The 72,089-nt window shown below is 37.0% G+C and overlaps 2 protein-coding genes across 4 annotated transcripts; one reads left to right on the top strand and one right to left on the bottom strand.

Moving 5' to 3' along the window:
- Positions 1-12,079: 12,079 nt before the first annotated feature.
- On the bottom strand, positions 12,080-12,412 carry LOC126474627 (tigger transposable element-derived protein 4). The gene has a single exon (XM_050102106.1). The coding sequence runs from the start codon at positions 12,410-12,412 to the stop codon at positions 12,080-12,082; it is 333 nt and encodes a 110-aa protein (XP_049958063.1).
- Positions 12,413-26,607: 14,195 nt separating this feature from the next.
- LOC126475357 (uncharacterized) lies at positions 26,608-52,902 on the top strand. 3 transcript variants are annotated; one of them, XM_050103171.1, is made up of 4 exons: positions 26,608-26,736; positions 32,226-32,454; positions 42,117-42,229; positions 51,938-52,902. In XM_050103171.1, the coding sequence occupies exons 2-4, from the start codon at positions 32,328-32,330 to the stop codon at positions 51,950-51,952; spliced, it is 255 nt and encodes an 84-aa protein (XP_049959128.1). In that variant the 5' UTR covers positions 26,608-26,736; positions 32,226-32,327; the 3' UTR covers positions 51,953-52,902. The 3 variants fall into 3 exon arrangements, 1 of the variants encoding a protein (XP_049959128.1); XR_007586711.1 differs by lacking the exons at positions 26,608-26,736; positions 32,226-32,454 and adding an exon at positions 36,741-37,036; XR_007586710.1 differs by lacking the exons at positions 26,608-26,736; positions 32,226-32,454; positions 51,938-52,902 and adding exons at positions 36,741-37,036; positions 51,491-51,870.
- Positions 52,903-72,089: the final 19,187 nt, after the last annotated feature.

Raw genomic sequence — 72,089 nt, 5'->3', positions numbered from 1 at the left:
TATGCTCAAGAGAGGACTCAAATCTCTGGCGGGAGGGGCCGCACAGTCTGTGACATGGTGCCTCTAACTGCACAGCTACTCAGTGTGGCTGCATATTGAACTAAATATTAAATGTGGTATAGTAGAAGTGTTTGTATTCATTCCAAACAGTATATGGAGGTAACTATCTACCCATAGAAGCGTTTCATGGTACAGCCTTTCCTAACATTAAGGAATTACAACTTAAAGCATAGTTGCCTGGAGAAATGTGTGTAGAAAGGAAAAGCAATTTTTGGTCATGAGATAGTCAGTTCACTGCCAAGTTTAAGATGAGGAGACTTTGTTGGTTAGAGTGACAACAATGCATCAACTTAACACTGTAATAAGTGTTACACAACTAGGCTGTGTGTTAAAACAGTGACAGTGTCTGCTCCATACATACCTTTCCATTCTTCAAGAACTGTAAACTATTTTTGGTTAGGTTTTTACCGCTCATAGGTGTTCAATAGTAAACTATTGTAGCAGTATGTGGAGGTTTGCTTGCAAACTATTAATGAGGCTTATTGAAAGTTAAACAATAGTGCATTGGCCAAGTAACTGTGTATTATTGGGTGGTTGTGAACAGTGAAATTATTGTGAAACGCAACTGTGCACCTGTCAGCTAAATTATTTATGGTAGTTAGTGTCGGAATTACAAACCCCATTTTTCAGCCATTGTAGCGATGCAGGACATTGACACCGAGGGCAACAAATCAATGAAGAGGTAAAGCAGGTGGAACAGCTACATCTGGACTGTACAATTTGCCTTCTGAAATCATCTGTTATACATCAATACACACTGAAGAGTATGGAACATCATTAGAAAGTGCAAGGCTCTTCCTGGAAATTCACATAATGTAAAAATGATAATGAGTGCATATTTAAAGGTAGACAACAAAATCTTTGAACATAAATGAATACAAAAGATTAGAATTACATGTGTACGCAATGCTGAATATTGTAGTATACAAGAATTCTGTAAAGGAAATGTATTTTAAGCTTAATGATTAACAGGACATGACCTATAATATCTGATGTCTTATTTGGTACAATAACATGTGCTACAATATAGCGTGTCACTTACACTATGTCATCAAAAGGATCCAGACAATACAAAAACATAAATTTTTCATATTAGATACATTGTACTGCCATCTGCTGCCAGGTACTCCGTATCAGTGATCTCAGTACTCATTAGACATCATGAGAGAGCAGAATGGGGTGCTCTACGGAACTCATGGACTTCAAATGTGGGCAAGTGATAGTGAAGTTGAAACATGATGGGACACAAACAGCACAAAAGTGTACAGGCTGACCTCACCTGTTGACAGACACAGACCACTGACAGTTGAAGAGGATCATGATGTGTAATTGGCAGACATCTATTTAGACCATCACACAGGAATTCCGAACTGCATCAGGATCCATGGAAGTACTATGACAGTTAGGCAGGAGGTGAGAAAACTTGGATTTCATGGTTGAGTGGCTGCTTATAAGCCACACATCACCCTGGTAAATGCCAAGCGACGCCTCACTTGGTACAAGGAGCATGAACATTGGTCAATTGAACAGTGGAAAAACATTGTGTGGAGTGATGAATCATGGTACACAATGTGGCAATCCAATGGCAGGGTGTGAGTATGGTGAATGCCTGGTGAACATCATCTGCCAGTGTTTGTACTGCCAACAGTAAAATTCGGAGGTGGTGGTGTTATAGTGTGGTCATATTTTTCAACAATAATGTCCCTGTAATGAACTGGCCTGCATAGAGTTCTGACTTGAATCCTGTAGAACACCTTTGGGATGTTTTGGAATGCCAGCTTCATGCCAGGACTCACCGACTGACATCAATACCTCTCCTCAGTGCAGCACTCCATGAAGAATGGGCTGCCATTCCCCAAGAAACCTTCCACCACCTGACTAATATATGCCTGCGAGAGTGTAAGCTGTCATCAAGGCTAAAGGTGGGCCAACACCATATTGAATTCCAGAATTACTGATGACGGGTGGCACAAATTTGTAAGTGATTTTCAGCAAGGTGTCCAGATACGTTTGATCACATAGTGTAGGTCATAATAATATGGGCTATAATCAATGTCTCAATGTCAATGAATCAATGTCAATGTCAGATATCTTTCAAATAAATTTGTGCAGGAACGTGTAAAAAGGAGAAGTACTAAAGTAACTGGAGACCTCTGCACAAAAGTTTTAAATTTGTCACACACAGAAGATGAGCACCAACTGCAACAAAGAAGAGGAGAACATGGTCAGCCTCTGGAGCCTCTGAAGAAAAGATGTAGGCCATATTTAGTCAGTAAGAAAATGAGAATCCTGCATTTCAAATGTGAAATATGTGAACCGTTTATTTGTTTACAACATTCAAGAAATGTTTGCAATGATTGTATTTCAGCTTCTAAATAATAACCCATTTCAAATGAGAGTGATATAGACGGTATATTTTGGTTACATCATACAAGAAATGATTGCAATGATTGTATTTCAACTTGTAAATAACTTTAGAATATTGAGAAACCAAAATTCCAAGCATAATCCTGTATAAATTTGACATTAATATGCGGAAAGTAAGTATCAGTATATCGAGAAGCTGTGGGAAAAAAATGTCTGTTTTGAAATGTAACTTCATTTTTAAATAATTTTTTTACCTTGCTTCTGTGTGTATAATCTATGAATAATACCAAATATTACATTTATGATAAAAATTTAATATTTAAAAGTACATAAAATTTATTAACAATAAGTGGTATCTGCGAGATATGCGCGACCGTCCTTGTCTGACTAGAAGGCACGGCTATTGGAAGGTTAAACAACATTTTCTCTCTATTAACTAATCATTGACTTACTAACTATTGGAGGACATTGATAGTAGAAGGAGGGTCAGTTTGGACAGAAAAGTAAGAGAGGGTGTGACTTGAAAAAAGAAAGAGTCACACCAGCTCAGAACCTTTGTGTTACTTCCCGCAAATTGCAAAAAGAGCTTGCAACCTCATGAGGAAGTTTTTTCAGGATGTTTTGAGGTTGTCATCATTTTAAATAGCATCTGTTCTTACTGTCCTCACAAAATTGTTATGCCTGTCACTACATACTTCATCAGAATTCATAACCTTGAAAGAATAGATATGAAGATTGTGTTTATGTCTTGCCTTCTTCTTTGAAAATGGAACTCCGCATGGTTATAGTGTAATGGAGTCATGGTATGTATGTTTGGGTTTGCTTTGGTAGCTATACTCATTATTCAGGGTACAATACAATATTTTTGAACAACATCTGTCGGATATTTAATATCCATACCACACAAACAGTCAGCCAAATCGTATAATGATTGCTCTCATTTCCTACAATAACTGGACTGCAACATGGACCATATAAGTAAATTCATCTGATCATATTTTACTGGTACACAGTGGCAAATCACTATATCATGAACCTTAATAAGAAAAATGGATATCATTTTGAAAATACTGGTTACTAAAAAAAATTGAAATTGGTGTCATTTTGTTCTTCCACACTGTACGTTAAGTGCCTGGTCAGGATATAGTCTTGTGTCTTACATGTTGCACACTGTATACTCTAGGATAGTAGAAAGATCCTAACTGCTCTTACTAACAAGAAAGGATAGTGGAAGGGGATTGATCCCAGAAAACAAATATAGAGTCACTGGCTGGGGCAAGGCACCATATGCCACATGGTGTATCTATGGAAATACCACAGACCCCCTACCTGTTAAATTTCACCACAAAATTACTGAAAAATGTTTCTGAAAGTATTTTCACCCCCAGACTTTGCCTTGACTATACAGTGCACACAATTTGGTCTCAACTATTTTAACTCCTCAACTCACTTTTTAATTCGTAATTCATGGTGGATATAAGAATTTAAAAAAAAATTTCAGATATTCAGTGATAACAGAAATGAAAATAAATTTCCTTTTATTAGTTGTTTCATTTTCACTGGGTTAAATTACTTACCATAGGGTGTGCTAAAGTATACAGTATGATCTTGACAGTGTCTTTTAAGATGCATTTCAAATAAATTCCTGTTGGTGCATCAAATATCTAAGAACTATATAAGGCTGTATGCATTTGGATGTGGGTTCTCAACAATTTCAAATGGTCCTACATAAATATTAAACAACCTCCAATATATGCCAGGTAAAAGCATACACAAATGTTCAAATATTCACTTTTCAATCCCCACTCTATGAAAAGACTAAAATATAGGCAAATATGAAAATGTTCACACAAAAAAATATGAATGTAAACTACAAAAAAATATTTTACTGCATTAGCTTCAAATGTTTAAGTTATCTGATTTTTCACTTCACAGTGTTTGAATTTACAGAAAGCATTGGATATTAATTGCACTTCATATGAGTTATAATTGTCTTTCAATTAGTATTTTCATTACTACTGGGTCAAAATATTCATAGTGTGGCATCACAAGGTGTACAACACAGATTTGTCTGTGTGGCAGAGAGTATAAAATCTTTAGCACAAGTTTACTATTTGCTGGTTTTGTAGTACTTCCACTAACTGGGTAATTACTTTTGCAAATATCTCTCAAATCTGTCTGCAAGCTACTAATTTCAACCCACACACTTCCTTCCTCCACTAATTGTACATATTCACTGACTGAATTACTATTAGGTACCTGTTACAAATTTCCAAAACAATTTTCCTTCCATAAATACACATTTTGAGACATTTCATTTATAATTTTAAACTTTTGGTCTCTATGGTTATATCTGTTATCATAGTCACTAACTACTTTCACTATTTTAGAACTGATCAAACTTTCTCATTTTTATTGACACATTCAGACACAATATGACTAACATCTACTGGCAAAATTAAACTATTATGTACTTTTCTACTTGTTTCAAATTGATCACTCAAGCTTGCATCAGAGTTTCCAGAATCATTCAGCATACAATCATCAACTTTAACTTCCGCATGTACCATTACATCCAATTCTGTGAGCAATATAGTATCATCAACCTCATCATCATCATCATCATCAGAAACATTATCATCACACTTAAAATCATTATCTACACTAAATTCGTTTCTGTCTTCACAGTCTTCTTCAAATACACCAACAACTTCAACACTATGATCCTTCTGTTCTACCACATCATCATATTTTTCCTGCTTATTGCATGCTGAAATTTTATCTGGAATAACAACGTCATCCTCACTTCCACTTCAAGTACATGATCATTATCTTCCATATATACAACTCCTGTATCAGCTCTTTCACTCATTTCAAAATCACTCTACATTTTCACTAAACCATACTCATCAGATCAGTTCTCATCACTATCAATAACTACTACAACATTACTACTATCAAAGAAATTTGTCAAAATGATTTCCCTCCATTTTAAATTCGCATTTTCTCTCCCTTTTTCGTTCATCATTGTTCTCAATTAAAAAAAATTCTCCCAAAATTCACTTTCAAAATTCATTCTGTTCACTTCAGGTTGTCTTCTGGATACATAGTTTTCATATGTCCTGTTTTTTTCTACCTCTTCCCCTTCTGAAATCACCACAATGTACCTGATTATAAATACCATTTCTATTTGCCTCACTCTGCCAGGCTCCGAAGGAGGCACGCCTTAGTGTCCCAGACCATTCATTCTGTTATCAAAATTGTTACCATTATTTCCTTGACTTTGTCCCCACTGCCTATTTCTTGGTTCAAAATTTCTGTTCTCTTTTCTCTGACTATCATTTCTTTCCCCATCTCTTCTGTCATTATTTCTGAATCTATTATTCCCTTGGTATTCTTCCCTATAATTTTCATTTCTAAAATCTCTCCTTCTATCCCTACGTTCGAAATGATCATTGAAAGATCTGTTGTTTCTATTTCTACTGTGACCTTGCCTTTCATTTCTTTCCCAGGCTAAGTCTAATCTGTCTATATATCTTAAAAATTCCTCAATAGTGTCATCAGGCCCATAGACCAGACTCCACTGTACTCTCTGTGGCAGACGTCTCTTCAAGGTGTCAATCTGTATCATCTCATCTAATGGCTTATCTAAATGCACTAATGGTTTTAACAATTGTTCACAAAATTTTTCATTTTACCACTACCTTGCCTGAAATTTGGACCATTTAAGAACTCAGACCTGATTCTGGCTTGTGTAGTTTCCGACCAAAATTTATTCATAAAGGTATGGTCAACTTCAGAAACAGACATATCAGGTTTGATTGTCTGGTTAGCCCATGAGAGAGCTTCACTGTCCAAAAAATTTTTAATGAATTTAATTTTTAAATTGTCCCTCATATTACTTTCAAAATTGTCTTTAATTTGAAACATAAAGTCGACAGGCTGTATATTCCATTCCCCTGAAAATGTTTTGGTATTGATAGTATTCCAAAATTGATTGTTGTTTCTGAAAGATTTCATAGCAATAGTGTGCACAATTTCCTGAATTTTTGAACTGAAATTTGAAATGTGCCCCAAACATCTACCTACGTCTTCTTTTAGTTCAGTAAAATTGTCATTCACAATTTTGACAAAGTTTTGTATGCTGTAAATTTTTTCATTCATCTTTGTTAAACTTTTTTAGTTGTTGAAGTTCTGAGGTTGCAAATTTTTCAAAACTATTGTCTTTTCTTTCTACAGAATCTAACCTTTCTTCAAAATTCTGCTGTTTGTGTTTTAAGGTAGAAATTTCCCCATCTACAAATGACACTTTTTTTTTTTTTTTTTTTTTTTTTTTACAAAGGTCTGCTTGTGTCTGTGTACGTGCGGATGGATATGTGTGTGTGTGCGAGTATATACCTGTCCTTTTTTCCCCCTAAGGTAAGTCTTTCCGCTCCCGGGATTGGAATGACTCCTTACCCTCTCCCTTAAAACCCACATCCTTTCGTCTTTCCCTCTCCTTCCCTCTTTCCTGATGAGGCAACAGTTCGTTGCAAAAGCTTGAATTTCATGTGTATGTTTGTGTTTGTTTGTGCGTATATCGACCTGTCAGCACTTTCGTGTCACGTCATCTGTGTTTTTAGATATATTTTTCACCACGTGTAATGTTTCCCTCTATTATATTCTACTATTAATTTATATTGTTATAAATTATATCTTGGTGTACTCATCCTCAATGTCCTGATCCGCCACTGCAAATCATCCTGCGGTACATGTTGTCTATTGTACTTGACTGTTAAGTCAAAATAAGAAATACTTAAAATTTTTGTTTGAGATAACTTTATCTTAACTCAAAGAAAGATGTACATGTTACATGCACAAACTAATTTCATACAATGACCTCCTCTGCTAACATGGCTGCCCATACATATATGATTCCAAATAATCCTCATCCTTGGTATTGTTAAAAAGGGGCTCTTTAGCAAAATAACAATTAAAGCTCTCATTTTAAAACCAATGACACGTTTCAACAACTACAATATGCCCATTTAGGATCAAATAAATATAAGTACAAAAATAGTGTTTTGAGATAATTCGATTTAAAGGTTTTGTTCAAAAAACTGAGTACTTTCTAATAGTTTTACACAAACCTTTCTATGGTAAATAAAAAGTATACTTCATTGACTTGTTTTCTACTAGGTGTTACGTATTTTAGTCACTTGATAGACACTAATGAAATTATTAATGAAATTATGCACACAGCTATGTTTGGCCAATCCTTAACTTATTGGCTGCTGCTGTATAACATATGAAAGTCAAACAAATAATATGCAGCTTTAAGTGATATTATTATATTAAAGATTACTGCAGTTGTGTTATTAATGTATTTATAAATACAGATTACTCGGAACAAGCTATGGGAATGTGTGTCAATGATTTCAATGAGTACTATAAGCAAGGGAAGTGTTTTACAGGACGTTTATTATCAGTCTATAATGGAGAATACATAAAAGCCATTTGTCTACAGTATCATTGAATTACAATGAATAGTTTACAGGTATCAGAAATAATATTCTTGTTTTCTAATCTTCACATAACAAACATAAGGAAAATCATTTTAATGAAACACAGTGCTCCCTCACACCTGTTTTTCTGTTCATGGATTACTGTTTCAAAAATAATACAACACAGACATTTAAACAAGCCAAAATTAGTGGCTTACATGGAATAGCTAAGGTGATGAACTAGCAACAATAATAAAGGAGACAAAACCAGAAAATAAACATGAAGTCTATTCCTGTGATTCTTCCATGTTTTCCTCATTTTCTAAATCGCTAGCAGCATTGGGACCTTGATATAATGTGTGATACGTAGGAGGTATAATACCCTTATTACATAAATCTATAAGATCTTTTTTCTTTTCTTTACTTATGCAGAGAGGACTCTCACATTCTAGGCACAGAGTATCGTCTTCAGCTCCTGAATTTGAAGAATTTCATTGGCCAGTTCTTTTCTTGGTGTGCAAACCTTGAAAGTCATGATCATCATAGTGTTCCCATAACATTTTTTTAAGTTCCTACTTCAACATTGACCTTAACATCTCAGCTTCACCTTCCTTTTCTGTCAATAATTCACAATACGAGTCATTTACCATATCATCATCACAAAAACTCTCATCATCCTCACAACAATCCATGTCATCCAACGGTTCCACTCTCCTGATTTTGGTTACAAATGTTACTGTCATTTATCATTACTATATCAATTTCAGAGATAATCCCACTTATTGGATCTGTAAGTAATAATCTCATGTCACTCCAACTGAAACCAAATTTTGTTTTTACAACAGTCCATTCGTAATATTAAACTTTCATTCATGTCTTGCATCAATAAACATTCTTTACAAAAGAAATATTATTTATTTTGAATGATGACAAAATCTAACTAATCACCATCTTTTTATACCTCTTTGTAGCACCTTTGATTCTAACCCCATTTACTGAATATTCAACAAAAATATCTCCATTCTTGATCCCATCCCTTAATTTTCCTGAGCTTCCACTGATAGTACTTTCTTTGTCAGCCAGGCTATTCCCATTCCAATAATCTGTTTTTACACAAATGTTGGGCTCCCTTACACATCACTTTCATTTTTATTCTCATCTTAATATAACAAATCACTTTCTATTTATTTAAATTCCAATCCTTTCCCTTCTGCTAGTGTCTGTGTAGCACTCCCTAAGATACATTACTGTCTCTTAACTCATTATTTAATATAGAATCTACTCGTCCTCCCCCCCCCCCCCCTCACCCCACCGTCCAACCTGGATGAAAATCCTGAAAAACCTCTTTCAGATAACCTTGTATTTGACTACCATTTTCCGTATCATTATAATTTTCTCTGTCACATCCTCTAATTCTTTCCAGAATGAAAATTTCAATCTGCAGCAGAGTGTGCACTGATATGAAGCTTCCTGGCACATTAAAACTGTGTGTCGGACCAAGACTCGAACTCTGGACCTTTGCCTTTCGCAGGCAAGTACTCTACCATCTGAGCTGCCCAAGCAAGACTCACGCCCCATCCTCACAGCTTTACTTCTGCCAGTATCTTGTCTCCTACCTTCCAAACTTTACAGAAGCTCTCCTGCGAACCTTGTAGTACTAGCACTCCTGGAAGAAAGGATATTGTGGAGACATGGCTTAGCCACAGCCTTGGGGATGTGTCCAGAATGAAATTTTCATTTTGCAGCAGAGTGTGCACTGATATGAAACTTCCTGGCACATTAAAACTGTGTGCTGGACTGAGACTCGAACTCAGGACCTTTGCCTTTTGCGGTCAAGTGCTCTACCATCTGAGCTACCCAAGCAAGACTCACGCCCCATCCTCACAGCTTTACTTCTGTCAGTATCTCGACTCCTACCCTCCAAACTTCACAGAAGCTCTCCTCCAAACCTTGCAAAACTAGTGCTCCTGGAAGAAAGGATATTGTGGAGACATGGCTTAGCCACAGCCTGAGGGATGTGTCCAGAATGAAATTTTCACTTTGCAGCAGAGTGTGCGCTGATATGAAACTTCCTGGCAGATTAAAACTGTGTGAGAGACCAAGACTCAAATTCGGGACCTTTCTTCCAGGAGTGCTAGTTCTACAAGGTTCGCAGGAGAGCTTCTGTGAAGGATAATGATTGAATATCATTGGGTAACATGATTTCATTATATGCAAATTAGAAAAGAATGTTGTAATTTCTGATGCTCCTACCAACTGACCAAGATCTACAGGTTTGATACATCCATACTGTTACTATATTAATCAAAAATGGAGATTACTGTTTCCAACATTATAATTGTCTTGTTAATTGGAGTCCAGATTATCACTTGCCCTAAATGAATTGAGAGTTGGGCTGTTAATATGCCTTCCACACTAGCCTGTAATCTATCAATTTCTTCCAGAATTCAGTCTTTTCTAGCCATGCTCATGAAACTTTTAGAAGTTGTTACACCTTAGCGAAGCCTGTTAACACAGGCTTTAATAAATGGACATAAGAAGGATTTCTTGATGGAAATTATTGAATATGGGAAATAGTGAGTGTAGTCAAATTACTTCTAGAGGAGAAGACAAGGGAAAGAACACTAAGTATGTTAGAGCCTAAGAGAGAAAGAAGATAGACTTCACAGACTGAAACACATCCCAGCCCCCACCCCAGGATTCCCATCTTGACAGATTTATTACTAAGGAGCCAGAGGATGAAGTTGGTTGTCATCCTCTACAGAGAAAAGCTTCTAGGTTTCACAAAGCCGGGCTCCAGAAAGTGGCCATAAACCCTTACTATTGATTCCAAGCGGAGAGGTTAGCAACAAAACACAGAAATCACCTTTGTTTGTGTAAATTCTGCATTGAAATTAAACTAATACAAAGGATTAAATTATCCAAAACTCTCTTAGAAATTCTACTAAACCCAATCATATTATTTATAATTTCAAATGAAAATTAAGAAGAAAATAGTGATTCCTGAAGAAGGAGAATATAGGACGCTACAAATATCACAGTCTTACAGTAGAGCCCCCATTTAACGTTTTTCTAGAGACCAGAATTTTTTAATTTTAAATGAGGGTTTACCTTAAATCGAGGTTTCGATAGAAAACAAACCTTTTCCAAAACTCTTTGGCTGTATTGACATGAATTGCACCAACACACATAATTTACACAATATCAGCAATAAAACAAGGAGATACCTACCATACACACTATACTGTAATTACAACTTTTTTTGTGGCACTAATACAGTAGTCAAAGATCATAGTTTCCCAGTGCACTACAAAATTAAAACATCCACAAAACACTTGCACAGTTACAGTAATATAATAAATTGAGTTAGTTTTCCTACATACAACACATGTTTACACAACTTACACAGTGCCTCATTTTTTGAAATGCCTTAATCATAAAGGGTAGTCTGCCTTTTAGCACTGTTGGATTTTAGGTTCAAAATGTCCATGTCCAATTGATTTACTCTCACTATAATAGGATTGTCCACTTTAAATGTTGTTGCAAATCTCCAGACAATGTCTATGCTGCCAGTAGCTTCGCTCAATGACAGTGTTTGCATTTCTTCATCCCTAACATTATCATCTCCTTTGATATCTTCATCATTCTGCTTTACTTCATCTTTGGAGATTTCCTCAACATCTTGGATGCATGTAGTGATGGCATCATCATCAAAAGCCACAAATTCATCAAAAGTGATGGATAAATTGTTAGATACATGCACCCAATCATGCATGTCCACTACTCCTTCGACACCATCTTTGTCGTGAGTGCTCATTTCATTAAATCGAGCCTTATGAAAGCAATTTGAGATTGTTTGCTTAGTTACCATTTTCCAAGCTCCTGTGAGCTTATGCATTACTTGCAGGATGTTCAATTTAAGCGCTTCATTCCTATCAATAAAGGCAAGTGCCTTGAGGACAAGAGTTTTCTGGTACTTGCTTTTCAGGCTATGAATAACCCCTAGACCCATGGCTGGAGTCTGCTAGTGCAATTTGTAGGAAAGAAATGCACTTTCACATTCTGCAGAAATCCTAAGTCTGTTGGATGAGCAGGACACTTGTTCATAAAGAGAACAACCTTCCTGTTTCTAGCACCCATTCCTCCATGGTATGCTTCTCCTTTAACACTTAAGGTTTTAGGGGCCATGAGTTGGTAAACAGGCCTGTTTCATCCACTTTGAACACATCCCAACATTCAAAACTTTCCACGAGGGGTGGCAGCATCTCTTCTACCCAGTGTTCAACACTTTCGTCACTAACTGCAACACTCTTTCCACATACTGCCATGCAAGTTATCCCATAGCGTTTTTTTAATCTATCCAGCCAACCATTCAAAGCTTTGAATTCTGTTAGCCCAAGTTTTCCTGATATCGTATATGCTTTCATTTTTATCAATGCCCCATCGATTGGTAAATTTTCAGCACTTGCTCCATTGAACCTCTCCATTAGCTTTGAAACCATTTCTTCGTACAGTGACTTTTTAACATTTTTTCTCTAGTTTTGAGGCGCACTGTGTTTCTTGATTCAGAATCTTCTCCTTATTCTTCAATATTCCTGACAATAAAGACTGTGCAAGGCCCAGCTGTTGAGCCATTTCACTTATGGGCACATTTGCGTTTCTCTCCACTTCCCAAATCAAGTTCACTTTCTCCGCAACAGATAGAGTTTTTCTTTTTGCTGCCATAGTGAACTTCACTCAAACAATGAATGTGAGTGAGAAAACTCATATACAGCTGGATTCTACATGCAATACACAGTAATACACGAACTGATGCAAACTTCCATAAACTAACAATATACTGTAATGCTGCTACGATTATACAGACTCAGACAGACCTCGGCCATGTACAAGCATGCAAAGTGGTGTGAATGTTAGCACGGTGTACATTGTTTGTCTTCGGTCATGGTTGGCTAAGTTAGAGCCATCTCGTGCATGTAGTGAGGATTCGATATGGAAGATGATCAATCATATCCAATATAAATACTGGTTTTCATAGATTCTTAAACCCCTTATTACACGATCCTTACATTTGGAGACAAAGCCTATGGAAGTTCCAAAAAATCCCACTAGAAGAAGAAGAAGAAAAAAAAAAAAAAAAAAAAAAAAAAAAAAAAAAAAAGACGCACATAAAAGTGGAAAGATATGACTTGTCAGATGATGGATAGAGTATTAAGTGGCCCTACCTCTCAGGGATTTGGGACAGTTAAAATTACAATTATAGTACATCACAAAACACTGACAACAGTGAAAATTCGTGATATTTATCAAAATACAGTGTTCCAGATCTACATGTATGTGAGCTATGAGCAGTGATGTTGCAAGTGGGCTTGCTGCACTGCATACCAGAACACAGTCATGACTTTTCATGTTTTATTACTAACGCTAGCGACTCCTTGTCACTACTTTTGTACAAAGCATCATCCTCTGTGCTACCAAGCGACAGCTTGACTTGCGAGGCCTTCCCAAGGTTGACTAACACACACACATACTTGAGACAAGCTTGCACACTTTACATGTCCTGTAGGCATTAATTGTCTATCTTCTTTCGTTAGACACTGTGTATACTTATTTTTCTGTTTGTCCATAAAAAGTTTGTTTAAACAAACATCTAATGGATGCACAATGGATGTCATACAGTCTGGAATTACAACTAAGTCTGTTTTACCCTCTGCTAATTTTTTTTTTCACAGCTGGTGTACAGTGACCTGCATACGAATCTAGCACAAGCATACGTGGCAAACCTAGCAAGGTACCAGGACAACATTGCCAGACAGGTCTGATCTACTCTAAAGCCATGCCCTCTGTGAACCAGACAATTTCGTTAGCATGTACAATAACGTCTTTAGGAAACACTTCAAACTTCGGTAAAGCCTCCCATATGAAATGAATAGTGGCAGTTTATGGCCCTCGTCTGTACAAGCCAGCATCAATTTCTTGTACGCAGTTTGATGATGTAGAGCTGAAATGTGACAAGGTTATCCCCATATTTTTAAGGCCCAATTGTGGCTTCCTTTAAGACCCTGGATTTTCTGATGTGCTTTTACTTGAATTATTTCTGCAGTTATAGGTAAGCACTGTCACTGCTTTCTCATAAAATCGTTCACTACAACTTCCAACTCATAGTGGCAGCCACGTTTTGGTCCAGAAAATACTTTTCTGTTGCTGGGACAAGCTGAAAGTTGTTACTTTTGCTGTCTCCATGTCTTACCTAAGTTTAAAAGCAGACTGAAACAAACATTTTTGCGAGCACTGCTCTCATTAGCTGGAGTTGTTGAAATGTAAAGCCACACTTGTCAAGTTTGTTTTGATGATGTATACGTAAAGAGTTTTCTTTTTTTTTCTCTTCTTTTTTTCATTGCTATGAATATTTTTAAATTGCTATATTCACCCATGGTAAAAAATACCTTAACATTCATTACTCGAAAGTAACACAACAGCTTCTGTGGCGGCTTCTAGTGGCAAAAAACAGCATTAAAGGCCCCAAGCATTTACGGCAGCAAGTAGCAGCATTTTTTAGAACTTCTTAGGCTTTCCCTAAATGTAAACTGCATGCGGTTTTTTGGATTCTGAATACCGGAAAAAAAGTGTGGCTTGCATTCGGGCCACAAAAGCCACTATTGTATTGTTTTCATTATTTAATATTCCTAATACTAAATGTGGGTTTTGCGATAATGTGAATTACATTAAATCGAATATAAAATTGCATTGCATTTATGGAATAATTTTCGGGACTTGAAATTTCTTCCGTTAAGTGCGGGTTTACACTAAATAGAGGTCATGCAAAATCAGGGTTATACTGTATATTGAGATACAATCATGTGTATTTGCTACATGGAAGGTCACATTTATTATTATTAGACCAGCTTCTTCCTCAAATACCTTTAGCCTTCATAAACTGCCATTGTTCCAGAGAATCTACATGTTTTGAACAATCAACAATCATTTGATTTTAGGCATTCTGTAATCAGTTACCTATCCTTCCAAACCTGGAGAATAGCATACAAAACTCAGATGTTTCTCTGTTTATTATGTCACTTTTAAATCAGCATATGAAACAGATTAACAATTCAGGTACATTCATCTACTTTGCTATGTTGGAGGACCCTCAAAACTAACACTACCAACTTATGTAGTAACTGTGAGGTACACATCCTTCCCATAAAGATTATCTCTACACAGTCTATTAACTATCCACTGTGATATCGCCCCTATTTATGTGTCCTACCTTTCTGCTCAAAGACAGGTCATCCTTCTCCTTTAGGTCCACCTATCCTTTCCAGCAGGCTATATACTTATACAGATTAGGGTACAATATTCTGCTAATAGCATTTACACTCTGCCTTCTCCTTTTTCACACATATAGGGATAACATACTCTTACCTTATCTGCATCTACATCCAGATTTTTGAGGTGAACGCTGCAACACGGCAACTCAACACTTTAAAAAAAAATTTTTGTAAGCCAGAAGAAAGTTGTCCAAATTGTATGTAGTGTTCCTCCAAGAACCTCATGTCCCAATCTTTTTAAACAGTTAGGTATATTAACCGCTACCTCACAATATCTCCTCTCACTCATGTCTTTCACACTTCTCAATTCCTCTGAATATGAAAAAAATGAGGCATACCATTATTGTAACACAAGACGGAAAGGTGATATGCCCTGTGAACAGAGAAATCTCTCTCTGGTACAAAAAGGGGTAAAGTGTACAAGTATAAAAATCTTAATGCACTCCTGAGTAATATAAAGTGTCTACAAGAAAATAAAACACTATTAAAAAAAAAGCTAAAGGAATTCCTACTGGAAAAATTTTTGTACTCTTTAGATAATTTCTTCAGCGGAGATAAATAATTTGAGTAGTAATTCATATTATTTCCTTTGTCATTGTATCTGTATTGTTTTTTATCACTATTGTATATTTGTATTATATTATTTATTATCTCTATTATATTCTTGTATTGTACCAGTTTTGAATCATTCATCTACTATGTGTAATATACCAGTAGGTATTGTATTGTATGATATCTATATTGTATCCGCTTTGACTCATTCCACATACATGCGTAATCACACTATACTGGATCTATGGAATATGTATCTCAAATAAATAAATTAAAAAAAAAATCAAAGTTTTTATTTCCTCTCCCAGGACTTTACTTTCTATTCCAAACTTTTCTTTTGTTTCCTGTCCCTCAACTCTCAACTGTTTCTGTACAAATTGTAAATAGCTTTCTGCTCCCAGTATTTCACCCCACCAACTTAAGAATTTGGAAGCTAGTATTCCAGTCAACATTGTTAAAAGTTTTCTCTAAGTCTATAAATGCTATACATGTAGTTTGACTTTCCTTGACCTATCTTCTATGAGAAGTTGTAGGGTCAGCATTGCCTCACATGTTCCTACAGTTCTCTCTAATGTCAAACTGCTCTCCTCCAAGGTCAGCTTCTACCAGTTTTTCCATTCTTCTTTACATAATTCATCCTAGTCTTTTGCATGGTTGCATAGCTCAGTAATTTTTGCACTTGTCAGTAACTGCTTTGGTGGAACTGGGATTATTAATTCTTCATGAAGTCTCAGGGTATTTCACCTGTCCCAAACATCTTGCACATCAGATGGAAGAGTTTTGTTATGGCTGGCTTTCCCAAGGCTATCAGTAGTTCAGACAGAATGTTGCCTATTCCTGAGGACTTGTTTTGATTAAGGTCATTCAGTGTTCTGTCAAATTCTTCACACTGTTTCATATCTCCCATCTCATCTTCATCTAAGTCCTCTTCCATTTCCATAATATCACCCTCAAGTATACCTCCCTTGAATAACCCCTAAATACACTCCTACCTTTCTGATTTCCCTTCATTGCCTAGAACTGGTTTTCCATTGAGCTCTTGATATTCACACTGGTGGTTCTCTATTCCTTTCTCCAAAGGTCTTTTTAATTTGAGTGTGTGTGTGTGTGTGTGTGTGTGTGTGTGTGTGTGTGTGTGTGTGTGTGTGTGTTTGTGTGTGTTTGTATTCTCTGTCATCTGCTTCATTTACTGCATTTTTATGTTTTCTCCTTTCATCAGTTAAATTCATTATGTCTTGTGTTACCCAAGTATTCATCTTTTTACCTACTCAGTCCTCTGCTGCTTCACTGTTTCATCTCTCAAAGCTGCCTATTCTTCTTCCATTGTATTTCTTTCCCCTGTTCTCATCACTCATTCTTTAATGCCCCCTCTGAAACTCCTTCCAACCTCTGTTCCTTTCAGTTTATCCAGGTCCCATCTCCTTAAATGCCTGCCTTAAGCAGTTTCTACATTTTTAATCTACAGATCATAACCAGGTAATTGTGGACAGAGTCCACAGCTCCCCCTGGAAATGTCTTAAAGTTTAAAATCTGGTTCATAAATGTCTGTCCTACCATTATATAACTGATCTGAAACCTTCCATTGTCTCCAGGTCTCTTTCGCACATACAAGTTTCTTTCATGATTCTTAAACCAAGTTTTATCTATGATTCAATTATGCTGTGTGGAAAATTCTACCAGGTGGCTCCCTCTTTCATTCCTTTCCCTCACTCCATATTCACCATCTATTTTCCTTCTTTTTTTTCCTTCTATAAAATTCCAGCCCCAATGACTATTAATTTTTCATCTCCTTTAATTGTCTGATAATTTCTTTTACTTTGTCATACATTTCTTCAGTCACTTCATCATCTGTGGAGCTAGTTGGCATACAAGCTTTTACTACTCTATTGTCATGAGCTTGATGTCAATCTTGGTTATGATAATGTGTTCACTACGCAGTTCATAATAGCTTATCCTCATTCCCATTTTCATATTCATTATTAAACCTGTTCCTGCACTGCCTCTATTCAACTTTGTATTTATAATACTGTATTCACCTGACCAGAAATCCTTTTTCTCCTGTCACTGAGCTTCACTAATTCCCATTATTTCCTACTTCAACCAATCCATTTCCCTCTTCTAATTTTCTAGCCTACCTGCCTGATTAAGAGATCTGACATTCCATGTTTGATCCATAGAATGCCAGTTTCGTTTTTCCTGTTAATGACATCCTCCTGAGTAGTTCCTGCCCAAAGATCTGAATGGGGGACTGTTATATCTACAGAAAATTTTACCCAAGAGGATGCCATCATCATTTAACCATACAGTAGAGCTACATGCCCTTGGGAAAAACTATCCTGTAGCTTCCCTTGCTTCCAGCCATTTGCAGTACCAGCAAAGTGAGGCCATTTTGGTTTATGTTATTAAGGCGAGATCAGTAGGTCATCCGAACTATTGCTCTGCAAGTATTGAAAAGGCTGCTACCCCTCTTCAGGAACCACACATTTGTCTGGCCTCTCAATAGATTCACCTCTATCGTGATTGCGCCTACAACATGGCTATTTATGTTGTAGAGGGGTGCAAGTCTCTCACCAATGGCAATGTCTATGATTCATGTGGGGCATGTACCAGTTTATATCAAAAATCCAATAGGCTAACTGCCGTCATCAGCTGAAGCTATCAAGTGCTTCCAGTACTAACCAATTTGACAGTCCGATGTTCTCTGGTTGTCTCATACTTCCAGTTTTGCAGACATTGGACCTCTCCCACTTTGGTTGTGAACATTACATGTGTATTGTAACATATTTTTAGTGAAGAATTTTTTTTTGTTTGACTGATAATTTGTACAGTATTTATACACTTGATCATGAACTTGAAGCTTGGAGGAATGAATAATTTGTAGGAGCATTTTGTATCCTGAAAAACCTCCATGAATAATAGAGAAAACGAGTTGTAAATAAATGAAAGAACCATAAGATTATATTAGTGTAAAACACATTAGTTATTTATTCACTGATATACTGGGAAATATATGGAGATATGGTAAAAAAACCTTCAGAAATAATAACAGTCAGAAGGGGAAGAGGATGAAAATGTTTAGTATTTCTGTCTTCTGCCTGTAAGAAGAAGACTTCCCCTCAGGGTGATACTCAAAACCTACATTGCTGTTCAGTGACGTTTAGTACAAGTAGCTCACAAAGAAATGATTACTATCAAACCTGTGTCCTTTGGTTATTTGTCATTAGTGTTGTTGGTTCATACAGCCATTGCGTACACAGTTAGCTCATATTCAACAATGGAGTTTTTTCTGCTACATCACTACAATACTGTAGGATCTCAAAGTTTGACCCCCAGGCATTGAAGCTAATAATATGCTGTGTTGATTGAGACTTTCTCAAAGTAATAACTGCTTCATTGCTTCACCAGCATCATGTTGGATAATGTGGAAACTGCACAATATTTCAACAAAACAGCTGCTCATCACCATCAGGTGCTTACTGACAAGCTGCTGCTGTGGCTTGCCAATATATATGCAGTCTCACTAGAAAAGTGCAGGTGCCCAATGGTGGAGCTATAATGTCATCATAGAAGAAACCTAGAGCATGGCAACATCCAGTGCACCTTGCCAGACAAATGGGCCCAAGGAGCACATGTGATGGTGGCCCGTTTCTCCAGTAGAGTGCACTAGATATCCCCATGCTGTATAAATCGTCTACAATGACATTATAGCCCCATCTCTTGACCCCTGCACTAGTGAGCCAGCACATATATTGGTGAGCCACTGCAGCAACATGTCAATAAGCACCCAAAGATGACTAACAGCTGTCTTGTTGAAATATTGTGCAGCTTCCACAACATTATCCAATGCTACACCCCTGACACAATGAAGTAATAATATGCTGTTTAACTGAAAGCTTCCTATTTCTGTGGATTTCTGCCAACTGAGGACTGGAGTGAAAGTGTTTAAGTTAGACTGCTTCAATGTTTTTGACAGAATAATAAGCGAAATCTCACATACTAATAAAAAAAAAAATGTTACTAAATATTATTATGCACTGTGTGTATGAAGACATATTTTTGTAGAATATATTATGAAGGCATTATTAAAATGTTTTGTGCTTGTTTGTATTTTCTGGTAATCTGGCTTCACTTACATTTTAATTGAAGCTGCAGGTGGCAGACTCTGGGAACACCTGCTTTTGTCATTATCAAGAAAATCCTCTTTATATGTTCTTCACTTCACTTCAGTAAATAAAAAATACTTGATACTGTTTTTCAATATGTTATTATTCATGCACACATATGATACACAGAGCTCACAATACTTCATTTCAAGAATTGCGCATCTTCACCATCCTTCTACCTATGAAAGAGAGCGTAAGAGTAAAAATCACAAAAACTGTACAGGAAATGAATTTTTTTCATTCATTTGTCTGCACCTTACCACACATTCATTATTAATGTCTTTGCCAATTCTCTGGCTACTGGGTGTTTCATATTTTGTTTTTTAATAAATCTTAATTTTACAGCATCCTGGGGCCTTTTATCATTTATCAGTTGCCCCCACACTGTTCATTGACATGTTATGGAGATGTCCAGTGTGAGCCACGACATTCATAACATGATAGCTTATACCTATGGCTGACATTCCATCCATCACTTATATTTTGAGCATACATTTCTTAAGTTTTAAAACATCATAAAATTTTCATTAACTGTGTTCTGTTACTACAGTTTCTTTGATAGTTTTGACTTCTCGTCATTCACATCACATGTACAAATTAATTACATACCACATTATTATGACACAATACAAGCGTATGATACATTTATGTTTCATTTCATAGATAGGGGTTTATCCCTTATGGGAGTTCATTTCTTCCTTAGGTAAAAGAGGGAGAAAACATTGGAAATAGGACTAAAACAATGAGCATTGCTGGCCTAACTACACTTGGCACCACCTCCTTTGTTTGGGAGGGAAGAAAGAAAATACTCATCTACTGGTTCAAGTATTTATAAGGAAATGTTACTCATACAATGATTGACTAGTTGCAAGGAACTTTTGCTTCATTGAAATAATGTGTACTGACTAATCATCCATGTAGTATCATGTTGTTTCTGTTAGTGCTGTTTACTTCAATTCACGTTTAGCTTAGTGTGAAATCTGATGTTTTAACCATTGTAGACTTATATTTCTCAAATACTTGGAAATGTCATTATTCAAGTTTCCATGTGACATGATAAGAATCTCATGCTTACATATTTATGTGTGCTCTGCAGTGGAAAGGTACTGATAATTGTCACAGAGACACATCACGATGATGGATATTTCATTTTTCATTTGCCTTATGACCTTTGTATAAATATCCTTATAACTAAATTGCTTACTCAAGGTGCAGCCCATTTCTTCATGTGGTAGCTGCTACACTTGATGTAATGCTCTCCTTCTGCACCATGATGATGCACTACTTGCTGAAAGAAAAAACTTCAAACTAATTGCATTACGTAGCGCGGTGGCCACTGATATGTTTGGTCATTGCATACACCTGCAGATATTTCCATACTTTGCTTAAATTCATAGACATTCATTTATTCTGTTACCCATTATGATAATTTACTCCACAAAGATAATTATTTGGCATTTCACATGGTATTTTGTCATTAGTCCTTAGCTTACATGTCTCGTATAGTTTTCCATTATGCATTTTTGGTTGTTAATATGTTGTATGTAGCTTAGTATTTGATTAAATCTCTGTGTACATATATCAATAGGTTCCTTAGTTCTTAGACAGTAAATGTATTTGTGTATTATTTCCATTTACTTTGTATTTAAGGTATGTATATATTGCATTCCTATTTTGGTTGCGCCTTCTGCCAGTTTGTCACGCGTACACACAGGTCAGTGTCTCCTCTCCTCTCCTCCTTAGCACATATTGTCAAGCATGTGACAGCTGAGCCATAAGCTAATTTTGTTTATAGTTTTGCTTTGTGTGAAGCAGTGTGTTATTTCTCATTGTTGTTAATTTTTATGCCTATGTGTACAAATCAGAATAGTTACTCATGCCTATACAAATTGCATTGTCTTAAAATACACTCCAGAAGAAAAATTACATGTTGAATTATGTACACTGTGCACAACTATCTAGTGATAAAAAAAAATGTTACCACACTTCATCATTCTATAAAGGCTTTTATATCTTTGTGAGGGTGGAGACCCTTGTCTCTTCCTGTATTCTAATAAACCAACCTGTATGTCACAGGATATGGTATTTTGGAAATTACATATGATCCTGAATAGAGTAATTGCCATTTCTTATTCAGTTTGTGAAATTTTGTCAATTTAGGCTACATCCATAAGAGGACTCGTTGCCCTTAGAAAAATTGTATAACATGTTTCAGTTCCTTGTTATAAATTTTCCTTCTATACTCGGCCCTACTTTCTAGTGTAACTATGGCTTGTTTCATTTTGTCCTGTAGTGTCATTTCTGTAGTGGTTACCTTTGGTATGGGCGACTCCCACTCATTTGTTTGTTTTGTCCGGAACATCAGTTCATTTGGTGTGAAAACTGTTGAAGAGTGTGGAAGGTTATTGATCACTTGCATGAAAGGAGTTACATATTCTATCCATCAGGTGTATTTGTGAGGTGTGTATGTCCTAATAAACCAGTTAAATTCTTTAAAGACTAGTTCTATTGGGCTTGTTTCTGGATGAAAAAGGCTTATTAATATGCGCCTTATGCCCAGAGAGGTCATAAATTTCTTTCACTTTTGTCCAGTGAAATATGAAGCATTACCAGTTAGTAGTACCTTTAGTTTACCTACTCTTCTTAAATAGTATCCCTAATTTCCATTTCTGATATTTGTGGCTGTTGCATTTTTAATGGTGTACATTTTGATGTGTTTTGAGAAAATATCATATAGTGCTACTAGGTATCTTGGTCCTCCTTTACTTCTTGGATATGGACCAGCTATGTCCAGGGATACTATATCTAGAGGGTTTTTTGTGAGTATTGGGTGTAGCTCAGTATATTTTGACACAATGGACTGTTTTGATTTGTGACATATTGCACACTTTCTTAATACGTGTAGGATTTGTCTTCTTAAATTTAGAAAATTACAAAGTGTTGCAATTTTTTCAGCACATTTGCCTACTTCATAATGTCCCCATATTTCATGTGTGTGTCTTATAAATTCATTGATATAATCTTCAGGAATACATACACTCCTGATACCATTTACTTACCTTTCCACCTTCATGTAGCTTAAGCTTTTGCGTGACTTTACTCTAGCTGTGGTCTTGCTGTTGTATAATTTTCATTTGCTTACAAAACTTATGGTAATCAGATTGTTGTGTTGTACCTTGCATTAATAATGTTTTGATTTCTGCATCTTGCTCTGTTAATTCACTAAATTCCTCAAAACCTTGCGGTAATCTGAACAAGGCATCCACAGTAACATTCTGACTTCCTTTAATATAAATCATCTCGAAACTGAATTCTTGGAAATATAGATACCATCTAGCTAATCGGCAGTGTAATAGTTTACATGTCAAAAGAAATGACAGTGACTGATGGTTACAGTAAACTTTGGTATTCTTACACCACAAAAAATATTCAAACATTTAAATGCCCATATTACAGCTAAACTCTCCAATTCTGACACAGAGTAAGATCTTTCTGCTTCTGATAATGTGTGGCTAGTAAAACTGATGACCTTGGATACTTCCTTACCTTCATCCTCTCGCATCTGGAACAAGCATGTCCCCAGCTCTTGAGATGAGGCATCTGTGCATAGATAAAAATCCTTGGACTTATCACGGCGGCTAAGAATGTTTGCATTGACTAATGCCTGCTTAACGTTATTAAAGTCTTCCTGACACTTATCATCCCATAACCAAAGCCTATTTTTTTGTAACAAGTTGAGCAATGCATCACAGTTTCTTCAGTTGTGGTATGAATTTACGAAAAAATGAAACTAGTCCTACAAACACTTTTAATTGTTTTTTATTCCTTGGAGATGGACAATTGCATATGGAATTGAGTTTCTTCTGATACAACATGTCCTAAAAATTTTACTTCCTCCTTACTAAAACTAGACCTTCTTAAATTGGCTGTTACTCTGTAAGCTGCAAATCGTTGAAGCACCTGTTCAGTGAGCCTCATATGTTCTAACCAAGTGGGTGTGGCTATTAGAATGTTGTCTACATAAACAGTGACTTTGCTAAGCAATTATGGTTCTAAAACCTTGTATAATTCAGATATGAACACTCCTGTGCTAATGTTCAGCCCTAAAGGTAGAACACAGAATTTGCAACTTCTGCCACTCAAATAAATTCTGTATATTTTCGAATTTCTTCGTGGAGCTTTAATTGCCAGTAGGACATCTTGAGATTGAGTATATTGGAATATTATGTATTTTAAAACTGTAGAAGCTGTTCGTCCAAGTTGTCTGGTCTTATGTGTACTGATACTATAATCTTATTGATACCTCTATCATCAAGAACTAAACTTACAGATCCATTTTATTTGATTACTGGTAATGTTGGACTACAACAGGGTGAAAATGTAGGTTGTATAATTCCAAATTTAATCATTTGATTGATCTCTTCCCTTACTGCCTCTCGTTTTGCCCATGGAACAGGATATGGCATTACACAAAATGTCTCATGTAGGTAGACTTCAAATTTATGTTCATTGTTGTTGATTACTTCTGCCTCCTTACTGGAAACTTTGGCATAATTAAATAACAAGTTAGAAAGTTCCTGTCATTGCATCTCATTTATTACCTGTGATTCATTTAGTTTCTGCTCTACTATTTCATAACTAACCTCAGTGTTTACTTCTCGTTAGGTATCAAATTTGTTTGTGAAATATACAGCTGGAGAGGAATATTGTACTACTACATTTGACTCTGGTTTGTTTTTGTTAGTTTCATCAGGTGCTTTCACTAAATCAATAGAAAAAAGTCTGATCCTTTACATAAAAGTGGCATTTACCTTTACCTATTTCACTCTGTGATTTGTATGTTCTAAACATACCTATGCCAATAAGACTATTAACTATCATTTTTTTTATTACAAAAAAGGTGCACTTCACTGTAAAATGTTCAATTTGTAATGGAATAAGTGCCTGATGCTTAACCAATTTAGTCTTACTGCCTGTAGCTGTTTGCACATTACAATTTTGGGCAGGAAATGTTGTGAATATGTGACTGTTCTTCAATTCACAGAAAAATGCATTTGACATTAGGTTAGCAGCTGAACGTGCATCTAAAATTAACAGTGTGTCAATATTAAATATTTTTACCCCCCAATGATTGCTTGTATTTGTTCTTCCTTGACTTTAGCTACTATTTCTAACTTATGATGATACAAATCATCCTTGATGTCACCTTGTTCTTCAAACCTTATGAAACATGTTTGTAGTTCTGCCTTGACCCCACTCTCAGAGAGGTCAATAGCCTGGGGCTTAACTATGACTGGTTGGTGTTTTTCAGTGATGAAGTGTGACTTAATTCGTTACCTGGGGGAATTTCAGTTAGTTGCACTGTGTGGGTAATTCACCAATTTGTGTTATTAGCTGCTGTGCAGTTATTTTGCTGTCCAAAGGTTGGTTGCGGTACAGTGAAAGGCATGGTATTGTTGCCATACATTGGCCACTGCTGTGGCTGACTGTTTCTATTCATGTTCAGCATATGGGCTTGTGATGGCGAACTGTAATTCACTTGTGTGTTGAAATTACCCATGTTGTTTTGGAAATTTCTAATAAATTGTTTGTTTTTTCCATTCCCGTTACCATATTCATTAGCTCTGGGTATGTAATTTTGCTGTTGCGTGTACCAACCTTGTTGTGTGTTTAAATCACATTTTACTGACTGACTTACATAACAATGTTGTTGTAGTGCCTGATTTTCTGTTGCTCTATTGGGTACAGGTCTTTCCTCAAAGATTAAGTTGATAGAATCAAGCACTGACAGAAAATATTCAGTCATGCTCTGGCATTGTGACTAATTTTTCTCTAATGTGTGATGGTAAATGACTTTTCGAAATTTTTAACACATCTACCTGTGATATTGGGTTTGTCCAATAGCATGTCTTGCTCAGGTATTTTTCAAAGTATTCATGTAGACTTTTGTATTTGCCACTGAATAGTGCAGGGTTGAAAATCTCACATCTGAGTTTTCCTGCACTGCCTCAGACCAGTATTTGTTAAGGAAAGTTCGCGCAAATTGGATATAAGTGCTGCAATGTTCAGCCACTTCAGTTGCCAATAAAAGCACATCACCTTGTGTACATCCCATGACAAATCTGATTTCCTGTGCTTCTGTCCATTTGCATGGAAATAGATGACAAAAAGCACTGATAGATACTATGGGATTCATTATTTTACCTTCAGTAGTGAATGTAAGGAACTGTCAATGTCTCAGCAAACCTTTGTCTGCAAAAATAGTTGATAGACACTTGGCATTTTCAGTCGTATTTAGGTGGTTATTGTAGTCACCTGTAATCCAGCTGGTAATTGTTCAGGTATTGGAGTTGTGGGTATGTTTATATTTTGCACTCTACAACTGTCAGTGGCACCTGCTGTGGGACTTTTGTGGATTAATACCAACAGGTTGTGGTTTGTTCACTGTAGCCTGTGTATTACTTACATGCATATTTTGCAACCTGATACTATTTTCTTCTAAAAGATTGCAGATCCTATCTTTCGCGTACTGTACATTAATGTTTACTTTGTTCATGATTTCATTTTCTTTTTTCTGAATAGCGTTTTCTGCAACTTCTGTGTATAACTTACAATTGGTTACTAACTTCTCTGCAATGGTATTACCCTTATCTAATGTACCTGCTTCAGCTTGACTAATGATGTCACTCACATTTTCATTGATCTTCTCTCTCACCTTCTTAGCACATGCTGAGTCAACTTCTAATGTTGCTACCCTTAATGTGAGCTCTTCTACAGCTAAAGGTACACATTAATAGTCTTTATTTAATTTGTTAATGACGGTGGTTACCTTTTGTACTATCAAAACCAACTAATTTTGTGTAGCTTCAATGTTTGTGTTTGTGTCTGTGATTTTCTTTATCTGTAGCTCTACTAGATCATGGTATCATTAAAAGAATCTACCTTCAATTTTAAGTCCATAATGTTACTGTTAACTTCAGAAAGTGCTTCGCGCTTTACCTGTGTTTTCATATCATTCAGTTTTTTATTGATTTCAGTGTGAAAATTTTTGCTAAATCATAAAATTTCTATGAGACAGTGTCTTGTAAATCCTTAGTTGCACTACTGTGGTTGCAGTCAGCTGTACTTCCCAAGTTAATGTTTGTGTAGTGACCAAGTGGTGTTTGTAATGTGTTGTCAAAATCCATATTGGAATCACTCTCCAATGTTTCATTAATGAGCAGTAACGCACTCTGGGATATGTGTGACATTGTCTCGTCAATTGTAAATGTTGCGTTGTCAAGGTTGTTTTGCTGTGGAGCATCACTATCATTTGTCACTGCTGTGACACTCATCTCTGATCTTCTTAAACTTTCTGCAGCAGGCGTGCATGGCTCCCAAACATCAATTGTTCAATCATGCAATGCTACATCACGTTGGCTGATTGGGTTTTTGCTATCGCCATCAACAATGGGCACATATTTTTTGGTCATGTTATATGAATATGCAAAAAATAGAAATTTCACAAAAATCTTAAAATTTCATATGCTAATTATTACACTTGGCAATTGTAATTTACATTATGTCAAAGCCTGTCTTATGTCAATTATGATGTGCAAATTATTGTGTCACAATTCTTTATGTCTTGCTGAGAATGCACGTGACACTGAAAAATTTCTATAAATTTTTTGCAAATAAAATTCAAGAAAGGGAATAATGAGGAAAAGGTTTCTATCTACTTCAAAAGAGGTGCTACCAATATTAACCATGCAAGCAACTTGCATAGCCACCCTGCCTGTGCTGCGTTGAACAAAAGAGCTTACTATGGAAAATTTTATATACCTGGGTCCAATTCTTATTCCTTTCAAAATTTTTCTCCTCAGTTTTTGTGTTTTTGTAATACTTACTTCCCACCATGATTCATGCAAACAGAAAATACAGACAATTAGTTTTTATGATTCATAACAATGTCACAGAAATTTCTTACTACAACAGTAGTTAATAAACACTACTCACAACTGGTGCTCTGAGGTCCTGGCACATAGGTCGACAGATGTAATCAAAAAAATTAAATTTTACTAAATTTTATTATGGACTATGAGAATGAAGACACATTTTTGTAGAATATGATACGAAGGAATTATTAAAATGTTATGAGTGAAACTCCCGCTAAACCTGCTGGGCAGAACAGGTGATTAGGATTGTGGTAAGGGCCAAATAAGGTAATTTATTGTAATTTAATAACACATTTATGACCAAAGTGGCACATAGCCAAACTTTTACAACAACAAGCTTCCAAAATAAAATTCTTTCATTGCTGAAGGGCTCCAAACAAGAAATCTTAAAAATCAACGAGATAAAAATGCATTTAAAATAGCAAATAAAATAATTAAAATATATTTTTATTACTGCTAGGCTGAAAGCCTCAAGGCAAAGTTGATAGACAAACATAAACAAGTTGCAATTCAAACAGCTGAAGGCCCACAATAAAATTTTGATAATTTTAACATAAATTGCCATAACCTTTCGAAGGCAGAAGGTTGCAATGTTTTGCTTAAAGGGTAATTTTATGAATAAGGTTCCAAGCCGCAATGTTTCAGCTTGAAATGTAATTTTAAGAATAAGCTTCCAAGGCTGAATGCCCACAATTAATTTTCCAAAATTAAAAAAAAATGTAACCATAAGCCTTAAGTTTTAAGTGCAAAATGGACTAAAAGAAAGACAACACAATGGCAATAACCTTTCAGCAAATAACCACTTGCCAGAATTCAAACTTACTTACATAAAAGACAGTAAAACCAATAATTTTTTTTAATCATTTGCTATGATAGATTATAAACAGACAACTTAACACTGGTGAGAAAGACAGTAAAGACAACAGCACTCAGAGGCCTCCAGGGAGTTGGTCTGCCCTCGTTCACTTAGGTGAGGCAGGTGGCCAGCCCAACTACACTTGATCAGTTGGAACCCAACCAAGTGGCAGCCATGGACCGACCAACAAAAGACTTCCTTGCCATCAATCGGTACATGAGAATTCAAACACAAAATGCTACAAGCATGATTATCCACAATCGAATATGTACAGGTATTAAGCTGTCAAAACTGCACACTGTGTTGGACAGCGACAACAGGTGAGGAAAGGACACTGCCTGAAATTACGTTAGTGGCCAGGGCAGGTATCAGAACACTAATGACCACAAGGCAGAAAATTCCACTGGTGCACTTAGATTGTAGTCAATTAATATAGTCTATTCCACCACATGGCAGCTAAATTTTAGCAATAAAAACACACGGTGTCGCTTACAGGAAAGCCTCCAAACAGTGAACCACCAAAATGAACCACACAACAAGAATGGACGTGGCTTGGGTACTTGAAACCACTACTCTGCTTTGACATCCTGGGTTGGTGAACCACAAAGTTCATAGTGATTGGACAACTCCACACATGCTCTGACACTGCTCAGGGACTGCCAGCGGACCCAGCCAACTGCACCACTCGGAGATAACTTCCCTGGTCCACAGCAACTGACCAACTGCCCTCAGAATGCCCACATCTAAAATAGTTGTGTGTAGAAATAACACCATCTTCACACACAACCTGACAAACACTTGCATGATTGCATGAAGACCTGAATGATACCCAACAGTAACTGAGCACACATGAAGACAAATTGGGAGTTAATGCACACACACACACACACACACACACACACACACACACACACACACACACACACACAGCCGACACATTAACGATCTGATAGGACGACCGACCAATGATCCACCAAGACCATGGCCCAGCTCAAGCAAACATGGCAGCAATTATCGGGTGAGCCATGTCAACGCAGACCTCACTGCTGCTCCAACCCAACTGCACCAGTGCAGCATTGCAACTCCCCGACTGGCAGGTCCAGACTATGCTTCAGACGCATTCCAACTGACTGGCAGACCGGCAGACCCGAACTAGCAACCCAAACTCATGACCCAAACTCCCCTTATGACAGACAAGGACCGGGAAGTAATAGCAGTCAAGCAGTCAAGCAAACATACTACGAGAGGGGATGTATCGATATGTGATGCTAGCCCCGGTCAGTAGTAATTTAAATTAACATAGTGAGGTTAAAGTACATTAAAAACAGGGTGTAAAATACATGATGGTGGTAACAAGAGCCACACATGGCTCAATGAGCTTCTTTGTATGTTCTGGTCATTGGACTTCACTTACATTCTAATTGAAGCTGCTGGCGGTGGACTCCGGGAACACCAGTGCTTGTCATAAACAAGAAAATCCTCATTATATGTTCTTCACTTCACTTCAATAAATAAAAATACTTGATACTGTTTTTCAATATATTATTACTCATGCAAACACATGTTACACAGAGCTGGGAATACTTCATATCAAGAAGCACACATCTTCATCGTCCTCCTACCTACAAGAGAGAGTGTAAGAGTAAAAAACAAAAAAACTGTACAGGAAATGAATGTTTTCTGTTCATTTGTCTGTGCCTTACTGTGCATTCATAATTAATGTCTTTGCCAATTCTCTGGTTACTCAGTTTTTTCTTTTTTCTTTTTTAACAAACCTTAATTTTACGGCATCCTGGGGACCTTTCATCATCTACCTACACAACATATAATACACCATTTTATCTCATTTTAATTTCCTGGCAGGAAATTGTTAACTGAGACTTCCCTTTCTTATTTTGAAGAATATGCAGCATATTTTGGTAACAGAAATATTGATACAACAGATTTAGTTAATGAAATTCAAATAGAAATAGATAATAAAGGACACTTATATAGATTCCCATTTGGAGTTTTTTTAGTATGCCTTATGAGATTCTTATCCAAACAATGAAATAGGTTTGAGGATGTTTTTGACAACTTGACTGTAGTTTTAGCTAATTAAAGATGATAAAAAACTACTTAAGGTCAAGTACAGGTGAAGCAGATTGTCAAGTTTAGCTGTCTTGTTAATACAGTGTGACACAGATGCTAAATTTGACTTCAATTACATAAGCAATGAGTTGGATGCCTCAATCTAAGGAAATGGTGATAAAATTATAATAAGTACAGAATGCTTGGAATGGAATCTATTCTCAGTGGTATAGCCCTCTTTTTCTTTCATTTTCTGTTGATTATACATACACAGTTAATAATTTAACAGGTGCAATCAAAATCAGTTCCATATTAAACACCATAAAAAAATCAATGTACAGAAGCTGCTAAAAATAATAAGACATAGATTTGCTTTACTTTCAGTTCTTTTAGAATCTTGTACAATTTGTAATTTATTTACTGCAATGTTACATTTAATTTATTCTGTGAATTATTTTTCAGTTAAATAGTTAATTTAAGCAATGTTTTTCAATAAACTTCACCTTTCTTAAACTTAGCTTATATGGTTCTTCCAGTATTTTCAAAATCCTGAAAACAATTTTTGTAATAGGTGGAAACACCAGTCAAACCCTTGAAGGAGGTGCGAAATTATGACAAACTTTTAAAAATACAAAACTTGAAAAGTTGAAAAGATATACAAAGAGTGATGCAGGGGAATCTGGAGGAGTCAACAGAGATACTGATAAATAAGAGCTAATAAGAATACCAATGGTGTTTTTCTGGCTTCCTCTGATCATTGACTTAGGTGTGACGTGAGTCTGTCAGTGGAACCACAATGTGTTGATTCTCATGTTCAAGAGTAAAATCCTTTAATTTATACTGAGGTTCAGTTCATATTCTAGAATAAAATTAGGTTATTTTAATGCCAGACAAAGTACTACAAGACTGATCGTTATCTATCTTGCCCATAAAAACCTCACATCATCTGAACTGTATATGGTGACTGTGTGATTAAGATGCTAATCATCTATTTGTCAGGGGTGGGATAAATTGTAATATACTACTTGAGATGATAATAGTTAACAATAAACATTTGCTGTCTCCATTTTTCCTGTTTTCTTTCTTCTACCTCTATAATATTACAACAAAAAATGTTTATTTATCCCATTCACACAGTGGATATTAAATAAAAATCTTTCTTTATCTGTTTCTCTACTCTCTAGTGACTAGAAATTTCTTACATAGCACTAGTTTTAGAATTCAGTACTTTTGTCATGTGTTTTATTTATACTCTAATTTCCATAGCTATAAAAATTACACTCCTTTCTCATAAAAGATAAGAAAATCATAATATACACAAAGTAATCACAACGTAAATATTACTTAAAATGTATAAACTTTTACATGTTATTGATATTTTATATGCAGGAATTCTGGTCTCTTGTTTTCAGGTATGGTGCAAGGCCTTTACACATGTTATATCTTCTCGGCAACTTGGCTCTGGTGTACTGATATTGCTAAGTTCTTTCCTTGTTAATGATCAAGTGCGTCATATGGATTCATGTATATTAAGCTTCCTGAATATTGGATTAGCATTTTTCTTCACAGTGAACTATTTTTGTGCTTATGGGATTGTATCACACACTTATAGGCTTCCCCTAAGCTGTTTTCTTGTTAAAGGTAACACATTATTATTAAGTTGTGGTGATAAGAAGTAGCATGCACTTTCTTGTAGATATTCCATCTATCATGTCATTAGCGCAATTTTATACTTTCATACGATACCATTATTAATGTAACAAAATTAATTGTACTCTCAATTATTATACATTTTGTCACTTAACTTGGGAAATTCAAGGCTTCACTTTTACTTCCAAATGATGTTTTCTTTCTTTCAATCTTTAATGAAACATTCAAATGTGTGAAAACATCAGAGCTTCACACACTAATGCTATGGGAATTCACCTTTCAGGAATTTTTGAAGATGTTCATACATTTCAATAGTATATGAACCACAAGACTATTAATTCTCAGGTGGCATATTGATCATGTATGTACTTTGAATTATAGTAATTGTTTTTGTTGCAAAAACCTCAACATTACTGGGAGTTTTTATTCATAAATATAGCAACAAGTTTCCAGAGGTTTTATGTAGACTTTTATTACACAACTGATGTAAATGATAATCTAAGAAGTCTTCAAATCTTACATATTGGGTTTTATTTCTTCAGTTTATGTTTTAGGACATTGTGTAGAGTAAGGAAAACATCACATACTTATTCACATAGATACTGTAATTGGAAAACTACTTGTGCCTGATGACTCAGTAAAAATCAAAACTGGTAGTAACAATAAATATTTACATAGCTGTTGACAGTAGTAAAACACAGTTTTTGATGTATATTTAATAGTATATGAATTTTTTAGACCTTCAGGATTTTCTTCATCTTTGGTTGTCATTAGATACAGTTAAATATAATCACAATTACCTGGTTTTAACAACCAAATAATTTATAGATATCTCATGCATCTTAATAATAATAATAATAATTGCTTCGTTCAGAGCTAAGACATGAACAAAGTTAAAATTCTATAGTCAAATTTTTTGTTTTTTTGTTTTTCTTCAACAATCACATTCACTAACACAGCACAGAATATCATTTAATTACTCCATGTCCTTTCACACAGCATCTGTGGCCCTTGCGGCAAACACTTGTCAGTGTCATTCGATTGCCCTGCTTATTGTTTCCTCAGTACAAGCTTCCAACATGCACACTTACTTTTAAAATATTGGGCGTACAAGACGATGGAAGGCCAAGTGTCTCCAGAATTTTCACCGAAATATCACTACATATTACTCCCCTTAGCTCGAACATGTAGAATTTTATACATATTCATTATATACTTTAATATCTCACATAGCACAAATTTATATTTTAATCATTATACATTATATTTCTTATAGCAATTGTGTACTTAATATCTAGCTCTTCTTTTTTCATTTTGATAACTGTCTAAGCATTTCACCTAATGTTGGAGTTGTACTTTTATATCTAGGAATCAAATGGACAACATTCTTGATTTCCAATCACAAACTCCAGATGTCACAGACAATTGTTTGCTACTTCAATCTAATTCTCTGTACCATTTTTTCTTTAGTACGTAATAGTTTCATTACCTACAGTGGCTTGTAGTCTGGAGGAACTCTGGGCAAATGAAATTGTTCTTTCCAACACCCATAAACATAAAACATAATAATGCTAGTGGAATACAGAATTCAAATTTACCAGAATAATTCCTACAAAATGTGTAACTTCTGCCACGATAGCGTCCTTTTCCCTTTAGGAACAGTACCTATACCACACATATGGGTTGACACTATGAGTGCACTTCCTCCTTCTGTTAATTCCTATTTTCCTATGGTACAAGTCCATCCCCTTATTGGTGCGCCTGTCCACACAGTATAGGTGAGTCTTTCTCAGGTCTGCCTATCTGCCCTTTATATCCAATAGATGTTTGCTGGTTTGCTGCATCCACCCCACGCTTTATCATTCCTGAGTAGGACTCATGGTTCATTTCCCAAGTATACAACATTATGTACACTATAATTAAATATCCTCTGGAAAATAAAATCTATTTCACAGTTAACACTCACTTCCTAACACTTCACTTAATCCCCTAGAGTCCTTCACCACTTTCCCACTTCTAAGCTTCCAGTAGACGCCACATTTATATACACTGTTCGATACATTATACGTTTACTTATGCTATACTTTTCCCACAATCCTACAAATCATCAAAACAATTGTTTGACTGCTATTACTGAATAATTATCACTATTAGTTCCTCCCTGGCTTATGCTGATTAGTTCCTCCTTGGTTTGTGCTCTCCTTAATTACTCACACTTCCTTCTTATGTATCTCTGATGTAGAATTATCTTTGTTTTTATATCTTATGTACATATGTGATATAGAATCATCATTGATCTGTGTGAGATGTAGAACTGTCACAGTAAATGACAATGTGTGTGTACACATTCCTTTACCCCTACGTCCCACAACCCTTGACAGTTCTCCCTTTTGATGTGTAAGATTATTGTTTGCGTAATCGTATTTTTTGTGAAACAAAGATGATGTGACTTACCATACGAAAGCGCTGGCAGGTCGACAGAAACACAAACAGACACACACATACACACAAAATTCTAGCTTTAGCAACCAATGGTTGCTTCGTCAGGAAAGAGGGAAGGAGAGGGAAAGACGAAAGGATGTGGGTTTTAAGGGAGAGGGTAAGGAGTCATTCCAATCCCGGGAGTGGAAAGACTTACCTTAGGTAGGGGGAAAAAAGGACAGGTATACACTCACACACACACACATATCCATCCGCACATACACAGACACACGCAGACATTTGTAAAGGCAAAGAGTTTGGGCAGAGATGTCAGTCAAGGCAGAAGTACAGAGGCAAAGATGTTGTTGAAAGACAGGTGAGGTATGAGCGGCGGAAAATTGAAATTAGTGGAGGTTGAGGCCTGGCGGATAATGAGAAGAGAGGATATACTGAAGGGCAAGTTCCCTCCGGAGTTCTGACAGCTTAGTGTTAGTGGGAAGTATCCAGATAACCTGGACGGTGTAACACTGTGCCAAGATGTGCTGGCCGTGCACCAAGGCATGTTTAGCCACAGGGTGATCCTCATTACCAACAAACACTGTCTGCCTGTGTCCATTCATGCGAATGGACAGTTTGTTGCTGGTCATTCCCACATAGAAAGCATCACAATGTAGGCAGGTCAGTTGGTAAATCACGTGAGGGCTTTCACACCTGGCTCTGCCTTTGATTGTGTACACCTTCTGGGTTACAGGACTGGAGTAGGTGGTGGTGGGAGGGTACATGTGACAGGTTTTACACCGGGGGTGGTTACAAGGGTAGGAGCCAGAGGGAAAGGAAGGTGGTTTGGGGATTTCATAGGGATGAACTAAGAGGTTACGAAGGTTAGGTGGACGGCAGAAAGACACTCTTGGTGGAGTGGGGAGGTTTTCATGAAGGATGGATCTCATTTCAGGGCAGGATTTGAGGAAGTTGTATCCCTGCTGGAGAGCCACATTCAGAGTCTGATCCAGTCCCGGAAAGTATGTCACAAGTGGGGCACTTTTGTGGTTCTTCTGTGGGAGGTTCTGGGTTTGAGGGGATGAGGAAGTGGCTCTGGTTATTTGCTTCTGTACCAGGTCGGGAGGGTAGTTGCGGGATGCGAAAGCTGTTTTCAGGAAAGCTCTCTCTCTCTCTCTCTCTCTCTCTCTCTCTCTCTCTCTCTCTCTCTCTCTCTCTCTATATATATATATATATATATATATATATATATATATATATATATATATATATATATATATATATATATATATATATATGGTTTCTAAGATGTGAAAGAAGATAGCCACAAAGACAGGAAACACTTCCCACCCCCCTTCCCCAGGATCCCTACCTCACTGGTACTTGAGTGAAAAGCCAGAGGAAGTATGGTGTTAATCTTCTCTTACAGAATGGACATTCTCACCTTCACCATTGAGGTCTCTGAAGAAAAATCTTAGCAACACCTATGGAACTGCCAATGGTAAAGAATCAGTCACGCTTGTTTGCGAGGGTCGTTTGGGAGGTGTGGTGTGTGTTCTTTGTTAGACATGTTTGTACTTCCATTACCACCCCCTCCAAAAACTAATATAAGTGCTCCCCTATACATCACATCTCATTAAAAAAATTTTTTTCAATTCTGTGTTATGTATAAAATTATGTATCATATTATCACAATTATATAATGATCCATTAAAATCATATTTTCTATTAATCTAACATTCTCTGCAGTTTATTAATCTGCATCCAGGTTTGCACAGACCAACTGGATAAGAGATTACTTTCAAAGAGTAGCTTAGGCAAAAATAAGACCTAAGTATACATGGATGGCAGGAGAGACTGGCTGGCTAGGCAAAAATAAGACCTAACTGTATGTGAAGAGCATTGGCTGCTGTCAGCATTACAATAGAGACAACCACTGACTAGAGCAAAGCATGAAGGTGACTTAAATACTTATCTGGCATGATCCTCTAACAACCGAGGCTGACTTCTTCCAAATACTTAGAGGGCACACTCCTCCAGAGACTGTGTCAGCTGCTGTCGACATTACAATTGAGACCACCGCTGACTAGAGCGGAGTGTGACTGCGAATTAACAGTCACAATTCTCTGACAACCGAGGATGACTTCTCATAATGGTGGGTGATAGGATAGTATAAGAAGTAGAGTGATAGCATAAGAAGAAGGGAGATAGTGTAAGAAGTTGGGGGAATTCCATGCAGGAAAATTTTATTGCAGAGGAAACACCAAAAACAACTAGTGATCCGTCGGTCATCACTCTGCCCATTAAAACAGAACATTAGTGCCCTGAGAAGTATACAACTTTATATTCTTAACATTGTAGTTTCCTTTTTCTGATCCTGTTATAGGATTTACTAAAAATAAGTGTTTGGGATGTATTACCTCTTGCACTCGGTAGGGTCCTTCATACTTTTGGAAAATTTTATGTGCCTCCTTCTTCAGGGCAGAGCTTTGAGGATGCTGTGACATGAGAACTAGGTCATCGACCTTGTACCAAGGCTCAATAGCCTTCTCATTATGTCTACTCACTCATTGTTGTGCCTTGTCAACTAGATTCTTTGAAACTATTTCCTGTTTAAGTTGGTAATCATCAGTAGGTTGTTCAGGCTAAATGAAACATTTAATGAGAGGTTCCCCTATGAAAGGTTTGCCAATTACTTCTAAATTACTTTAAAATAAGTTCAAAGTCTTTGATCTTTGTTGCCCATAACGTATGATTTTCATGGCAGAAGGTGCAGCATAATTTCCCAATCTCTTTCATTACTCATTCACATGGATTTGACGAGGGTTATAGTTGGATATTAATACTTGACAAATATCCTCCCATGCTAGATATTCTTTAAATTCATTACTGACAATTTGTGGCCCATTATAGCAGAGAAATCGTTTTGGTTTGCCTACCTCGAGAAAGTATTGTTGCAGATTGTGTATCACGGTTGGTGTGTTTATTTCTTAAATAGGATACAACTTAACATACTTTGACCAACACTCTATGACACAATGTATGACACTCCTCCCTTTCCTTTTGGAGTGGTCCAAAGAAATTCACTGTTGTAAGATTATGTAATGTCTTAGGAATGATGGGATACATTTTGTATTTAATACGAGTGTTACTCTCTTTCACCTTCTGACAGATTTCACAAGTCCTAATTAAAGATGCTACCTTATGTCCCAGCATTTTAAAATAATAGAACTTATTCATATGAGGTATACATTTCTTTATCCTGAAATGTCAATATTCAATATGAACATGCCACACAATCTCATCCTCCATTAACTTCAGAATGCATAAACACCAACATTGCGATGTTATACTGTCTCTCCAAAACAAATTATTCCCTATGTTCACTGCACCCCACTCTGAAGATTCTCCTAAAAGGTACCCCACTGCAAATTTAATCTTCTTTTAATCTTCCCAACTCTTGAGCAAGGCTTGATTGAACCTTTCAAAAAATCAGCAGTATGGACTTCCCTGTCATTACTTCACTAGTTAATACTACATTGGGATAATTCACTCTATTATTCACTTTGTTCTGCATAAGTTTGAATTCTTTCCACAGCTCATCTACATTTCTCTTGCTATTACTAAGTTTGGAAGATAAAATTGGAGACACATAGTTCGTATCGATCACGAAAGTTAATATCTGTGAACTCTAAGGGCTCTGTCGACACTCCACCTTAACTTTACTTTAGTCAGTTCTTTGTTATACTTCATTCAGTACGGACACAGTGTCAAATGTAAATATATATGAGCTATGACATATATGGGAATTAAGTTTTCTATGTCCCAATTACCGATCCTGTTCGCATAGTGGTGATCCCGCAGTTCGTTTGTGTTTTGCGTCTTCCGCACCAGGGTTTATGCAACAGGCTACATGCACTATGCAATGACCACGCATAGTGCTGAACCAAGAAATGTGCACAGATCCACAGTCAGTGTCCTATGTAAAATACCAAAAGGCAATAGCAAAGTCAAAATTGCTATATAATGACAATTTAATCATTAACAATTTAATAAGTGAGATAAGGTTGTAGCCTATACCCAATGTTATTCAATCTATATATTGAGCAAGCAGGGAAGGAAATAAAGGAAAAATCTGGAGTAAGAATTAAAATCCATGGATAATAAATAAAAACATGGAGTTTTGCCAATGACATTGTAATTCCGTCAGAGACAGCAAAGGACTTGGAAGGGCAGTTGAATGGAATAGACAGTGTCTTGAAAGGAGAGGAGAATGTAAGATGAACACCAACAAAAACAAAACAAGGATAATGAAGTGAAGTTGAATTAAATCAGGTGATGCTGAGAGAATTAGGTTAGGAAATGAGTAATAGACGAGTTTTGCTATTTGAGCAGCAAAATAACTGATGCTCGTCTAAGTAGAGCAGATATAAAATGCAGACTGGTGATGCAAGGAAAGCATTTCTGAAGATGAGAAATTTGTTAATATTCCATATACATTTAAGTGTCAGGAAGTCTATTCTGAAAGTATTGTATGGAGTGTAGACAAGTATGGAGGTGAAACATGGATGATAAAAAGCTTAGACAAGAAGAGAATTGAAGCTTTTGAAATGTGGTACTACAGAAGAACACCTAAGATTAGATGGGTAGATCACATAATTAATGAGGAGGTACTAAATAGAATTGGGTAGAAGATGAATTTGTGGTGCAACTCAACTAAAAGAAGGGATTGATTGATAGGACATGTTCTGAGGCATCAAGGGATCACAAATGCAGTATTGGAGGGAAGCGTGAAGGGTAAAAGTCATAGAGGGAGACTAGGAGATGAATACAGTAAGCAGATTCAGTAGGATATAGGTTGCAGTAGTTACTTGGAGATGAAGAGGCTTGTACAGAATAGAGCAGCAAGGAGAATTGCACCAAACCAGTCTTTGGTCTGAAAACCACAACAATCAATTACTCAGACAACAAATCAAGAACTACATGAGAAATTGTAAGAAATCAAACTAGTATAATTTGAGTAGAGGAAGAAATAACACTAAAAAACAATTAAACCTACAATATAAAAAAGAAGGAATACATACTATATTCATAACTGTTTATCAGATGTACCCCATTCACTAAAAGTATTGGAACTTGTTTCAGTGCAAATGAACTTACTCTGAATGCAAAGAAAACAAACAGTTTGGTGAAATTATTCTGGAAAAAGACATTAATCTAGAGCTGGTTGACAGACTAATAAAGAGAGTGCAGTTTGCAAGACTTAGGAATGTGCACAGATGAAGCTATGAACTGGAAACACCATGCAAGGATTCCTTGCACATAGAGTTAACACAGCCGGCTTTGCACTGAGAGTTGTCACATATATTTGTACTTTAGAAGGCATCAGAAAGGCATATTTTGAATATTTTCTTTCTATTTACTCATATAGAATAGTATTCTGGGGCAGCTCAATATCTAATGTAAAAGAAATTTTCATCTTACGAAAATGGGTTGTTTGAATAAGTACTCCTAGTCCTACATAAATCATTGCAGATCTCTTTTCAGAAAATTAGGAACACCTACTCTGCCATCACTCTAGATATTTAAATGTGAACTCTTGACAAAAGCAAATCTAAGCAATCTCCTTGTAAATGCTGCCTGTCACAATTATAACACAAGGAACAAGAATGATTCCCACATAAAACAAGTAAAAAAATAACATGAACTCAGAAGCATGTATATGTGTATTAAGCTCTACAAAGCACTACTTCCATACATTAAAGACTCAAAGAGCGATACAAATTTTAAATTAGAACTTAGCAAATTTTAAATGATAATTCTTGCTACTCAGTAAATGAATATCTTTAAGATTAAGAAAATTATTTTATAACCTAACCTACAATATATGTAATGCAGTTGTGTGATCAGTCGAGTGAGAAGTTTCTGTCTTTACATGTTTCAGTTTATACTATACTACTTTACTATCTATATTGCAATTTTTTAAGTATGTAGTTGTTACTTGGAAATAAATTATTATACACCCTTCATATGCAAAGAAATTGTAAATTAATGACATATATTGTAGGCAGTTTCATTTTTTACATTCTATGTTGCTGATTTCTCTGTATTTCTGTGTTTGACAAATCCAGTATTGTTTGTATGATAACATGGAAGCTAAATAAGTAAATAAATTAGAGTAAGGTATGTAAAAATTAATAGTACAACTTTCGTCATGTCATATGTGCTTTGGCTGTATTTCTTGAATGACATTATATGTGGCAAGGTCAGTAGTCTGTTCCCTACATGAATGCACACGTTTCTGGATTTAAAAGCAGTCTGTTCAATTAACATTAATACAGCATTAAGAACATGAACGCAAAAAGCAGCTGATGACTATGACTTGTGGCACACACTACAGATCTACTCAATATCTGTGTGAGCCACTGAAGGCCATTCTCTATGGTCACCATAAATAAAACATCTTTCTTGCAATAAAGACCAATAATTTATTAAAATTAGATTTAGATCACAGTGTTTTCCAAATATGTTAGCAAAAATGATTGTTTAACAATGGACAATTTTTAATGCAGTTTAATAATTGCTTCAGTTTGTTAAAATTTACCTTTTCTAAGTCTACATCCTGAATATATACTTTATAATAGGATACACTCAATGTGATGATTAACAGAATAAATTAATGAGACACACACACATACACACACACACACACACACACACACACACACACACACAGCCACATGATAAGATTCTCAGTGTGTGTTTTACATTACTAATCTTCTAGACTTACACAGTCTTTATGATATCACACAATTTATTGTGCTTCAGTGTCAACAGTCACAGCACACTGTGTAGGTTGAACTGCATGCACAAATCCCATTTCATTTCACCATTCAGGGTTTTTTTTTATTAAAATTTCACAGATTAACCTGCTTTTACCTGAATTGAAATGCACTCGTATATTAGGGTCAGTTCTCGGTGTGTTAGGTCCTTTTTCTTAGACGACTGTTAAACTTTTCAAGCAAGTCACCATTTTCTTTTGTTATAGGGACCAATAAACAATGTCAGTTTCAACAAATATACTTTCCTTGGTGGATTTCTTTTTGTCCATGTTCTTTCTGCTTCACAATTTTGTTGTTCTTAGATGGTTAACATAATTCAGACAACCAATTTTAACAAAGTTTGTTTTATTTTCACTTGAATATTAAAAGATGTCATTAACAAAATCTTTCCAGATCTGGAAGCTCTCTTTGGATTGATGCCTGAGGTACTCCTTCGTTTGCCAGTACCAGAGATATGGATACTATTGTTCTTTGTTCCTGTCTGCATAGTTTGTTTTCTGCAAACGGTAAGTTTCTGATATCGTAACCAATATTACTATAAACCATACTGAAACAGTTGTTAAGTCTTTAGAACCAAGAATGTCTTTACTCAGAAATTAACTAAGGGCAAAAATATAATTTTTTTGAATGTAAACTGCTAGTTTATGTATGGAGAGGAGAAATATAGGGAACATGAAAATATACTGATGCAAGCTGTGGGTGAGCTGGCCGCGGTGGTCTAGCGGTTCTAGGCGCGCAGTCCGGAACCGCGTGACTGCTGCGGTCGCATGTTCGAATCCTGCCTCGGGCACGGATGTGTGTGATGTCCTTAGGTTAGTTAGGTTTAAGTAGTTCTAAGTTCTAGGGGACTGATGACCACAGTAGTTAAGTCCCATAGTGCTCAGAGCCATTTGAGCCAAGCTGTGGGTGTACCAGCTTTGAAAAGGAATGGATAACTGAAAAATCACTATCTATCATTTCTTTTTGAATTTACTGGTAGCCATTCTTATAACCATTATATCGAGAGGGGAGGCATGGAGGTTGTTGTTTCATACCCTGTTTGTGAAATAATTACAAACAGTCAATGAGAGAAAGAAAATTGTTACATACAGTTTTTGATCAGTAGACCATTAATATTACATTGGCAGTTGAGTCAAATGAAAATTCACTTGACGTAACTAATAATTTATGAGAAAGGTGAATGATGCAAAAGATTTGGCAGATATGAAATTAAGATATGCACTCTGCTAGCAATGGAAACTGCTTCTCCATTACATTTCTAACATTATCAGAAAGGTTGACATTATACAAAGAAGTGCCATAGAAATTGGTACAGGCATGCATATTCAAATACAGAGATATGTAAACAAGCACAATACGATGCTGTGGTCAGCAGCACCTATATAAGACAACAAGTGTCGGGCACAGTTGTTAGATCAGTTACTACTGCTACAAAGCAGGTAGCCAACATTTAAGTGAGTTTGAATGTAGCGTTATAGGTGGCACACAAGCAATGGGACGCAGCATCTCTGAAGTACCTCTGATGTAGGAATTTTCAGATACAACCATTTCATGAGTGTATTGTGAATTTCAGGAATCTGGTAAAACATCAAATCTCCAACCTCACTGTGGCCACAAAAAGATCCTTCAAGAATGGGACGAATGACGACTGAAGAGAATCATTCAGTGTGAGAGAAGTGCTACCCTTCCACAAACTGCAGCAGATTTCAATGCTGGGCCATCAACAGGCATGTGAAACATTGTATGAAACATAATCAATATGGGGTTTTGGAGCCGTGGGCCCACTTGTCTACCCATGATGACTGCATGACTTAAAGCTTTACACCTTGCCTGGGCCCGCCAACACCAACACTGGACTGTTGATGAGTATAAACATACTGCCTGGTCAGATGAATCTCGTTTCAAATTTTATTGAGTCAATGGACATGTATGGTTATGGAGACTCTTCAAGCTGCTGGAGGTTCTGTAATGATACGCGGTGTGTGCAGTTGGAATGATGTCTTGATATGACTCTGACAGGTGATTTGTACGTAAGCATCCTGTCCGATCACCTGCATCCATTCGTGTCCATTGTCAATTCCTATGGACTTGGGCAAGTCCAGCAGGACAATGCGACACCCCACACATCAATAATTGCTACAGAGTAGCACCAGGAACACTCTTGTGAGTTTAGATACTTTCACTGGCCACCAAATTCCTCAGATATGAAGATTATTGAGTATATCTGGGATGTCTTGCAACGTGCTGTTCAGAAGAGCTCTCCACCCCCCTTGTACTCTTACAGATTTATGGAACAGCACTGCAGGATTCATGGTGTCAGTTCTCTACAACACTACTTCAGACATTAGTCGAGTCCATGCTGTGTTCTGCTGTGGCACTTCTGTGTGCTCACAGGGAGCCCTACACATTATTTGGTAGGTTTACCAGTTTCTTTGGCTCTTCAGTGTGTAAAGATTGCAACAAATTTAGTGTAAGAAGATGATTTTATACTTCTCTCTATAATAGTTCCTGATATGAGTCTCTTTTACACCTCTGTATAATAGTGCCTGATATGAGGCTCTTTTATTCATTGTCCAAAGATGCAAAATTTATAGTAACAAAACTTGACTTCAGCCAAAATATTTCCTGGCTTGTGGAAGATTTACGGTTTCACAGTTCTGATTCTTGTTAGCATGCCAACTCTTCAGAAAGAAAATTATTTTCTTATTATAGAGAGTGTCTTTAAAATTGCCACTTTGTAATGTCAACCACAATTCACAGAGTATCCATATAAACACAAGACATATACTTTTCACACACATGTTACTAAATACTGTTTGAGACAAGAAAAGACACTTTTATGTAGCTGTTGCCTAGTAACAACAGTATACAGACTGCTGACAGTGGCATGCACAGTAGGTATTCATTTCTTGTTTTTCAGCAGTGAATAATTTAAGCAACACTATTTTGCTTCAAGTTTACAAAAATGTAAGGATATAGTAAGTAACACGGTTAGCTTTAAATGACAGAAAGGTATAATTTTTAAGATTTCTAAATAATCCACCATGTTCTAAGACAATGAATATTTGGCTTTTCCTACCTTTTGATTGTATTCATGAAAAGTTTGGAGCCCTATTTTTCTTTTGTTGAATTTTTATGTTGTTCATAAATTTCAACAGCTTCTAAACTTTTCATGCTACTTAAGGCCATAGAAGCATGTTTTTTCCAGATGTTCTTCTGACCAAAAAGCTGCTCAAGCTAGCTGGTGTCCAAAGTTTTTGTTACCCATACCTGTTACATTCTCATGGAGCTATTTCCATAGAAATGTTCATCTCCTAACACATTATCTTTTAAAAAATTGTGATGCAACTAATTTTTTTTAAAATTTTCTTCCTGTCTTCCACTCATGCAGGGGTTGCATATCCAAAAATAGTAAAGCACTTTTTTTTCTTAATTTCTAACAAAGGAGCCACATACAAATTTTGTCTAGATTTACCCTTGAAATTTCTTTCAAAATGAAATAATTTCTTAAAATGTTTCATCTTCTATTTCACTCACTTAGGGTTTGAATTTCCAAAACCTTCAAAACACAATTTTTTTCGTTCTAACTGAGAACACAAATTCCAGTTTCCATAGATTTAATTTTAAAAATGTTTCAGCAATTCTTTAATAACAATTTATTTTTAAAAAAAAAACTTTCACTGAATATTTTACTCTCTTAGTGGCTGAGTTTGCAAAAATGTTGAAGCACATATTTTTTTGATTATGTAGGCTCTCCCAGCATAGTAACATAATATCTTTCTTGCATCTGCCATCATATTATGACGTCAAGATAACTTCATGATCTGGCTGCAGACCCAAGAAGAATATTATCACATACTTTATTTTTTTTTATTTCTGACTGAGAAACCAAATAACAGATTTTTTAGTTCTAGCCTCAAAATTGCCTTAATACTGACAGATTGTCAAAAGGCCCTTCATTCCCTATTTCACTCCCTCAGAAGTGGAATTTTGAATATTCAATTCTTAAATGACTTAAATGATGCCTACAGTATAAGATCCACAGCTTCCCCAAATTTCAAGTTTCTATCCTTAATGGTTTGGTCCGGAAAGTGATGAGTCAGTGAATTGATCTGGCCATATTTTATCCCCTTAAGGTTTGAATTTCCAAAAACAGTGAAACATAATTTTTTAAAAAAACTAAGAAGCCAAATGCAATTTTTCATAGATTTAGTGTTAAAAATGCTTTCTTAAGGAAATATTTTCAGAAAACATTTCATCACCTATATCTTCCCTTGAGGGACTGAGTTACAGTAAACACTGAAACATGTGTTTTATTATTTTTCTTTTTTTTTAATTTAATTTAATTTTTATTTTTTCAAAATTGTTGCTGAGAAGTCAAAAACCAGTTCTTAAAGATGTAGCTTTGAACTACGTTGGCAGTTCTTTAGTAATAGTTTATTTTAAATAAAAATTCACTCACTATTGCACCCCCATACAAGATAATTTCCAAGAATGCTGAAGCACATTTTCCTTGTTTGTTACTGGGAAACCAAATTCCAATTTTGGTAGGTCTAGCTACAAAATTGGCTTCATAGTGACATGTTTTCAAAGAAAGTTTCATCCCCTGTTTCACTTCCTTAGTTATGGAATATCAAAAGATCTCTTCTTCAATGATGCCTATAGTATAAGATCAGCACTCTCCCCAAATATCAAGTTTCTTCCCTTAGAGGTTTTTGCTGCATGATAATGAGTCAGTCAGTCAGTCAGGACACTGCCTTTTATTTATCTAGATTTAGCCTTTGCTGTATACAATAACAATTTCCACTAAGTTGAGGAGGAATTACGTAATGATCTGTTTGCAATGACCTGAAGTATGCAGCATTTATGGTAACTCATGTAAAGCGTACCAACTTTAAAAGATAGAAAATGCATCAATATATAACTTAAATATCTTGAAAACATTACTTACAAGTATGTGGTATCACAAATTTTGCTTAGCTCCAGAAGTTACCATAAATCATGGTTTGTTATGATACACCACACGCACAATGACAGGTGTAGAATATGCATGAGATTGTGATGTTCTATTTACTTATGCTTCTGTAAAAATAAATCATCACATAGTTTGGAAACTTTGTATTTTTATATTTTCTAGGGTCAAACCGCTTTTTATAAATATGCAAAGTTATAGAAGACTAACCACGATCTGAAATATCATAGAATTTAGTGTTTGGATATAAATGACATTAAACAATTTTTTACAATTTACAATATGTTGAATGCTTACAAAACAGGGAGAGGCTCTCATACTACCACAAATGCACTGTATGATAGAAGAAAAACTAAATGAACCCTGTGAATATTTTGTCAATAAAGTATGTCATTATGAGGGCTACAACTATTGATCAATACAAATAAAACAGTTTCTTTGTCAGTCACTTATTCATTTTGCTGCTTGTAATGGGACACTCTCCTCTAGCATTTCTTTTCCTCAACAGAAGTATTCAACACCAAAAATATATTTTTCGAATTTTGAATAGGTTAATATTATCTCAGCTGTTTTTCTAAAGGAATTTCATGAGATTTTGTACATGATGTGTTACAATTCATTCTAAAATCCGTAAAAAGAAGTTACGCTATTTTGATTGTTACACTCAATATGTGTAAGTGTTGAATATACAGTTAAATTAATTTTCTTTTAGAAACATCTGAAATTATGAAATATTTGGCACACTTAAATTTCTATTATTAATTACACAATCTAACAATTATTATTATGTTTATTTCTGGATTCATTTATAAAATAATAATATAAATTAATAGAAAGTCATTTGTAAACCCTTTGGAATATTGTTAGTACTGCAGCTCGAAGTAGTAGAGGACAGGCCTCTAATGTGATCAGGCATGTTTTGATTTTTTGGAAGAACAATGTAGCTTTTGGCTCTGTTGAAGTAGAAATTGTAAAGACAGTGTCTGCCTGCATAGCTAGATGAAAGTGTCCTTGCCTGCAATGCAGCGGGCCCAGGTTTGAATCCCAACCAGGTTGGAGATTTTGTCCACTCATGGACTGAGTGTTGTGTTGTCCTCATCGTCATTTCATCCTCATCACTGGCACGTGAGTCACCCAAAGTGGCATTGAATCGCACTTGGCGGCTGAACTTCCCCAAATGGGGCCTCCCAGCCAGCAATGCCATACAATTATTTCAATTTTTGTAAAAACAGTGTGATATAGAAAAATGTGAGAGAGTAAAACTAAAATGTTGTTGTTGTGGTCTTCAGTCCTGAGACTGGTTTGATGCAGCTCTCCATTCTACTTTATCTTATGCAAGTTTCTTCATCTCCCAGTACTTACTGCAACCTACGTCCTTCTGAATCTGCTAGTGTATTCATCTCTTGGTCTCCCTCTATGATTTTTACCCTCCACACTGCCCTCCAATGCTGAATTTGTGATCCCTTGATGCCTCAGAACATGTCCTACCAACTGGTCCATTCTTCTTGTCAAGTTGTGCCACAAACTCCTCTTCCCCCCCCCCCCCCCCCCCCCCAATTCTATTCAATAACTCCTCATTAGTTATGTGATCTACCCATCTAATCTTCAGCATTCTTCTGTAGCACCACATTTCGAAAGCTTCTATTCTCTTCTTGTCCAAACTATTTATCATCCATGTTTCACTTCCATACATGGCTACACTCCATACAAATACTTTCAGAAAAGACTTCCTGACACTTAAATCTATACTTGATGTTAACAAATTTCTCTTCTTCAGAAACACTTTTCTTGCCAATGCCAGTCTACATTTTATATCCTCTCTACTTTGACCATCATCAGTTATTTTGCTCCCCAAATAGCAAAACTCCTTTACTACTTTAAGTGTCTCATATCCTAATCTAACTCCCTCAGCATCACCCCACTAAATTCGACTACATTCCATTATCCTCGTTTTGCTTTTGTTGATATTCATCTTATATCCTCCTTTCAAGACACTGTCCATTCCATTCAACTGCTCTTCCTAGTCCTTTGCTGTCTCTGACAGAATTACAATCTCATCGCCGAACCTCAAAGTTTTTATTTCTTCTCCATGGACTTTAATACCTACTACGAATTTTTCTTTTGTTTCCTTTACTGCTTGCTCAATATACAGATTGAATAACATCGGGGACAGGCTACAACCCTGTCTCACTCCCTTCCCAACTGCTGCTTCCCTTGCATGTCCATCGACTCTTATAACAGCCATCTGCTTTCTGTACAAATTGTAATTAGCCTTTCGCTCCCTGTATTTTACCCCTGCCACATTTAGAATTTGAAAGAGAGTATTCCAGTCAACATTGTCAAAAGCTTCTCTAAATCTACAAATGCTAGAAATGTAGGTTTGCCTTTCCTTAATATTTCTTCTAAGATAAGTCGTAAGGTCAGTATTGCCTCACGTGTTCCAATATTTCTACGAAATCCAAACTGATCTCCAAGGTTGGCTTCTACCAGTTTTTCCATTCACCTGTAAAGAATTCTTGTTAGTATTTTGTTGCTGTGACTTATTAAACTCATAGTTCGGTAATTTTCACATCTGTCAACACCTGCTTTCTTGCTCACCAGATGGTTGAGTTTTGTTAGGAATGGCTCTCCAATGGCCGTCAATAGTTCTAATGGACTGTTGTCTACTCCCGGGGCCTTGTTTCAACTCAGGTCTTTCAGTGCTCTGTCAAACTCTTCACACAGTATCATATCTCCCACTTCATCTTCATCTACATCCTCTTCCATTTCCATAATATTGTCCTCAAGTACATCACCCTTGTATAGACCCTCTATATACTCCTTCCACCTTTCTGCTTTCCCCTCTTTGCTTAGTACTGAGTATCCATCTGAGCTCTTCATATTCATACAAGGGGCTCTCTTTTCTCCAAAGGTCTCTTTAATTTTCCTGTAGGAAGTATCTATCTTACCCCCTAGTGAGATAAGCCTCTACATCCTTACATTTGACCTCTAGCGATCCCTGCTTAGCCATTTTGCACTTTGTGTCGATCTCATGTTTGAGACGTTTGTATTCCTTTTTGCCTGCTTCACTTACTGCATTTTTATATTTTTTCCTTTCATAAATTAAAATCAATATTTCTTCTGTTACCAAAGGATTTCTACTAGCCCTCGTCTTTTTACCTACTTGATCCTCTGCTGCCTTCACTACTTCATCCCTCAGAGCTACCCATTCTTCTTCTACTGTATTTCTTTGTGACAATTGTTCCCTTATGCTCTCCCTGAAACTCTCTACAACCTCTTGTTTAATCAGTTTGTCCAGATCCCATCTCCTTAAAATCCTACCTTTTTGCAGTTTCTTCAGTTTTAATCTACAGCTCATAACCAATAGATTGTGCTCAGAGTCCACATCTGCCCCTGGAAATGTCATACAATTTAATACCTGGTTCCTAAATCTCTGTCTTACCATTATATAACCTATCTGATACCTTCTAGTATTTCCAAGATTCTTCCATGTATACAACCTTCTTTTATGATTCTTGAACCAAGTGTTAACTATGATTAAGTTATGCTCTGTGCAAAATTCTACCAGATGGCTTCCTCTTTCATTTTTTTCCCCCAATCCATATTCATCTACTACGTTTCCTTCTCTCCCTTTTCCTACTCTCGAATTCCAGTCACCCATGACTATTAAATTTTTGTCTCCCTTCACTTCATGAATAATTTCTTTTATCTCATCATACATTTCATCAATTTCTTCATCATCTGCAGAGCTAGTTGGCATATAAACTTGTACTATTGTAGTAGGTGTGGGCTTTGTGTCTATCTTGGTCACAATAATGCGTTCACTATGCTGTTTGTAGTAGCTTACCCGCACTCCTGTTTTTTTAATCATTATTAAACCTACACCTGCATTACCCCTATTTGATTTTGTATTTATAACCCTGTATTCACCTGACCAAAAGTCTTGTTCCTCCTGCCACTGAACTTCACTAATTCCCACTATATCTAACTTTAACCAATCCATTTTCCTTTTTAAGTTTTCTAACCTACCCGCCCAATTAAGGGATCTGACATTCCACGCTCCGATCCTTGGAACGCCAGTTTCCTTTCTCCTGATAACGATGTCCTCCTGAGTAGTCCCCACTCAGAGATCCGAATGGGGGACTATTTTACCTCCAGAATATTTTACCCAACAGGATGCCATCATCATTTAATCATACAGTAAAGCTGCATGCCCTCGGGAAAAATTACGGCTGTAGTTTCCCCTTGCTTTCAGCCGTTCACAGTACCAATACAGCAAGGCTGTTTTGGTTAGTGTTACAAGGCCAGATCAGTCAATCATCCAGACTGTTGCCCCTGCAACTACTGAAAAGGCTGCTGCCCGTCTTCAGGAACCACATGTTTGTCTGCCCTGTCAACAGGTACCCCTCCATTGTGGTTGCACCTTCGGTACGGCCATCTGTATTTCTGTGGCACGCAAGCCTCCACACCAACGGCAAGGTCCATGGTTCATGGGGGGGAAATGAAAACTAAAATTACAGCTCAGGCAATTCTTCAGAACTTACTAGTTGAGAATCTATATAACGTCAAAAATTCAGCTTCAAGAATCAGCCCCTAGATGTGTAGAACTGGAGCCAACTGTGAGAAAGAAGATAAGTAAAATGTTTATTGTAAATCTCACTCCTCTTGAAGCTTATTAAAAGGGTTAACTATAGGAGGACAGTGACAATCAACAACTGATGTGAGGGAGGTTAGATTACATGTGGTGGCATTGTCCAGGATCATTTGACTGATTATGATGTTTTGTCTGTTGCAGGAGAAGGGAGAGTGATTTGTGTCATTTGTAGTTCATGTACGAATGGATTTCTGATCACTCAAAAGAAGAAGACTGAAAGCTGCCCGACAAAGTTGTATCAACAGTGACAATGTACTACCAACACTGACAGACCAGATTGAATAAAAGAGTCCTTTACAGCTACAACCAGGGACATCAAAAAGGAAAGATAAGTGCAAACTATTTACGAATTTAATTTGTATGTGGACTCATGTGCTTGTTAACAAAATGAGTAGAGACAGGGGCAGACATGAAGAAGAAGTGAAAGCTGTGGCACCCAGTCAGGACATGTTTGAGCTGAGTGAAATCATAGTCAGCAAAGAAACAGCAAAAACTGGTATTTTGCAGTTCATTTAGGCAAAATTAGAGGATATGAAGACAGCATTGTCCAGGATCATTTGACTGATTATGATGTTTTGTCTGTTGCAGGAGAAGGGAGAGTGATTTGTGTCATTTGTAGTTCATGTACGAATGGATTTCTGATCACTCAAAAGAAGAAGACTGAAAGCTGCCCGACAAAGTTGTATCAACAGTGACAATGTACTACCAACACTGACAGACCAGATTGAATAAAAGAGTCCTTTACAGCTACAACCAGGGACATCAAAAAGGAAAGATAAGTGCAAACTATTTACGAATTTAATTTGTATGTGGACTCATGTGCTTGTTAACAAAATGAGTAGAGACAGGGGCAGACATGAAGAAGAAGTGAAAGCTGTGGCACCCAGTCAGGACATGTTTGAGCTGAGTGAAATCATAGTCAGCAAAGAAACAGCAAAAACTGGTATTTTGCAGTTCATTTAGGCAAAATTAGAGGATATGAAGACAGTTAACAATAGCAAACTTAGTGCTGTTAATAATCAGTTAACTGGAATAAGAACAGACAATGATAGAAAATTTACTTCACTACAAGGACAGTTAAAAGACCTGAAAACTGAAAACAATAGTAAAATGGATAGGGTACAATACGAAATAGACCAATTTAGTAATCAGTTTCAAAGCTAAAAAATGGGTTGTCAGAGGTGTTAAAAAGTGTGAATGAAAAGGTTGATGTCTTAGAAAATAAATTTATTGTTTTGAAAAATGAGCTAGTAAGTGAATTGGCAAGTCAATCAAAGGATGTTAATGATGTCAGTGTTGAACAGAAGACTGTAGCAGAAAAAATGGAACAAAACATCACCAGTTTAAACCAAAAAATTTTAAATGTTGAAACCAATATATAAACTAATGTAAATGTTTTAGATCAACAAATTTCAGCACTTCAGGAAAATTGCATTCACAAAAATTTGTATTCAAACAATGGTACTGCATGGTTCAACATTCCTATCAAAAGTTTTCCGTCAGACAATTAACATCCAGAGGATTTTCTGTACCACTGTAGAGATAGTTTTGTGTCAGGCATGAGTGACAATCAAAAATTAAATTTGTTAAAAGATGTCTTTGAAGGCAGAGCTTTATCATGGGTAAGTTTAAATTTATGTCAGTGGGAAATAATACATGATTAGAAAAAAAAAAAAAAAAAAAATTATATGAGTTTTGTTCAAAAGCTGAACAGAGGAGAATTAAAAGTGAATGTTTGATTTCTCCTAATTATATAAACAGAGATGGTACTTTCAAAGAGTTTCGTAAGAATCAACTTAAAAAATTAACACACCTTGATAAATGATTTGATGACATTTAATGATGCACTTGAGAGTACCAGGAAGGTTGTGGTGGGATTTAGTACGTGGACTTTGTCTTGAACAAGTTTTACAATATGTTGACAGGTTGGATAGGGCAATAGAAAGAAGTATGTACCATAATAATCACAATAATAGAAAACCAGAATAGGAATAATGGGGATAACCATGGTCATTTTAATAGGAGAAACATTCATAGAAGTAATTACTCAGGAAATGGCAGCCCGCCTCATTGAAGGACCACAGATTTAGGCAAAGGAAACACAACAAGCACAGGACCCTTCAAATTACACTTGCAATTAGAGAATAATAGCAGTGTTAATTGTATGGCAGACATACCTGAAAGTGAACAGAAGGACTATCAGATATTTCATTTATGTTTTGATTAAAAGTTCTAGGATACTATGTTTGATTATGCTTATGCAGGTACTTATCACAAATCAGAATATAAGAGTAGTGTGAATTTTGATGTAGTATGTACTAATGATTTCTTCTCTTTGTTGGAAAACAGTGTTATTGATGTATGCAAATCAGGCAAAGATTGTATTGTATTGTAGCTAGATGGTATTTGTGAAAATAGCTGATGTTGGTTAGTCGGTGACTAGTAACTTATTGCAAATGAATGTTGGTGAGGTAAGTGACTTTGATGGAGATGGGGCTTGTGTTGGGGTTGGGTTGTTTGGTGGAGGAGACCAAACTGCTAGGTCATTGGTCTCATCGAATTAGGGAAGGATGGGGAAGGAAGTCAGACATGCCTTTTCAAAAGACCCATCCTGTCATTTGCCTGAAGCTATTTAGGGAAATCGCGGAAAACCTAAATCAGGATGGCCGGACGTGTGATTGAACTGTCTTCCTCACAAATGCGAGTCCAGTGTGTTAACCACAGCACCACCTTGCTTGATGGGACTTGTGTTGTTAATGATATTGTTGAAGAAGTAATTTTGGAGGAATATAATGATGATGAATATCAGGTATTTGTGGAGTTTAAGAATAATTGAGTTTCAGAGCTACTTGTGAATGATGTTGACAATATAGGTAAGGTAAGTGATGTATGGGATGATGGAAGTTAGGGTCATTCAATACCAGTCCAATCAATATATTTCTTCATTAATTCCATGCAGATAATGATCCAAACCATAAACGTAAATAATCTGTAATCCTGAAGGACAAAGGTGAAAACTTTTTGAACTTTGTTTGGGACCATATTGAAGATAGAATACATAAATGTGCCTACTGGAATAAGTTAGACATGGTTAGTCAAAATTTGTATCCAAATAGGTGGAATGAAGTGAGAGATGATCTAAGCAATATAAATAAATGACCTTGTGGATGACATCGGAAGTACACTGAGGCTTTTTGCGGATGATGCTGTGGTGTATCGAGAGGTTGTAACAATGGAAAATTGTACTGAAATGTAGGAGGATCTGCAGCGAATTGACACATGGTGCAGGGAATGGAAATTGAATCTCAATGTAGACAAGTGTAATGTGCTGCAAATACATAGAAAGAAAGATCCTTTATCATTTAGCTACAATATAGCAGGTCAGCAACTGGAAGCAGTTAATTCCATAAATTACCTGGCAGTATGCATTAGGAGTGATTTAAAATGGAATGATCAAATAAAGTTGATCGTTGGTAAAGCAGATGCCAGACTGAGATTCATTGGAAGAATCCTAAGGAAATGCAATCCGAAAACAAAGGCAGTAGGTTACAGTACTCTTGTTCGCCCACTGCTTGAATATTGCTCAGCAGTGTGGCATCCATACCAGATAGGGTTGATAGAAGAGATAGAGAAGATCCAACTGAGTGCAGCAGGCTTCATAACAGGATCATTTAGTAATCGCAAAAGCGTTACGGAGATGATAGGTAAATTCCAGTGGAAGACTCTGGAGGAGAGATGCTCAATAGTTTGGTGCGGGCTTTTGCTGAAGTTTCGAGAACATACCTTCACCGAGGAGTCAAGCAGTATATTGCTCCCTCCTAAGTATATCTCGCGAAGAGACCATGAGGATAAAATCAGAGAGATTAGAGCCCACATAGAGGCATACCAACAATCATTCTTTCCATGAACTCAAGGTACCCTCCACCACATACCGTCAGTGGCTTGTGGAGTATGGATGAAGATGTAGATGTAGAAGTGTAATTTTGATGATAATATATTTTGTGTTCCTTCTGTAATAGGTGAAGTTAGTTGTGCTATGGAATCTGTTCATTGCATTTGATCTGTATCTGACAACATGAGTAACCAAAGTAATGCTATCATGCCAGTAAAGTTGATACAGCCCTGTCGAGACAGTGTGTATGTTCATTTGATGAAATTGAAAGTAATCTTTTGTATGAAGTGTCTAATAAAACAGAAGATGATTCAGATTTTGTGTGGCCTTACATTAAGATTAAGGTTGATCAGTGGGAAGGGAACTGTTTGTTTGTTACAGGTAGCCTAATTTGTGGTATATCTGAACAATTGAGAGTCAAGATTAAGTGTAGTAAGAATTTTGTGGAAATGCCAATTGTAGGTGTAAAGATAAGAGGAGCTACATGTAAGCAAAGCAAGTTGGTAAAATGTCAAGTACTGTTAACCCATAGTACAAAAAACAAGACCTTTGGAACATGGATGCATAATGATCGCTGGTCTGGAAGAAAATATACACCATGTTTGTGATTCATACAACTATATAATTATGTTTCGTTTGTCAGGAATGTTGTATGTAAGATGATGTGATTTCTAACATTCTGTCTTATCTGATGACTGAGTTTAAATCTATGCTATATCTACTGGTATATACTATTGTACTGTTATGTTTTGTAATAAATTTGTGCTTTAGAATTTGATACACGTATACCATGACAATAAATGAATAGATCTTTTTACAATTTTGAAATGGGGCAATGTCAATTAATGTCTAGTAGTGAGTCCTCATATCCTGTGATGTAAAAGTTAGGAATATTATGTTAGTATGCCTGTGTGTATCACTTTATTAATTCTTTTTTTCATTTAATTTAACTCTGTTTATTAATGTTTCAAATGTGAAGTAGAGGGATTGACTTCTGAATACATTATGTAACTTTAAATCAGTATGTTTTTTTTTCTTTTTTTTTTTTATCAATTGTAAATGAATCTTCTAGACCTCTATGTATGTAGGTTGGTTTGTATGGGCAATTAGCAAATAGTGTGGAAGACATTTACTAGTATAGACAGTATAACAAGATGTATTCATATCTGATTTCATACACTGACTTTGGTCCTCAAGCTACTCAATTACGCCATCACTCAAATCTAATTATGACTCTGATTACCTGTATTTATCTTGAGTACTGCAATATTGAATCTGATTGTAAGTAGTGGACAAACTCATGCTGAACTATGTTTTGAGTATCCCTGGTCATCACTACTGTGTGTGTGTACTCCAGGAGAGCGTGCAAATATTGATTGAGGCTAGATGCTTCCTACATTTACTCTTTACATATGATTGAACTTATTGATGTGATTATGAACTTTATTCATATTGTTGTCTCAAAGCATTTCTGCTGTACCTGGAGTGGTTTCGATTCATGGGTCAGTACCCACATCGTAAACTTAGATCCTAATATTTTTCATTACTTTGCCCTTTCATGAGTCAACATATCCTTATATACTCTGGTTTATGTTGCTGATTGATTTTGCGCTATATTCCTACTCATGACTGGGTCTATTCTTCAGGTCTGTACCCATTGTGAGTTTTTCGAGTCGGCTCACTTGTTGTACACTTAGGCTCTGAATATTTTTCTTTTCTCTTTTGAATATTTTGAAGGTGTGATTTTATGAATGTAAACTGAAATTTGTAATTCTAGTAATTTACATTGTCACTACATCTATATCTATAGTTTAGTGTTGTAATTTTGTAGTTTTGACTTTGTATTATTTGTTTTGTAACAAAATGTTCCACAGGCATGAGAATCTGAGTGCCATGTCCTGATATATGTATAAATTATGACTTGTATAGCAGATATTTTTCTTATGGTTTCTGTAATATTTTATATATCAGATACTTCTATACATCTGTATTCCATGTTTTGGCATAATTTTGTACACCATTTGGCAAACCTGATAGTCTGTCACAAAATACTGTAAACATATTTTGTGAGGCGGGATATTGTAAAGGGGCACACTGCTCTAGCATTACTTTTCCTCAAGTATTCAACACCAAAAATGTATTTTTCAAATTTTGAATAGGTTAATATTATCTCAGCTGTTTCCTCAAAGAATTTCACAAGATTTTGTTCACAATGTGTTTAATTCAATCTAAAATCTGTAAAAAGAAATTACTTTATTTTCGTTGTTACAATCGATATGTGCTAGCTTTGAATGTGCAGTTTAAATTACTTTTCTTTTAGAAACATTTGAAATTATGAAATATTCTGCACACCTAAAATTTCTATTATTAATTATGTAATCTAATGCTAATTATTATGTTTATTTCTGGATTTATTTATAAAATAATAGTGTAAATTAATAGAAAGTCATTTGTCAAGGGAATTTGTAAATCCTTTGGGATATTGCTAGTGTTTCAATTTTTCAGTAGAACAATGTAATTTTTGGTTTTGTTGGTGTGGGAATTGTAAGGCCAGTGTGATATAAAAAAATGTGAGAGGACAAAACTAACATGAAAACAGAAATTACAGCTCAACTAACATGAAAACTGAAATTACAGCTCAGGCAATTCTTCAGAACTTATTATGTCAATTGGAACCATGTGAACCTAAAGTGTCAAAAATTTCAGCTTCAAGAATCAGCCCCTAGATGTGAAGAACTGAGGACAATTACGAGAAAAGAAGATAATTAAAATTTTATTGTAAATCTTACTCCTCTTGAAGCATCATCTTCTGGTGGAGAATTGATTATTTATATGGCTGGTGTTGGTGAAGAGTACAGATGTCTTTTCACAGTCCCAGGCCAAGGGCAATATAGGTAATTTGCATCTTTTGAGGGATGGTAGAGTTGTAAAATTTCTGTATACTGTTGCCTGATGTATGTCATCCACTCTGCACATAATATTTACAAGATCATTTCAAAGAAGATTTATGAAATACTTTTAAATTATTATGTTAAATTTTTTATGCAACCTTTGAAATGAGTCTACCCTTTAGTTATATGAAACAGTGTACAAAGAGAATAGAAATTTCACATATTTAAAATTGTCTCATGTTTTCAAAATAGTATTAATGTCCTCTCATCTTTTTTTCATATAATATAATACAAATTATATTAACAATTTATTCTTCGAGTAAACACAATAATGCAAGTATATTAAAGAAATTAACTTTTTACTCATCGCTGGTACTCATGTCATTTTTAGTTTATGAAGTTAGTTTCCTTCTTCTTGACATTGTGTCCTATTCACATTTGTCAGTCATACTCTGGAATAGACACCATTAGTTTTCTTTAGGTCAGACGTTTACTATTCAAGTCATATACACATCTGAAAATAATTTGCAGTTGCATTAGGTTTAAGGTCTGGCATACATGTATGTGCATAAAATACTATTTTTGATCTTTCTGGCTCCAGATGTGATTCCACAATACGTTAAGTGCTACATAATTATATTTGAACAGATATCTTAGGTCTTAACAAGAAAAGATACTATTTCTTTTTTAGGTAGTGAAAATTAGCACTAATTCACAAAGATAAGAAAAAGTGAGATTTTTCTCACAGGAGCACATCTAAAAACGTAAACAAACATTATTAGATGAATATGGCCAATACCATGGACTCAGGAGTAAAGTATTGTCGAAAAACTACACCAAGAAGAGCAGGGCACTTCATATTTTGAGATGGAAAGCAAGATGGAAAACTGGTACTGCTAGAAATATTCAGCCAGTACTGCCACTCTTCAACAGAAGAAGAAAGAAAGATAGCAGTAATAACAAGGCAATAGGGTGAGGATATGAAAACAAAGGGTTTCAAAATGAACTGAAAAGTATCTGACAGCAACCAACCACCAAAACTGTCAGAATGGCCAGATGTGGTTGTGCCCTTGCAGTAGTATGAGCAACATTGTTACTCACAAAATTGTAAGAAACTTAACAGTTGATGACAAAAAATGGTAAAAAAATGGACAAACATTTCAAATACACATAACAATTAATAAAGAGTAGTACACAACAAGACAATTCAAGTGATAAAGAGAATTTGCCTACAGAAACTACAGTGCACCAAACACAGTCAATGTGTGTCAAATTTTGGAGCACAAATCCACGTATATTATGAAAATGTATGTATGTATGTTCCACATCTCCTCCTAAACACTGGTTTGATGTGAATCAAATGTGATTCGCATATCACTTACTGTCTGCAAAAAAGTGGTGTTGGCATAAAATCCACCTATCAAAGTGGTGAGGGTAGAGGTGAAAAAATAGTATAGCCAACACTATGCAGATGCCTAGACTTATTCTTCCAGAATTTGAGAATGAGATTACTTGACACGTTATTTCAAATATTCACAGAGCTTTTTCTTGTTGCCACCCCTGACAAAACGATTAAAGGAAAAAGTTTATCACTTACTACAACTTTGCTGTTCAAGCAGTCACACTGCTACTTTAGGCATAATGTTTTAATTTATTGCTTCTTTACCACTCACTCTGATTGCAACATATTTTGCTGACAGTATTCAGGTGTTCTACTGAATGTACCTGCAAATTATATCAGTGTACAACACATGGTTCAGGAGATATGACATCTTAAATACTGAAATGCATGAAAAACTGCTACATCATGCATAACATTTCAATTTATTATTCTTCACTACTTCCGCTACTCCCAACACATTTTGCAGAAAATCCACATATTCTGTTGTATGTACCTACAAAATTATATTAATGTATGAGTCATAGTTCAAGAGGCAAGTCATCATAAACATTGAACTGTGTGGAAACAAAACTGTAGGGCAAAATCTGCTACAGTTACAGGTGAAATATCTGTATAATTGTGTGTTAAATATAGGTCAGGTATATGTGTCATGTGTCTATATGCATGAACTTGGTGTAAAAAGATCTTCCTAAATCCCTCAATTGATTTCTACCAGACATAGTACACATGTAACTTAGTGGTTGGACAGAAATACTGTGGGGGTAAGAATCATTGATCACATGTTGGGGAAGGGGTGATAGACAGAGAAGGATGGCGAGGGGGAAGGTAGAGACAGAAACAGGAATGACGAGATTGACAGAGAGAGGCGAGGAGGAGAGGGACAGGGGGAGGTGGAAATGGTTAGGGAGGGAGGAGGAGGAGACAGGTAGGAGGAAGAAGAGATGAACAGAGAGAGTGAAGGATGAGATTGAAAGGATGAGGGGGAGGAGATAGGCAGGCAGAGAGGGGAAGAGGAGGTGGATAGAGTGAGATGGGAGGATCAGATTGACAGAGGGAAGACGAGTGGAGGATGGACAGCGAAAGCGGCAGGAGGAGATGGACAGAGAGTTTATGTTGGAGGAGTTGGACAATGAGATGTGGCAGGAGAAGATGGATAGTGAAGGGAGGTAGGAAATGGAAAGAGAGAGAGGGAGTAACAGATTAGCTAATAGATGTCTGGAATAAATACATATTAAGTAATCGGCTATATCAATTATAAATTAATGATTTTAAATTCTCCCTTAAACTTGTAAATGTATGTAAATTATTGAGATGAGATTTTTAGTACAACATCCAATTTTTTATGTGTTTTTCACCGAAAATACAAATGTGCATGTTAAATACATATTTTATATCTGACATACACAAAAATTACAACATGAACAAATTATTTACTATGAAATCTCTTTAAAGTAACTCACCAGTTGCTTTGTTTAATAAAGATATTTTATATTTAGAAAAAAATATTTAAGCAAATACTTTCTTAGTAATTTTTAAAATCTGTGCAATAAATTACCATATGTACTCATAAATATGTGACAGGAAGAAATACAATGTTAGGTAACACTTAAGAAACCATTGTTGGAATCATTGTAATGACACCGTGTAACAACAGGTTATGCAAAACTGATTATGTTAATTTTGCTACGATCCTGACAAGCAAGTTTTCAAAGAAAAGTAGTGGAGATACAATGCAAAAAGAATATTTCAATCAAAGATATACAAAATACATCTCATTTTATCTCACTTTGGGTTAGGCCAATATTTCAAATATTTTTAAACTTCTTGTTTACTGATAAATGAAACAACTGAAGTTTTTGTGAAAACAAAGAAGGCATGGGTATGATCCCTTTTATTCCCTATTTAACACCTGGCAAAACATCCCTACAATCTTTACTTCACGTTTTGTTCCAAAACAAATGATTTTTAAAAAATGCAGGTTATTTAAAAAACATAAACAAATAAATAAATAAATATAAAAATATTTGATTAATATGCATATTTAGTTTTCTTAATTTAAAATGGAGAATGAAACAATGGCACTACACAGGAATGAATATATTTTCCATGACACAAATTAAGTCATGAATGTACAGTTTACTGTATTATAAAGATTTAAGTACAAAATCAAGGTAGAGACAGATGCTTTTATTGTCAATCACAAATGAACAATTCGCTATATTCTGAAAATTTGGTTATATATTCAAGATAGAGACAAATTCATACACTAGACTTTATAAAAGTTGAAAGTACTGACATACATAAACATAAATGAACATGACCAGAATAGCATACATGTTTAAATGTCTCTCTATGGTAAAGAATCACAATGAATATTTGTAGGTGAAGTATGATTTTTCAATACATAAATATTCTGCAGTGGATTAAATTTAGTGACTGAGTAAAGGAGAACAGTACATATATAATAAATATAACTTACCTTAGTACACCAAATAAGGTTGCATTTAACTTTGTTCTTCAGTTTTAAGTGAAATTTATTTGGTTCTGTAGAGAGTGAAAGGTATTCCATAGTTTTAATTTTGCTATGTGTCTCAAAGCATAAATGATATAATTCAGTGGTCATGTTTATAGAGCTTTAATTCAGTTACACTGTAGTATCCTAATAATAGGATTAATCAGTGTAAGTTATGTACATTTGAGTGAGGATTTTCTTTTACTTCAAAGGAAATGTATAAATATAAACGAAGTATAAATATAAAGGAAATTCTTTATTTCTGAATTTACTAATTTGGATTTTTTCTTGGGCCTTAACTAGCAATAGTTCTCCCATTTTAAATTGTGATATTGTACTTTTCACAGCATGTCTCTTTTCCCTTGATTCATCTTGTTTTCTCATGGTTTCCTTTACAATTTTGTCTCTCTCCTGCAATGGGATAGATTAGCTGACTGGGTATTCAACATTTTCAGAAATAGGATTAGGTCTTTTGTTGTACATAATTTAAAATAGTGAAAATTCCGTGGAGGTATGAGGTAAGTTATTCATAAAATCTTCAAAATTGTTGACATTTGGTCTCATTAACTTGGCTTTCGCTACAATATGTTTGTGGTGGCATATCATCTATACCTCCCCTTTGATTGAAAGAACAAACATCTGTGCAGCAGAGTGAACAGTAACATCTGTGATGATTTAGTATGTGTAAGACCACTGACTGGTGTAGACCATGACATAATTCTGTCTAGCAAAATAAAGAACGGATTTATCTACCACACTAGGTGTACCATTTATTACATATGCACTCCCACTGGTACCACATTTCTTACAATGGTGACCCTGTCTACCACATTACATCATGATTTTGTGCAAATCTGTCACACCAGTTGGATACTCGACAATACTGCAATTGTTCACCATGTTGCTTCACGGAATCAACGGTAGCATCAAGAATATTTAACAAACAGTGTCACAATGTGATACAAACATTCCCTGTGACAGTTTATAAGGTAATGTTCAACCTGGACTAGAGGTAATTCAGTGCAGTGATTTAAACAGAGACAATGCCAAGTGGTGCAACAAACAATGGCACCCTGTTTATCCTGCAACTGTTACCTCCTGTGCTCCTAGTCTTTCCTCTGTTCCAACTCCTGCACCTACCTGCGTACTTCCGAACCTTGCCAGTGATTTTTCAGGTGATGTTCTCCAGCCAAAATTCTGTACAGTTTCTCCTAATTGTGCCTTTCCAATGCAGCAACAGTGGACTCTGTCAAACAATCCTGCCATTACCTCATCTACCAGTTTGATATATTGACAGGTGACTGAGTTTCATGTCACAACTATTTCCTCACTGCTCAAAAGTGATCCCAGTGGATTGAACAGCGATGTCCTGCTCCTTCTAGCTGCACCTCCCATGACATTTACCATGTTTAACCTAACTGCCGGCACACATCTTGTGTCTCACACTTCTCAGGTGTATTCTGCATACAGTACTAACATGCTCTGCAGGGCTGAACTTCTGCAGCATTCATTGCTTCAGTTTCTATCTGCACTGTGCCAACCCATGTCTGACATCACATCTGCAACAACTGCACTGCACACCTTTGATCTCTCATACACCACTCATGGATATGAGACACACCTGTTCAATTGACCAAGCATTATACATACCATGCCTACTGCATCAGTTTTCAAGCCACACAATACTGTGCTTCTGCGATCACCTCATCAGTGCTGCACATCACCCAAGATCTATGCTTCACATGATGTAACGTCCAAGTCATCCGCATCACTTGCTTCTGCATTAGTGCCAGACAGGCAATCAGGCAATCCCAAGAGATGCAGCAATTGCATACCACATGTTCCATGGCTCCCACACTGGCCATGATAGTCAACAGCATGCTCTGACTGGTTCTGCGTGTACAACCCAAGGATAGTCTTCGCATCAGCCAGCCTCATTTTAAACTGTCCCAGTTCACATATGACATGCTGCCAGTATGGTTCACTTTATGTGACTGCTTGATGTCCACCCATGGGACTGTTGATGACAACACAAGACCTTACCAGCCATCTCAACAACAATGCAGGCATAATCAGCAACCTATTCCTCGCAGCTCCCACTCACAACAAGTGTTAGATGACTATGGCCTTGCTGCTCTAGCAACACTCATGCTCCCTGTAACAGCAACTACACCTGGATAAATATGGAAAAAAAAAAGCCAGAGAGAACCCGCCATCCTTACCATGCTGATGCCTGCTGATGTAGATTGATCCTACGCTGATGCCTGACCACACACTCTGGATATTGGCTATTGAAACTTCCCACGCAGGCCCAGACCACAATGCTGTCATATGAGGCTAACCCCCTCAATGACAGAATTTTCCTCACAGATCGAATTCATGCCTGAGTGCAAAATTGTACTACAACAGCTACTCTGATATCAGCAAGGCCATTTCCCTGCTCAGCTGGGAGGTGACCAAGGTTAACCAACTACCACTGACCTGGCCCAAGCTCCCTCACTCACTGACAGCCTTCATCATTGCCTCCACTCTACACAGCTGCAACACATCTGAGGTCAGCTGACCCTGACCAACCTGGCCTGGGCCCGCACCCAACCGCCATGCCACGTGACCTTCACGGTGCCAACAGACAACAATCTCTGACAGATACAGTGAATATGCTCACCTCCCTGGCTATCAACTACAAAGCACCTTGTACTTACCCAAACATGCATAGTGGACTGCCATAGGTGCATCAGGTCATGCTACAACTACAAGATGCCTTAATCAACTTCAGCTCCAAAGTTCTGCCACCTCACATCACCCTTCTGATGGCTCACACTTATTTGTTTATGAGCATCTGATGCAAACTGAATTCCTTGTCTACACAGGCACTGGCCAGCTCAAACACCAACTACTCTCTCACCATCACCACTCCAATTACTTGCCACAAATGACATTAGCACTGTGGTCACTTGCAATGCCTCATTCAATTTGAACTTGGGGGCAGAGAATCACAAGCACTGAGCCTTCCTCATCACCGAGGTAGTCAAGCTGATCCTGGGAGCAGATTTTCTATGCCACTATTGCCTGCTTCCTGACCTTACCTGTAGTTTGTTATTACACTGTGACGGTCAGCAGCCAATCATTGGAGTTATCAGCGAAGTGCTCCATGAACATTCCTGTCCACCTCCCACCTCTTCATCAGGCTAATATAAACATCTGGATGACCTCCTAAAGTGCTGAACACTCTTCAGAAAACTTTGCCTGATGACCAACTATTCTGCACTAGACACCGTAAATGACATCACGAGATGCAAAACCGTGGACCTTCGACATCACATTTCTGACACTGCAGCATCACTTCATGCTGCCAACCGCAACCTTCCTGTCCTACAATGTTTGCAACAGCCACACCATATATTTGCCTCTTTGGAGGACACCAATGTACTTCCAGTACCTATTTGCAAGAAATCTGGGTAGGTTAGTGAAGTCCTGTATAACTTCAGTGTACGATTCCAACAGTGTAGCCACTGCTCATCCCAGTGACCCTACTCTACAGCATGGTGTGTTTCTGGGCACAGTTGTGCACCCTAGTATCAGGCCACATGCAGTTCATGATTTTTGTTATGGTAATGTTCATTATAAAACATTACACCCAGTACATTTCCCCCATTGAAGAACTCAACGTCTCCCTCCCCACAAACTTAGAGTGGCAAAGGCCAACAGGGACAAACTCATGGAGGCAGGCATCATCAGACAGTTCCTGGACATCCATTAATAAGTTCATTTTAAAGAAAGAAATCACGGTACCTGTTTGGTGACTAACAGTGGCTCAACAGTCAAACTATTATAGACAGTTATCCAGCCCCTAACCTACAGGACTTCACTCAAATGTTAGCTGGCACCAAAATATTAAGCATTATTGACTGTAAAACAGTGCACTTCCTGATTCCCATGGCAGAAGAGGACATACCGAAGACAGTGATCACTACAGTTTTTGGACTCTTTGAGATTTTGTATATACCTTATGGGTTAATAAATGCTACCCAAACATGGCAGCATTTTATTCACAAAGTTTTGTTCACTCTACCATTTTGTTATGCCTACAGAGACACTGGCCTTATGTTCTCACCATCACAGAAGAGCACAAGGCACATTTACCAACAAGTCCTCGACAGAATAGCTGCCCATCAGGTTGTCACTAATGAAGACAAATGTCAGTAATGGCAAGCATTCATCGGCCATCATGTAGACACCTCAGGCATCTACCCGACTCTAGAGAAGACCTTCCAGATAAGACTCTTGCCATTCTCCTCCTCCTTCTAAGAGTCATGCAACAACTGAGACCCTCCTTCCTCTGACTGATGGCATGGGTGGGAAGAACACTGTGGAAAAATGCCACCTCAAGTGGAAACATTCTATGTAGTCTGTCTTTGATCAAATCAAGGATGTCTTACTGTGTGCAACTACACTGGCTCATCCATCTGCCCCCGTCAGAGGTTCAAGACCTCCCTTGGGTATGGGTAAGTGTGTTGTCCTTAGTGTAAGTTAGTATAAGTTAGATTAAGTAGTGTGTAAGCCTAGGGACCAATGATCTCAGCAGTTTGAACTTTACACAAATTTCCAAAATTTTCCATCTGTCTCCTGACGCTGACCTTGCTATCGACGCTGTATTACAACAGGAGATAGCTGGTGTCCCCACCCTCTGTGGTTTTTCTGTCACAGACTTTCAGGCACCCAGCATAAATGGTCAACTTTTGACTGAGAGAGACTCACCAGTAAGGCCATCCACTACTTTCAAGAAGTGATAGAGAGCAAACCACTTACTGTTTACACAGATCACTGTCCCCTGGCTGGTGCATTATGCAAGCCATCTGAGGATCCCTCCCCCAGGTGCTTTTGATACCTTGATTTCATTTCACAGTTCATGATGGATATGTGCTACATCAAAGGCTCCATGTTGTGAACCATTTGTCATGCAGTGTCTTTTCCTCCATCCGGTTTGATAACAACCGGATCGCTGAGGAGCAATACTTGGATAAAGACTTGTAGAATCTCCTTTGTGATCCAGACACAGGCCTGAAACTTGAGCAACATACCTTCCCTGGCTTCACCAAAAGAGTTTGATGTAATGTGTCCAGTGACCAGTTCTGACCATTCATCCCAAAAGCCTTTCATAAACAAATCTTTGATCTCATCCCCAACCTCGCACACCCTGTGATACAGCCCTGTGATACTGCACTGCATGGACCAGAGCATGCATCTCATGCCAACAGAGCACTGCACTTACCCCTTCCCCTCACCCCCCCCACCCCCTCCCAAACCTTGCCCACATTGGCAAATTCCTGATAGTCAAGGGGAAGTTCCAACATGTGCACATGGACCTAATAGGACCACTTCCAGACTCGGATGGACAATGCACAGTGTTATGTTATATCACTGATTGGTAGAGTTGCAAGCAGTGTTGAGGCTACACCTGATGATATATCTGCCGAGACTGTTGCCAAAGTTTTTGGCAACTCATGGATCACATGTTTCAGTTGCCATGTGATGCTCACTACCAGCCAGCACATACAATTTGAGTCTTCTCTGTTCAATGAACTGTGTCATGTTTGCAGTGGCCATCATTTCCATACCACCGTATCTCATCCGCAGTTGAACGGTCTCATTGAAAGATGGCACTGCACATTAAATGCGGCAATAATGTGCCATCCTGAACTGTGGACGGAAGTCCTTCGCTGAATATTGCTCAGCTGGCTGCACCACCCATAGTGAGACCTGTGATACATCTTTAGCCAAGATCCTGTATGACAAGACATCAAGACATTATCTCTTCTCATCGACTTTGACATACAGGCTACATCCCCTACTAATTGTGACCCATCAGATATCTCATGACCCATGTCGGACATGAAATACAGAAGCTGACTATTCCCCCTCCAGCCCCTCCCACCCCCACCCCCCCCCCCACCCACCCCAAAAAAAATCACATAACGCCCTGCCACAGGTCTTCATCCACAAGGACCTGTCCACCTACTTGCATGTGATGCTATGCATGGATACTGCGAGACCGGCCCTGCACCTGCCATATGCAGACCCATGTCGCATTCCCATTGTGCATTAGGCTCGCAACTACCTATCGCATTCTTATTGTGGAAGAAGTACGTCCTCTATGTTTATCATGTTTTTACTGGAGATCACTCAGGAAAGAACACATAACATAGGCAGTCACTACACAATAATAACCAATGGAACATTACAGAAAACTAGGGTAGAACTACCCAGAAACATTCTGTGAAATCAACAACAGAACAATTATAACATAGCACATCATTTAAATGTCATGGAATGCTCGCGTGCCACAGCAAGGAGTAAGTACATGTCAGTGCTTCTTGCAGCTGGCACATGAACCTCATTGACATTTGGGTTCCATCAACTGATCGTGGCTGCTGTCCACGCAATTGCCTTAGTTGCCACACAGCATGACACAGGAGACCAGAGCACTTTTGTTGTTGGTAACTGCCTCAGGTGCTGTCCTTGATTCTGGCCAGAAAGTGCACATGATGTCTGGACCATGTTGTACATTGTGTGCTTGTTGTAGGAGCTGCTTGAGGTTTCTGGATTATCAGCTGGTGGAAACGCCGGTCAGTGGAGAGAACTGTACACATATAAAGATTCCTCTAAGACAAAAGCATGTTTAACTCAGTTGACTGACACTGTGTTCCTTTTCTTCATTCATCATAATGTCCATCATTTTGGCCTGTCTTGTTATTATATGGTGTGGTCCAGTGTAAGGCAGTATGAGTACTGGTTTAATGCCATCTTTGCCTAGCATGACATGGGTGCAATGCTTTAACTCATTGTATACAAAGGTATGCAGTATTGCATGTTGTGATGCCGGATGCTGTTGCATGTGTGTAATCTGATCTCGCAATTGGATTATAAACTGGGACCACTGTGATAAGTCCTCTGGTGAGGCACCTTGTTCAATAAACTCACCTCATGGCTGGAGGGATTCCTCATAGACCAACTCAGAAGGGGATGTGTCGAGGTCTGGCGCAGTGATGCTGCAAAGGCCAAGCATCACTGAAGGAAGAGCTGTGGCCCACTTTGATTCGTGACACATTAGGGCATCTTTGAGGGACCAGTGCCACCGTTCATCTATGCCATTGCTAGCTGGATGATAGATCATTGTTACATGATGTGATGCACCGCAAAACTTGCTCAGCTGAGTAAACAATTCAGACTCGAACTGGCATACTCTGTCAGTTGTTATATGTACTGGACAGCTGAAACAAGCGAACCAGTTGGACTTAAATGCAGCAGCCAGTGTTTTGGCAAGAATGTTGTCAATCGGAATAGCTTCTGTCCAGCGAGTGAATCTATCAATGATGGTTAGCAAATAACATTGACCCTCTGAGGGTGGTAAAGGTCCTACAATGTCCAAGTGGACATCGGCGAACCTCTCGGTCATGTGTGGGAATTTGCTGACTAGTGCACAAACATGACGTGAAATTTTGCTGCATTGACAATTGACGCACATGCGAGGCCACTGACAGAATTCCTTTTGTATCCCCAGCCACATGTAATGACCAGATACGAGCTTTATCATCACCTTTATCCTTGGATGTCATATATCTTGGAGGTTATTAAATATTTGCTCAGGCAGGTCTGCCAGGACAAATGAGTGCACATTGTTGTTGGAGGTGTCACAATATATCTTAATGTCTGATCCTGGTACATCAGTGAGATTGAGCTGCAGGCCTGCTGTATCATCATTTAGGCAATTTTCAAGTTTGTGATCTAATTGTTGTGCTTGGGCTAGGGGTTCGAGGCCGATAGTCTCCATGATTGCATTGAAGTGTGACAAACTGTCTGCTGCTACATTGTTCAACCCAAAGATGTGTTTAATGTTGGTGGAAAATTGAGCAATAAATTCCAGTTGATTAAACTGCCTCGACAAGCATTTGTTGTTATTCTGGTGGAAGGTGAATGTCAGAGGTTTATGGTCGGTATAAATTGTAAATACTCTCACCTCCAGCTGTGTTCGCAAATATTTCACAGAAGCGTAGATGGTGAACAATTTTCAGTCATAAGCACTCCTTTGTTGCTGAGTGGGCGATAATTTCTGAGAGAAAAAAGTGAGGTGCTGCCAGGATTCATCCACACATTGCTGCAATGCTGCGCTGATGGCCACCTGGCTAGCACCGACCACGAGCACAAGAGGCGGGTCCAAAGCAGGGCGAGTAAGAAACATTGCCTCAGCTATGCTTTTCTTGGTGGTTTCAAAAGCATCTATCATTGTCTATGACGACCGCACAGGCGATTTGTCTTTTGTTTTTGGACCAGCCAGCACTGCTGTAAGTGGTTCTTGAAGTTCTGCCGCCTGTGGCAGATGGCAGTGATAGAAATTGACGATTCCCTGCATAATTCTTTAGCTGTCTCTGGGTGAGGAATATTCAAAATGGCTTTAACTTTCTCTGGCAAAGTGCGCAATCCTGCAGAAAAATTAGGTGACCCAAAAACGTTATATCCGGTTGTCTGAACACACACTTAGTGAAGTACAAAACAATGCCATACTTGTCAAGGCACTCAAAAACAAACTTCAATGAGATGTTGTTCATGTTCCTCTGGCATCACTGTGAAGATGAGTATGTCATCTAGGTAAGCAAAACAACATGGTAGCCCTCGTAATACAGAATCAATGAATTGTTGCCATGTTTGTGCTGCGTTTCTCAGGCCAAATGTCATAAATAAGCTTTTGAACAAGCCAAAAGGCGTTGTAATGACTGTCTTTGGGACATCTTCCACAGCAACTGGAATTCGTGTGAATGCTTTGGCCCAACCCAACACACTAAACACCTATTAGCCATGCAGGGTGTGATTATAGTCTTTTAGGAGAGGCACTGGATAGTGGTCTGGAACTGTTATCACATTTACGGCTCAGTAGTTGCCACACAGCTGCCACATGCCATTTTTTTTAGGCACCAAATGCAAGGGTGACGACCATGCCCCACTAGGCATGCAGATAATGCCCTTGGCCAGCATAGCATCAAACTCTGCCTTAGCGATCGCATACCGAGCGGTAGTTAATTGTCTGGGTCTGCATGAAATTGGGGGGCCAGCCATCAAATTAATGTAGTGTACTGTATCATGATGTACCTTTTGTAGGGCCCCTGGAGGCATTGTAAGAACAGGGAACCATGCTAGCAGCTTAGAGCACCTGTCTTCCGCAACCTGGATCACCTTGGCATCATCTGTTGCAGTGTGGTGATGGAATCCAGTAGTGGACAGCCCTGTGACTGTGTCCAGCAGCTGATCATTGAATCATTGACGATGTCAGGCATCAGGCAGTAATGCATCTAGAGCTCTGTGCCATGTGTGTGTGTATGTTTGTGTTTGTTTGTGTGTCTGTCGACCTGCCAGAACTTTCATTTGGTAAGTCACATCATCTTTGTTTTTAGTTATATATTTCCTACATGGAATGTTTCCCTCTATTATAACCATATATATATATATATATATATACACACACACACACACACACACACACACACATATATATATATATATATATATATATATATATATATATATATATATATATATATATATATATATATATATATATATATATAGGGAAACATTCTACGTGGGAAAAATATATCTAAAAACAAAGATGATGTGACTTACCAAACGAAAGTGCTGGCAGGTCGATAGACACAAAAACAAACACAAACATACACACAAAATTCTAGCTTTTGCAACCAACGGTTGCTTCATCAGGAAAGAGGGAAGGAGAGGGAAAGACGAAAGGATGTGGGTTTTAAGGGAGAGGGTAAGGAGTCATTCCAATCCCAGGAGCGGAAAGACTTACCTTAGGGGGAAAAAGGACGGGTATACACTCGCACACACACACATATCCATCCACACATATACAGACACAAGCAGATATATTTAAAGGTAAAGAGTTTGGGCAGAGATGTCAGTCGAGGTGAAAGTGCAGAGGCAAATATGTTGTTGAATGACAGGTGAAGTATGAGTTGCGGCAACTTGAAATT

Source organism: Schistocerca serialis, chromosome 4, assembly GCF_023864345.2.
Source record: "Schistocerca serialis cubense isolate TAMUIC-IGC-003099 chromosome 4, iqSchSeri2.2, whole genome shotgun sequence".
In the NCBI taxonomy this organism is placed as follows: domain Eukaryota; kingdom Metazoa; phylum Arthropoda; class Insecta; order Orthoptera; family Acrididae; genus Schistocerca; species Schistocerca serialis.
The sequence above is the reverse complement of the archived record's forward strand: the minus strand, read 5'-3'. Positions and strand labels throughout refer to the sequence as shown.

What these genes read in the sequence shown, in the direction of transcription:
- LOC126474627 (XM_050102106.1), bottom strand. Translation starts at nt 12,412, where the DNA reads ATGGTTTCAAAGCTAATGGAGAGGTTCAATGGAGCAAGTGCTGAAAAT.
- LOC126475357 (XM_050103171.1), top strand. Translation starts at nt 32,328, where the DNA reads ATGGATTCATGTATATTAAGCTTCCTGAATATTGGATTAGCATTTTTC. An exon ending in AAGCTGTTTTCTTGTTAAAG is followed by an intron (nt 32,455 to 42,116) that starts GTAACACATTAT and finishes AAATCTTTCCAG; the next exon opens with ATCTGGAAGCTCTCTTTGGA.